The sequence below is a fragment of the Cupressus sempervirens genome, chromosome 2, assembly GCF_028749045.1.
Source record: "Cupressus sempervirens isolate cs-2001-9-10 chromosome 2, ASM2874904v1, whole genome shotgun sequence".
Classification (NCBI taxonomy): domain Eukaryota; kingdom Viridiplantae; phylum Streptophyta; class Pinopsida; order Cupressales; family Cupressaceae; genus Cupressus; species Cupressus sempervirens.
In genome coordinates this window covers 587172870-587244958 of record NC_143119.1, presented here as the reverse complement: position 1 = coordinate 587244958, position 72089 = coordinate 587172870, and the positions used below count along the sequence as shown (strand labels likewise).

Sequence of the window (72089 nt, the reverse complement as noted above, 5' to 3'; positions counted from 1 at the left end):
TAAGATGATTGTTATTCTCATACTTTTATGCCATTATCCATCTCTACTTGTTAATTTACTACAAATATACTCTTATACCATAATCAATTTCAAATAGTGAGTTGCAAATTATTATTATTTTTTACAAAGCAAAGACTTTAAGCTGAGAGGCTTCTACAATGGAAGCAACTTTGGTTGTAAACAATTTGGCATTTTTAAAAACAATTGATAGGTAGTTGTTAGCATGATGATGAGAAGTTATACCTTGTTTTTTAAAATAACATATTAATAATGGTAAGAGATTGGTGGAAATAAACAAACATAATGTATATTGAAAATAGAAAGGCATTGTTTCATCACAACAATATTTTCTTCACTTAGAACACATGTTTACCATCGTTCACAATTTTTCCATTACAGAGAAGTACGTTGTTTAAAGGAAGGAATATGTGTCATTTACTTTGATCACTCAAAGGTGAGCAAGGCCAAAGTGATTCCCCTGTATGCCGCAGATGGTGCTACCATGAGATGGTTGGAGGTTTCAGGTCTCAATTTTTTCCATACTTTGAATGCACACATGGGACGATGAGGAGTTGAATGAGATCGTGCTCATCGCCATCAATTGCTCTCCTAGAGAATATGTTATTACAAAGATTTTCTAAGCTGGCACCGTGGTATAGAGTTGGAGTGAGGCAGATAAATAGATGACTTCACCTACCAATTGTTAAATGGAAGACAAGGAGACTGATGTTACAAGAAGAATGGTAGTGAACTGACTAATGTTGAAGCTTCTATATATATGAAGTTCTCCATCAGCATTTGGCATTTCTCAGGTTTGGAGAAAAGTTTTCTCAACTTTTGGCATCAAGTTTTTCATTCAGGTTTGTTGTTTGCTTCATTGCTATTATTTTTTATCTAAATAAAAAATTAGAGGTTTTACATTGAAATTTTTGTACAGATTTAATAAGATAATTTTTTGTTTACTTTTTCCTAATGTAGTTTGCAGAAAGTGTATTTTATTGTGCATAATCTTACTACATTTTCTTCAATATGCATGGCAATGTAGAAGAAAGTTTTCTACTGAATCATTGATCACTATAAGCAAAAGGAGAAGATTGTGTTTGTAGGTATGGTATACATTCAATGACATTTTCATATTTTTTTGAAGAAATTGTTGTTAGTTTATTGAAATTTATGTTGCTACAAATATTAAAACAAAATGAAACTGTAGATATTTTTAAAATGTAATTTGTTTTATAATTTTGATAGTTGTGATAGAGTAACTGCATGTAGTTCAAGTATGGAATATAGACTATGAATAAAAATATATAGTAGTAATAGAAAATTAAAAAAAATTGAAGTGTATTTTTGGATTGTTTTAGTGATAGAATATTTGCAGGAGATATCATATATCAGTTTTCATCCTCATACTCTTAAGTTGTTACATTGTGTAGTAGTTGGCCTCTAAATTTTTCCATTTTTAAATAATGTTTCTCTTCCTAATATTTTATAAGTTGACTCAACGCTTATTTTGTTCCAATGGTTCTTCATAACCATTTGAATATATTAAAATAATACTTCTATTATTTGTTTTCACTGAAACTAGATGTGTGGTTCTTTTTAATATCTTTTCAAATATCACATAGAAAACCATTAGATCCTAATAAAAATGATTTTCATTTAAATTTAGAGAGTATGAATGTTTAATAGTTAATTTATTAAGAAGTAATTAAAATTATTAAAATAACAAGTAATGTTAAGTTTTGAAGTCTATGGTTTTAACTGGAATGAAAATAGAAGTTTCATTTTTTAAGAGCTTTATGAGGACATATTTTTGTATCAAATTAGAATATTTGATTTAAAGATATCACATCCACTTAATTACAAATTTATACTTCACTAAGTGATTTTAAAAAGAGCACAACCACCACCACTTACTAAACCCTAAAATAATTTATAATTTTAAATGTATTTTCATAAAATATTTAATTGATTGTTGAATATTTATTGATTTTCCTTTTAAAAGATTCTTCCTAGATAAATGCTTGTGAAGTTTTTTGTTGACAACACATTTAAAACTTTACATTTTTAAATTTTTTTAGTTTTTAAAGAGGGCTTTCATATATTATGTAAGTTATATGTAACAGCCTGCCAAGGGATCCAAAAGAAATAACTTGAAGTTTTACTAAGTTTGCCAACATTTGTTTTTTTTAAACAAGAAGATTAATCAAACACATCAAACACATAGTAGTGCAAGCAATAACATACAATCAACTATAAGCATATAGAATAGGTTACATTCCTTAAGGATCCCAAGATGTTGAATCACATTTAAATTTAATTAATACTACATCTAACAAATACCACATCCACATGAAAGAATAATTAAAAGTCCAAAGTCCATTTAAATAATATACATTTTTTCTCAATACCTCTTGGCAAATGAAATTTAGAATGCTCAATCATCCATTGTACATGCCACAGGGTATGAAAGGCTAAAAGAATATACATATGTAGAAATAGAAATACATCATCCTCCTCGAATCTTTAATACAAAGTACAATAAAATAAATGAAACCATCCACCATACATGATACATAGATAGAATGAAAGGAAATGTGGACAAGGAAGCTCCAGCCACGATGACTACAGATGAATCTCAATGGAAAGAGTAAAAAACACTACCACCCGACCATGTGGAACCTAAATGGCCCACTCCCATTGTGCTAAGGAGATAATCTCAAGTCCCAAATAGGATATCAAACCAAATATCAAAAGTACTCTCTAAGTCCAAGAAATCCTTAAAGTATTCTAACTCAAGGGTTCCAAGATAAATTGACATCTATTCCCAGAGGCACACAAGACACGTAGGAAATCTACTATGTGAGCAGGCAAGTTTCATCGCATAAATGATGCTAGAGTTACCCTAGAAGTCTCTTAGGACTCCGGCCTCCTAGTGATTCCTAGGCAACCACTAGTATCCTCTCATACTGACAAGGCATACTACGAATGCAAGGTCGCAACCAAGCATTCTCTCTACTCCCATCCTAGTCTATACTAGCACTCAAGACATGGGCGAGAACATACAAAGACTCTTATTAGGTTCATTTTATTCCCATTTAGTGCAGTGTTTTCACTTATTAAACAACTTACAATGGGTTACCCTAAGAACCACTTAGGGCCCCAACCCCCATTGCAAGCCACTTCTCGACATTACATGTAGATTAACTACCCTAAGCTCATGAAATCACAAATCAAAGAATCATAGTAAAACCACCTCAGTCCTATACAAGTGACTGGAAAGCATCAAACGATAATTCACAATAATCACATTAGTTCTCTATGAGCAACTAGAGAGCATCCAAAAATATTGATCAAAGACTCAAAATGGTTAAGTCAAATATGTCATAACATGACCACCAAAAACAAAGAAAACACCCCAATCCTGTCAAAGAGCAACTAGAGAGCATCCAAAAATATTGATCGAAGACTCAAAATGGTTAAGTCAAATATGTCATAATATGACATCACCAAGAACAAAGCAAACACCTCAATCCTGTCAAAGCGACTGGAAAGCAGCCCAAATATAACTAATCAAAGACTAAAAATGGTTAAATCAAGTAGGTCATACATTCACCTCAACATCACATAAAAATACTGAAAAGCAATAACAATCAATAGATCAACACACACCATAGAGCATACCAGTCCCATTACCATGGTTGGGTTAAAAAGAATCAAGATCAAAACATCATAACATCACAATCACATAACTCCCAAGCCTCTAGTAAACATCCTAAATTGGTCAACACTCTAGTCAACTCAAACCCCAAAAACACAAACAACATACAAACAATAGTGTTGGTCATATTTTGGTTTAGTCTTGAAAACACATAGTTTTAGTTTATAGTAAGGTTTCAATTTTCGTTTTAGTATAAGTTTTCAAGTAGATAAGAATTATAGTTCTACCCTTGCAATTAAACCCATTCTTGTTCTTATAATTAATATCATAACATGGCTTAAAAGTAATAATAATAATCTACTAAATTATAATAATTATCGATTACTAAATACAATACTCCCAATACCGTTAATAATCAAATTATTAAATAATAAATATAATTAACATTATTAATTGTTATCTATTATTAACTCAAATTAATTCCAATAATCATTTACATTACTAAATTTAATAGTTATTAATTAATTAATAATTAAAAACTATTAACAACATTCTTAAATAATAATTACTAATCATTAATTAATTTAATAATTAATAATTGAAACTATGAATAAAATTCTTTTAATAAATAATATTTATTAATCATTAATTAATTAAATAACTAATAATAAAATTATTAATTATTAATTATTAATAATTTATAAATTTATAACAAACTATATTTAATTTTAATTATATTAATATAAAACATTTTTAAAAAAATACATAAATTAAATGCGATTTGAAAATCGCATGGCCTTTAAGAGGTATGATTGCCTAGCGGCCTGCTCCTACCCAAGGCAACTGTTGCCTCGGTAGTTGCTGTCTTGGTAGCGAAGGTGGCATGGTGGGGGGTGTAGCCCCCCCTCCATTTAATTTTATTTTATTTAAAAAATTCTAATAATATTTTTTTTTTTTTTTTAAAAATCTTTTTTGTTATTATTAGTGAACAGATTGTCCTCCAAGAAAATGTGTCCAAATATGACCCTAAATGCCCAAGTGAGAGGACAAATCAGCACCAATAATTGGATAGGTTATCATTGAATTGATAACCTTCCTTTGAATTTTATTGGATATAGCTCCTCGTGTAAGATATACAATGAATTAAATGTGGATGCTTTTGACCAGAAAGCACAAAAGGGTTTCAAACATCTATCCGTGAATATAGTGTAGATGCGTAAACTTAATAACTGAAAAGAAAGAAAAGTAAAGAACAACAAATTACACAAAGTTAATTTGTTGTATGTTGCATTACAAAAGAACAAAGATCAAAGAAATCATTTCTATCCTCTTGAGAAAATGAAGAATCAAAGCTTCAAGAGATCTCGATTATAAAAAATGTATTTGGAAAACAGCAACATCAGACGCACTTAAAGAAAACTAAGAGTAACAAGAAGATAACCATCAATGGAAAGTAAACTACATAGACTCAAAGTTCTAGTTTGCAATTATCTTTCAAACCTCCCTTCTTTAAGATGTAAAAAGACAATACAGATCTTATTACACACTACATCAAATTTACTATCTAGAAGAAAATGAAAACCCTCTCTCATACATTGGATTTCGAAATCAAATTTCCCTTTAATAACTAACACAAAGTTTAGCAAAGTGAAGCTTTGTTCTGCTACAACTCCAAAGTTTTCATTCTTTTCCTGGAGAACTAGAAAATCTCTCTACAGAAAACTAGAACCCTCTCCCTACAGTAGCATAAAATCTCCTGCCTAGAAAGGAAAAACGGAACCCCCTTTTTACATTGCTGCATTCCCAATATAAAGAATTTCAAAACTGTTATTTGGCTATCATAACAGATTCTTGAAAAGTTTCCCCTTATCAGCTTTAATGTTTTAAAAACATTAGGAATATGAATATGCATCCATATACTCTTCCACAACTAACATAACGGATCTTTTTTTTTCTCATGACCATTTAAGGTATGCTGACAGGTGGCATTTGCTAGTGACAAAATGTTGATTCGATAGTGTTATACTCAATAACCTGGAACTTTTGATCCATTGATAATTAAGAAAAACCACTTGGAGAGGTTTTATAATATTATCTTTTTAAAACATATCCAAAATTTATCTTGATCCAACAATTGGATTAGGAGATATAGCCCCCGCAACAAGACCTATTTTCCTGTCATCTGCTTTTGTGACTATCATTGCTGATCCAATAGAGGTTCAAATAGAAACCCATAACTTTTGATCCATAATGAATATCATAAAAAATATTTGGAGAATATTTAGATAATTATGTTTTCCAACAAATATCTTAAATTCAGCCTGATCCAATGATCATATTGAGAGATATGGCCCCTCGAATATGACTATTTTATGTCATCTGCAATTTATGACTGTTATTGTTGATCCAACAGTGGTGCACTCAAGAACCTGTAACTTTTGATCCATACTTAATCTAGCCAAACACTTTGGAGAAGATTTAGAGAACTAGGTTTTCCAAGAAATATCTAAAATTTAGTCAGATCCAATAGTCAGATTGGGATTTATAGCCCCCGCACTGAGACCAATTTTATCACTCCAAAAATTGTTATATATTTTGACTCTGTTCATTTTCACAATCACTCTAAAATCTCCTCCATACAATTTTGGTATCTCATTATATAAACTATTCAAAAACTAGTCCGTCATGATTTCATTTTTTGAGGTATGGGTATATTTCTCATATTTAGTGAGTATCAATCATCAATGGAGTGTTCATTTTGCACTTACAATTTCATGGATCGAGGACTTGAACTCTCAAAGTTTTTAATACTATTGAACTTAGGATGTTAGCATATGACCTTCATTTTGAAAAGGAGTTATTCTAAACCCATAGGAACCAACTTGAACCTTCGAACTGAATTCTAAATCTGTGACACTCTAAACCTGTGAATCTGGTTATGCAAACTGAACCACTTCGAACCCTTTTGAACTACTTTGAACTACTTTGAACTACTTTGAACCTTAGTTCAAAGCGATTCGAAAACATAAATTACAAGTTTTAAAACCGTGTCCATATTGGATACCAACAGTTATATAATTTTTCTTTTTTCTTTTTTTTCTTTTTTTTTTCTCTTTTTTTCTTTTTTTACAAAAACGTTTTCTAAAAAATGAGACCCCCCTTTTTAAAATAATTTCAATTGATTTTATTTTATAAAATTTTATACATATAAAATTTATATAAAACAAATTCCCTTTTTTATTCTTTCTTCTTCTTCTTTTAATAAACATCCTGATACAAATTTGGTATAAAAATCCAAATCAATCGGTTAAATTCTACACAATAAAATTTGTTTTCTTATCAAACCCAAGTTCTCAATTTTCAACATTCAATTATTAAAAAGGGTCTCAAATTTATTTGATTTCATATTCAACCTTCTTCATAATAAAATACAATTCTCTAAAATTGATTAGCGAGGTTTTCTAATTGATCATTGAATCCCTATATACAAATGGAATTGAATAGCAAAAGATTCAGAATGAAGAGTTGAAATATTTGTACAACAAATTTTGAGAAGAAATTTTTTTTACAATCACGAAGTAGACAGGAATATCGAATTACATAATTCATTCAGTGTTCAAAACACAAGACCCTACCTGAGCCTAATGCTAATACGCAACCACCTGAGAATTGTGAGAGAATTCGCTTCTATCCAAAACTCCTCTCTGAAAATTTTCCCAACAATCCTTCTTCCAAAATTCTTGGTCCTTAGAAAATTAACCCCCAAATTGTGATATGGAATGCTCCCCTAAAATCGGGGCACTAATTGTGCGTTCACCCAAGAGATCTCCTTGCTCACCAGACTTCAACTCTAAATTAACTTTTCTTTATCTTTTCTTTCTCTTTTCTTTTTCTTCCCCATGCACGTTATTGAATCATTAAATAACTTTATTTAATTTTTCACTTGACTTCTCTTTTAATTAATTTATTAAATTTTAATCTCATGCGCACTTTATGCAATTAAAATATCTTTATTAAATCCACTTGTTTTATCTTTTTAATTAATTTATTATATTTTCATCTCATGCATACATCATGCAATCTAACAACTTTTAATAAATTAATATCTTTTCACTCTTTAATTTATTTTTAAACATTTAATTTGATAAACTATTTATTAACTTAAATAATAATATTATTTAGCATTTAATTAAAAATAAACTCTAAATATATTATTATTAAATTAAATAAATATCATCACGTTCTAAATTTATTCTTATAACTTTTATCTTCAAATTTAATTATTTTTATTTAATTAATTTTCCAATTAATTAAATATAATTAAATATTACATTATCATAATGATACTTCATTACATTAAATCATTAATTTAATCTTTTAATTAGACTTAATTAATAGAAAATTCAGCAAAGACTCATAAAATAAAATACGAAAAACCCATCATAGGAAAACACATACAAAATCAAACTAAAGGGTTATAATCACGAATTAATGTCATTTGATGCATTCGGAGGCTAATCAACTTAGATACTTGTCCTAATTTTTTAGGACAAATGGCTTTAAGGTTTAGGATTTGGACTTAAGAATGTATCTCCCCTCTCTTACCATTGAAATAATGTGATAGGGTACGCTCATCCTGGCAATTCAGGGAAGTCGATACCTGATACCTGCAACCTACATAAAATTCATGCATGTAAAAACACAATATTCTAAGCTAAATATGTAATGGCAAGAAGTGGTGCATCATGTAGATCTCAACTAACAGGTTACTGTGACTCCCTTAACCACATCAGAAATGCCATAAATAAAGAAAACATACATGCACACCATACACATGCAGTATGGGGTAAGTATCCATAAGAAAACACATATGACAATCTATCTAACTAATCATCATCAATAACTAAAAACATTGTAATAATCATCATGCATACATGAAGTATAGAGCACCAAGTAATCTCATTATAAAATCAACTGAATATGAAACAATATCTGATAATCTGAAAGATAGTGTTACTACTCAGCAAGCATAAACTGGCCTAAAAGAGTTCGACAATAATAATAAAATGCAAACTAGGGGCAGGCACTACATTGTATTTTTAAGCTATTTGGTTGAAAGGAATTGTAGCTAGATAATTAGAAATATTTTTTATTGAATCTAATTATTCAATTATAACATAATTATTTACAATTAAATTATGTTGTGTTTTGTGAAAATTTAGTAATAGATAACACTTTTTTGTTAAATATCACTTATTATATATTATTTTTTGGTTTATTATTAACAATTTGGTTTTTATGGATTCTATGAAATATTACTTTATATGTAATGATTTATTTTTTCATTTGTGATTATACATAATGTTTTGTAATGGAGGTTTACATTGGAATGAGAGTTGAAGCTTCATGTGACGAGGAAGGTTTTTAGGGCACATGGTTTGAAGGAACCATAATAGGGAGGGTTCAAAATAGTGAAAGGCCCAAGTATTTTGTTTGTTACAATCACTTCATCAATAATGAATGGGATGGGGAGCCACTCATAGAATATTTTTTCATAGAGTATCTAAGACCAATTCCACCACCAAGCAACTTGCCTAATTTTATACCAATATGATATTGTGTTGAAGTGTTCAATAATGATTGTTGGTGGTGGGGGTGATAAAATTGATTCGCCTCTTAGTCAAAAACATTTTTTTGAAGTGTATTTTACTAATACATCTACACTTCAACCATATTCACGTGAACAACTACGTCCTGCAAAGGAATGGTTTATGGGACGATCGATCCATCCAATCTGGCATTCTAAATTTTGATGTTACTTTTGGATTTGACATGTAGTACATGTCATAGTAGTCTCACTTCTTGGTTTGAAATACACTACATGTGATAATAGTGTTAAATTTTAGTTTGTCATAGTAGCATGATGCATCTTATTATGATACTCTATTCACTATTAAAATTCAAAAATGAAATTTTATAATTTTAGTAGATATTGCCTTATTAAATGCATTTTAATTAATAAAAAAGAGTACATTTATTAAAACATCTTTTATCTTCAATCATCAAAGAAAATTTTGAATTCAAGTTTTACTATAAATTTTTAAAATCAAAGATTAGAATATTATATAAATAATATTAAGAAAATATAAGCTTTTTGTTAAGAAAAATTAAATGCATAAATCTATGTCAATAGGAAAGAATTAAAGAAATCTTCTTCTATTTCAAATACCATTTTATTGCTATATATGCATAGCTTAATTCTTGTCATTTTGATATTGACCATTTTTCTTCCTTACATTATAGATATCAAAAAAAAAAACTAACTATTGATGCTCAACAAAATAATTTTGAAAACACTATCACAAGCCCACTTCTTCCAGATGACTCAATACAATCAAATCAAATTGTTCAAACTTATTTGGATAGATTGGGAACAATCATTTTTGAGTCTTGTAAAAAAAAATTAGATGAAATTCATACTATGAGCTTTCATGTTCGAGGTGTCCAAGATTCTCAAATCTTACTGATGGGACAATATACAAAGGAAATTCATGAGGCGTGGAAGAAATCATCTAGGTTCTTTGAATTTATGAAAGACATTCTCTATGATGAAGAGCACATAGATGGCGAAAACAACATTTTCCTCACTAATGAATTCCACATGTTTTTGCATCACTATAATGAAATCTAGGTGTCATATTATTTGACATCGTCATTTTTTATAAATTTGTCTATTCAACTTATCAATTTTGATGGACATATGTTATTTTAACTTTGTCTTAAATAAATTTAGTATTACACATACAAGAGTATTTGGTATTTAGTATATTTGTGGATCTTCTTCTATTATCCACACAAAAAGTTCTTCCTATATGTATTTGTGAATTGTTGAACTATTAATTAGAAATTAATAAATATCTATCTTATCTAAAATGCAATGCCACTAAATTTATGGAATATTTTAAACCAAATTTATAAAACATAGTTTACTAGATCTACTAATTTTTTTAATTTTTTTAAATGTTTGGTTACAAATTTATTTGATAGAAATGAATCAATCAACTATGAATTTCCAATTGGATCAAGAAAAAAGGCAATACCAAATGGAGCAACAAAGAGCATACCAAAGAGAGTATCATAGACGATGATGAGAACAAATGACAGAAGTTGAAAGAGAAGAAGAAAGAAGGAACAATGAAGTTTGACGACTAAATTATGCTAGAAAAAGGGCAGAATTTTTGTTACAAGAATTGGAATTACAAAATAGGGATAGAAATAGTCATCAACGAACATCCGATGAAGTATCTCTTTTTGAAGCACAAGGGAGACATGAAGTTGATTTTCAATCAAGTGAGAGGTACAATCAAGCATTGCTTGCATTTGTGGAAATGAGTCACCAGAATGAAAATTCAAGAACAACAAAGCGTGTTCCTAAAATGCCTCATCCTACAAGCCAAAATAGGATAAATTTAGGTGGACAAGGCAATAGAGAAAATACACAAAACCCAACTACATTTCTTCAGGACAACAATTGAATAGTATGCAATAGATGTCAACAAGAAAAGGGAAACAATAGATTTTCTACTTTAAATAATATGGATCCAAGGCCACAACCTAAGGAGCTTGCAAACTTGACCCAAGTTGAGGAAATGCTAATTGTACATGTTAGCCCCATACTTCAAGTTACACTTGCAACAGGTGGTCAATATAAATATAAAGGGCATACAATAAGTTTCCCCCAAAATATAGAACATGTTTCCAATATATTGCCACACACAATAGATATTTTGCCAATTATTATTGTTAGACAAAGAAATCAACATGGAACATGCTATAACTTTACTATGAATAGGGATCATGTCTACAAAGCACTCAAATACAAAGTAGAGGCTGATAGATTTTATTCAGATGCCCAAATTAATGAAAATGCTCTCAATGATCTACCTAGAAATGCAGATGAAAATATCTTTACCAGATTAAAGACAGTCAATATGGAATTTGATTCAAATGCAAATGAGATTGTTTTTGTTGGTCTAGTCATGGAGTTAGATGAAGGAAATATAATAGAGCATACAACATCAATGGCTTCAAGGCCACCTAATGCCCAAAAAGAAATGGAACTTATTCGTGCATGGGTCAATAACCCTAATGTGAATCCAACATCATTGATAGATTGGCCAAGTATAGGTGTATCTCCCATTAATGAATATGTCACATTAGGATTACTTGATATGGCATTTCCAACATTGTTTCCCGGTGGAATTTTTGATTGGCTAGAGCCATAGTTGTGGTAGGTTTATCTTCATGAATTTATGAAACATCTAATGCATTATAGGGATCATCGTTTTGGCAAACATCCCAGATTTAGATATTTTGTGTTGAACACAATAATGAGACATCGTGCACAAAATCATCCTTGATGTTTGTGAAAAGAATCTTTAAAGACATGCCCATTACCATCCATGAGTTGCGACAATATATGGAAAACACACCCCACTCCACTCTAGCAAATAAATTGATGCAGTTTGGGACATCATTAAGTGGAACACGGTCATAGTGGACTAAATCTTGTGTAGAATTGACAAGTTTGCTTCATCAAATTGGTAATCCTACAATATTTCTCACATTAAGTGCAGTAGATATGTATTGGCCTAATTTGCATGCACTTATGCCAGGAACAATGCCAATTGATCCATGAGAAGCTCGAAATTGGAGAAGACAAAATATTATTGACTATCCTCACATAGTTGTGCACTATATGCACTAAAGACACTTGATGTTTAGAAAAGATATTCTAGAAAAGGGAATGAATGTCAAGGACTTTTGGTGTAGATATGAATGACAACATAGGGGGTCCCCGCACATACATGGATTCATATGGATCGAAGGAGCACCTAATGTGGATAAAATTGACTGGTCAAATGAGGAAGAAAGAAGAAGTGTTGAAAGATATTTTCATTCCATTGTTCATGCATGGAACCTTAGAAATGATCCTCATCAACGAAATATATAGGCATGTTAATAAATATTTATATATATTCATGTAATGTGATATTAATTAATGTGCTTATTTTTTCTTACCTTGAATTGTAGGCATTCATCAATCTTCAACAACATCCATGTTTTAAAAACACAAGACAGCTTGCAGAGGTGGATTTGGACCATGACTATGAAGAAATATCAAACTATGTAGAGTGACACACAATTTGTAAGGAGGGTGCATGTCTACAAAAAAAAAATGGAAAAGATGGTTTGCAAGTAATTATTTCATCCCAACGAATATTTATAAAATATATATAATTACTATAAAATGATAGGGCTAAATATAATATTTCTTACATGGAGTGTAGGCATAATGCTCCTTGGCCACTAAATCTAGGGGAATCAAAATTATATGAAGACATAGAAACAGGGGGAAAAAATTGAACCAACAAGAAATGATGATAAAGTCAATTCACATAATTGCCATATACTACAATTATGGAGAGCAAATATAGATTGGCAACCTGTTCTTTCCAAGTATGTTGTCATAAAATATATTGCCAAGTATGCAGCAAAAGCATAGAAAAGCTCAAAAACTTACCACCAAATGTTGATGTGTCTATCCAACATGGAAAATCTAGATGATTTAGCAGCATGAGCATATAGGAGGCTTCTAATTGAGACAATTGTAGAAAGAGACATTGGTGCTCAAGAAATGTGTTATATGTTATTAGAACTTCCATTGGTGAAGTGTAATAAAAGATTTTTCAATCTAAATGTCTCACTTGAGATGTTCAAACTCGTAACTCTAAATAATGAAAGTGAAAATGATGAAAATGTTCGAACAAACAAAATCTTTCATTGATGGTTATAAAAAAAAGTCATTATGTATGGAAGGTGTCACATTAATTGATGCAGCTAGATCATGGATATATAATCCTAAGAGAAAAAGAGATGACAAATGGGAGCCTTGGGAAAAAGCCACAATTGTCAGAGTATTTCCTAGGTTTGTATCCATCCCTTCACGTGAGTCAAGTAAATGGATTGAGTTTTGTTTATTAGAGTTACTTCTCTACAAATGATTTCGTGATATTGAATGAGATATTGGTCATGATGATGCCTCTATCATACAAAATTGGGAGACATTCAATTACAACTCTTGGCATGTTCAACGCACAATATCTACAAAAAATGTTGAAAACCCAAATGATTCTGAAACTAAAGACAATGAAGATGTTTAGAGAAATACTATAGAACATGAATGGGAGATTATATCTAGGTTGCACCAGGATCAAAATATACATTTCTGAGAAATAGACATGTTGAGGAGAAGAGAAATTGATAGACAAACAAATTGATCTATTGATTATCAAGGAGAAGAGTACACTACCAAAGCAATCAATTTCATAAGTAACATGAAGAATCATGGGTGCCTTATCTATGACGAAATTCCTCAATGCATAAACTACATGACCCTTGGTGAGAAACAAAAAAGGTAGTCAACATAATCATGACACACAACCACATAAATCAAAATGGAGAACCATTGTTTATGATAATTCAAGGAACAACATGAACAAGAAAATCATATCTAATTGGTGTCATTAGTCAATCTCTTCAAAATGCGGTAATGCTACCCCATTCTCCCCTTCTATTACTTGCACCAAAAGGAGTTGCAACATTCAATATAGGAGCTTCTACAATTCATTCAAAATTGAAGATACCAATAAGAAATTTTTCTCCGCTGGAAGGAGCAAGACTCACAGGTTTTCAAGAAGAAATGTCACATATAAAATATATTTTGATTGATGAAATGAGCTTCATTGGTCAAAACATGTTGGAAAATATAGATTCACAACTGCGACAAGCATTCCCACAATCTGCACATATAAGCTTTGGAGGTAAAGATTCCATTTTTACATCATGAATAGCTAACTCATGTGTGAAATATATTTGATTTGAATCAAATACATGAATTAAAACATAGTTTTTAAAATAATTATTTTCCTCAATTGTATTTCAAGTGCATCTATAATATTGGTGGGAGATTTGGGCCAATTGCCTCCTGTCAATGATAGAGCAGCATATGACAGTAATAAATGGGAAAAGTTACTATGGCAAGAATTCAAGACTTTTGTCACATTAGATAAGATATTTAGACAAGATGGGAAGATATTGAGCAACAAAAAATTTGACAACTTTTGACGAATCTAAGAGATGCAAACCCACAAATTGATGATTGGAGGTTGCTAATGTCAAGGACCCCTATCAACATAGATGTTGCAACAAATTTTGAATTTGATAATGTTGTTCATTTGTTCTCAACAAATGAAAATGTTCATGCTCATAATAAAAAAATGCTACATTCATTGAAGCATCTTGTTGCACATGTTGCATCAAAAGCAGGTACTATCAATACAATAGATGATTGTTCAAATGATGAGTTTGATCTAGAGTTGTTAATCTATAAGGATTCAAGGGTCATGCTAACTTTAAATCTATGGATAGAGGCAGTTCTTGTAAATGGGGATCTTGGATACATTCAAAAATTTGTCTACAAGCAAGGTAGTGCTCTGCCCGAGTCTCCAACATATGTGATGGTTGAGTTTGATGGTTATTTAGGACTGCCATTTGAAGATCATAATCCAAAGATAATTCCAATACCACCAATACAGAAGGGTAGAACACTTCAATTGCCATTGAGGTTGGCATGGGCATTGACTATTCACAAATATGAGGGATTGACTCTTCCCAAAGCAACAATTGATATAGGACAAGATTGAAATTTGTGGCAGTTTCATGTGTAAAATCTCTCCAGTGTTTGAGAATAATGCCTCCTTTCACATATGATCATTATGAGAAAATGAAAAAGGGTATACCAATTTCCAAGCGCAAGGATGAAGAAAATAGACAAAGAGCCTCGAAGATAGTTGATGTGATATGTTATTCTTAGATGTTATGTCCGTAAAAGTCTTTTTGGACACATTAGTATTTTGTTTGTAACACTTCCTACTATATTCCATGTTTTAAAAATGTCTCTATTATACAATGATAAATGATAATAAAAAATTATTGATTTTAGTTTATTCTATTTTAAGAAACCTAATTTTTTTTATGATATTTTATTTTTATAGATCTTAATTAATTGTAGTGATGTATTAAGTAAAAATTATATCTTAACTAATTGTAGTGATGTTTTAAGGAATAATTGTACTAATTCATTGAGTAATATTAGTTTATGTTTACAAATTATATTTACTTTTGCTTCAGTGTCTCTTAATGTTTGATGACAATACTATGGATAACTTTTCTTTATTTAAACTATTAAATTAAAAGATTCATTATATAATTTCAAAGAAAAAATCAATGAATATAAATTACTTATTCTAATTATCATCTAATATTAATTTGATTTTGTTTCGTACTTTTAAAATTAGTTAACTTTTTCTAATATGGTACAATAAAATAATAATATTATTAAAAATAAAATATATTTCTATCGACTTTATAAACTATGGAGGAAACTCTGTAGTTAAGCGCGCTCAGGCTGGAGTAGTACTGGGATGGGTGACCTCCCAAGAAGTCCCGGTGCTTCACCCCTGTGAGCATCACCTAGATCCAATGAGTGCTAAGTGTTCCATTTATTCTCATGAGAGATGGATTCATGTTGAATCACTACTCATGAAACATGGGTCATCGAGTTTGACTCAAAATCACACAGTTAAATCCTGATATTCATATCACAATTTGACTAGCTGTGGAAATTATCTCCTACTTATCGACTTTATAAGTGCTAAATTTAATTTGTGTGTTGTATATTTGATTATATCCTATAATGGTTTTATATATATTTATATTGATAATTGTTTAAAATTTTGCAACATATCATTTGAGCTATGGATTCTTCTATTGGAGAGTCAAATATCATTGTTACAAATCCTGCTGCTTTCGTGACCTCAAATAATTTCTTTGAAACTGATTTAGATAAATGTAATTGAATAATCTCGAAATCATGCTCACATATAATCGAAGCTTTGGAGAGCGTTGCATTGTCAATTGATATTGTTGATGAACTAGAAATAATGGAAATAGCGGATGATGCCAAAGTTAAGAGTGACACACCTGCAAAAACATATGCATTTTCAAAAATGATGAAAGAAGCCTACCATGATCATTGCTCTAATAAAGGTCACAACACTATCCTTATCACCGAGGAATATGTGATGCAACTACATTATGGAGAGATGTTCTTTTTTAAGTTTCTTCTCATATTTCCTATACTTCATCTAAATACTTCTACTTGGACTTATATTTCCTATTTCATCTATGTTAGTTTTATTAACAACATGAATAAGTTATTTTCACTATTCAAGTCATCGACAAATTTTTTTCATTTCATCTATGTGAGTTTTATGAACAACAATATTATGTATAAAATTTATGCTCTCATTGATTGATATGTTAGATGTTATATTATCTATGGAGAATCATTAGAACTAATAATAAAATGTATAAAATTGAGCTATTTGTATGCATTACCATCAAATTTAATACCAATAAATATAAAATTTGATACTAACCCTTTAAAAAAATTGACTTTTTTATTAAGTCTATCAAAATTAATTATTCAAATGCATTATGCCAAATTTTATTTTAATATTTATTAATAATTAATTAAACTTAACAAATGAAAATAATATTTTTAAAAAATAATAAAATAAACAAATATAATATATTTAAACAACTAACATTATTAATTGTGCTTATTAATTGTGTGTCGCCTCTACTACTATATATATATATATATATATATATATATATATATATATATATATATATATATATATATATATATATATATATATATATATATATAAAAGCCGAATTATCCTTCTCGAGATGCCTATTTTGATAATCTAACTGAGTACAATAGACACATTGAGAAGGATTAACTCTTGGCTTTTATATATAAAAAATATATATAAGCTAGTAAATTCTACTATTTGTAGTACTCCCTGGGGCCAATTATTTCTCCATATCTTGTGAAGTTTCAAATCATTTATAATATTTTGAAATGCCCATTTACCAATAGAAGGAAAATAAATAGTAAAGGGAAATATTATCAAATATATGCTGAACTATTTATCATCTTCCCTTTGTTAGTCCCTGACAGACACTACTGTTTTAAGGTGATGGATGTATAAGTTAGAAAATCCGTTTAAAATGCTGCATTTCCTTATATTTATTGCTCAGGCTTTTGGATTGGATGATTATGAACTCTAGAATAATTTTCATGATTTAAATCAAGGGAAAACAATTGAGTTGTTAGATAGTAGAACACGCCTGCAACACACCCTCCTCTGGGAGCTGCAGTTTGTCAGGGTTTCCTTCCAAAGACGGGGGGAGCAAAAACAGTGTTCCTTGGATTCTAAGAATTGTTCAGAGTTCACGAGGAATGATAAAAATGTTTATTTTATACTTTGATGCGGATGGTTTACCTGTTGCATTTGGATTCTCTTGCGGAACCGTAGCGGTATAATAGAGACGTCAAAATTTGCATGGAAAATGTAGTCTGCTAAAAAAAATGAAAAATAATCAACAGACTTAACAGTCTTTCAATAATTGATCATCGGCTTCCTTCAACTTCCAACCGCTGATGTGCTCAAAACAACAAATAAATGGCCAGTATGTGTATTTGATGGTCGTTCACGCCTTATTAAACACTCTAATTCATTGATTTCAAATATCAGACCGTCCATTCCATATGAGGAAACGCCGTCGGCGTAAAATGCAGAACAGTTGTATGCTATCATTTGTGAATACTTAAGATTTAAACTTGCAAACCAACAAGATGCCATGCAATAGGACACATCCATCGTTCTAGCGCATATATATCAAATTACCTTCATGTTATTGGAGGCGGCTTATCTTACAATTTCTTGATTATACCTGTACCTATCTGCAAAATTATCGTGTCTTTTTTCTTTTTCTTGATTAGACCTGTAAAGCATCCACAAATATACATATTGCTGACTCAATATATGACATTTTCAATTGTACCGACCCTGTTAGTCATTCAAAATTATTTTGAGGTCATTGATGAGTAAGGTTGTCTATTTCAATTCGCTCCAAAATAGTTGGCACCCTGTCCAATCAAAAAGACAACGAAAAAATTAGTGTATAAAATAATATAAAGTACAGAAGAAATGTATAATCATTTGATTCTAAACTCTATATGATAATGGGGGAAATCAAAATAGAAAATATGAACAACTTTGGCAAAGACATTGTGCTATACATGCATTGTGCATACATTTATTATATACATAAGGTTATCTTTTTAAGACACTTTCTGGAAAAACTGTTATAGGCATGGAACGGGTCCTACAAAGATCCATAGAATTGTGTTGTCTCTAACATAGTAACAGAGTATTGAGAGTCGACAAAGAGTCTTGCCCAGTCTAATAACAACATCAAAATAAACAAATAAACTAGAAATTTGAGAAAACACGTTAAAAACCATTCTTATATATGTCATTTAAATATTTGCTGGAACCAAATCAAAATATCAGTTTGCCCAGTACATGCAAGTCTGAAACTGAATACTCTGGTTCATGCATACATAAATATTTATTATCAGCATCTTCTTGCAAATGTTAACAAGAGGAAATCTAATAGGCATAGGAAAATCAAATCGGCACTACCTCAGGATTAAAGTAATATGAATTGCTTCTCACCCATCTCACGTTGTTGGTCATTCTACATGACTCCAGCTTAAGTAGATCAAATGGAATTTAGTTCTGAGGTGATTTGAGCAACATTCAAACATGGAATAGGATTTAAGCAAGCTATGGCTCAAGTTCTAGCCTGCAAAACATTTACTACTCTTACAATTAAAACGTAGCTTGATTCCTTCGTTTAAGCCAAAAGCATCTATTCTACTTTTCAACTTCTCACTAGCCTGCTACACAAAGCAATCATTTTGCGGTCCCTTCAACAAATTGTGTTTATAAATATCTACTAATTCTCAGATGCTTATGAATACATATGCGAGTGGTATCCTGCAATGAATAAAACTGAATGTGCAACAAGATTTAAGACACCATTTCACAGGATTTGTCTATCACTTCAGAGATGGGATGACCCAACTGGATGTAAAGTAAGGATATTTGGGATGGATTTGCAGTTCATTTTGATGCTGTAGTTTCTGAGATTTCAATTGCTAAAGATAATCCAGTTGTGAGCAAGCTCTGATTCAATGATGAAGAAACAGCTTAATATGACAAACTTTTGTTCCATTGAATGTTATGATGTCATTGGGTGATATCTATATGCCATCCAGGATGATATTTAATATCAACTCATGAAGGCTATTAATCTTTTTAGTGTTCCATAGGTCTGAATGTCCTGATATGTCTCCTCGGAGACACACTCATTATGTTCCGAACAGTATAAGATATTTCTTAGTTACCGATTCGTGAAACGAATCCGATTCAGGCACGTGAATCGGATCCATGGATTCGTGATTTTTTTTCCCAATTATGATTCGTGGAGGATTCGTGTATTTTTTTTTTTTTTTTTTTCGTGAAAGGTGGCAAGCCACCATAAATATATTTATATTAATAAAGCAGGTTCAAGGACTCATGAAGGGAAGAACTCAGCAAGAAACCCTTCAATCTTTACCCAGATTACAAAAGTTGACTGACATATTGCTGTAAATTTTAACAAAACTAATAATCTTCGCTAAAAAATTACATTTATGAATAATATTGATTGACACGATGAACAGAATTGTGAAGATGATAAATTTAATGCCCAACAGCCATAGCCTCGAAATGGCATGCAAAAGGTTATTACAGAACCATCTCCACTATACTAGCATCATATTAAATCCAATACAATGCACTCCAAAAATCCAGCTGAACAAAAATGTAAACTGTCAGTACAGTTCCCACTCCATCTGAGAAGGTTCCTGGTCTACTGAAATGTCCATCCTACTCAAGGGGTTATCAATCTGCATGATGTTGATAGGTTGTCGAACTGAAGACCCCACCATTCCAGATTGCGCCAATACATCATGATCATGCATAATAAGTTCATCAACTGCACTAGCCTTAACTCTTAGTTGTTCACATGCCTGAGGCGATAAATTACCTCTATAGCACCAGATTAGATGCTCCACTTCTCCTAAATTACCCGCTCCCAAAGCTTTGGAAAAGGAGACCACAAAATTTCGGAATTCTGAACTACTCTTATAATGCAAAAAACCACTTACCCCTGCATAGGGTAACACTCCCATTGTTAATACATACTCACGAAGAGCACTTCTAATACCTTCCATTCCAAGCAGCATACCAAAAGCAAGCCTATCTACAATACACTCCCACCAAACTCAAATCTTGGAGGAGGTCAGTAACATACGTAAAGAAATGAAATAAAACATGTGATGGGAGAAAGACATACGGCTGCATTGAACATAAAGTTGCAGAACCCAAAATTTCTCTGAAACAAAGCATGCAAACATCACAATTGATATTCAAAATTTCCTTTAACTCATTTGCAGGCACACTACCAAACCATGGGAGTTCACGTTCTCTACCTGAGATGAACACTCTATAGTAGCTGCGCATACTGTCCTGAATTGCCATGACCCTCAAATACATACAATTACAAAATGCACCAAGAAAACTCTAGGCAGAGCTGCGTATTTAACAAGATTCATGATGATAGTAATTAATGAAAACTAAAGCCACCTTTTTCCGCCTTACACAAAAGCCAGCTCAAGGAAGGACCTTTCGAATGCCATGAGGTGATCTAAATCTTCCAAATTCATCCATGTAATGTACCATACCTCTCAACTTTCAATTCGTAAATCTCCAAATCTGGTTATAACAAGAACCCGAGCAATACAACCTTCATTAACAGACTGACTCGGCAACCACTATACTTCTTCTCACTCTGGAAACACTACATAATACTCAGTGGTCAAAGAAACCCGAGCAAACTCAGTAAACTCTGCAAAAGGTAATTTGGTCAGCTTTGAACCGAGCCACTCGGTAGTCAATGAACCCAACCACACTCGGTCAACTCTGCATGGGGTCGTTCAATCCGCTTTTCAACCCAGTAATTCAGTAATAAATGAACCCGACCATGTTCGGTCAATACTGCATGGGGTCATTATTCGATCAACCCGACCAAACCTGACCAAACTCGATAAAATTTGTAAGAGGTAGTTCGGCCAGCTTTATACTGAGTCATGCAGAAATCAATGGACCTGGCCGCACTCGGTCAACTCTACATGGAGTTAAATCAATCAGCTTTGAATCGAGTAATGCGGAAATCAATGAATCTGATCATGTTCGGTCAACACCTCATGGAGACAATCAGCCTGCTCTGTACCACAACAGTTGGTAATCACTACAACCACTCAGCAAATGGTAAACCCGAGATTCTCCAAAAAACTTCTAACTCGGCAGAAATGATAAATGGATCAATCTGGCATTAAAAAATTTGCTCTTTCTGGATTAAGATAAATAAAGAGGGAAAATTGGTAGGTATAAAATCTGTAATTACCTCAGTAGCCTTCAAGTCGCAACCAATATTAGATAAATTATCTACAACCCGGTTTCCCTCCCTGAGTGTATGAGAGAAGGACACCACTTTAAATTTATCAATCATTTCCCAAACTTTTTCCAGAATATAACCAAATTTCCAATTCTGTGATTCTTTTTTGACACATGAATTAATAACCACTGAAGAATTCCCCTCAATGTGAATATTAGCTATGCTTAGTTGAAATGCCAGTTCTAAACCAAGTAAGAGTGTCATGGCTTTAGCTTTATTATTTGTACCAATTGGTCATTTTTGAGCCAACATACCCGAACCCTGTCCATTATGATCTCTTATACACACTCCAGCGCCCGATTCACCAGGATTACCTCTCGAGCAGCCATCAAAGTTTAACTTACAAATTCCCCTAGTAGGGGAAATCCATTTAACCATCTTTCTGTTAAGTTTCTCATAAGGACCTCCTGAAGTAATTAGTTGGTAAGATGGTGAGGGTAAAGAAGCCCATCTATTAGCCAAAGCAATATCCCAACCTGAGACAATAAGATGTTCAAAAGTTCTTCTGACATAGGCTAGTACAACTTCCCCAACTGTAACTTCTAATGCTGCTAGCATAGATTCAAATGTGGAGGGTTGATTTCGAAAAATCCTTTTATTCCTTTCCCACCAAATAGCATAGATAACTATTGTTGGGATACACTTCCAAATACAAGAGTAAAAAGAGTGGTTAATCGGGGTTGGCCAGTCATGAAACATATCCCATAACGTGTTAGGAAGGGGCATGCTATAATTTAAATTTTGAAGAATGAAGATCCAGCATTGATGTGCCAATTTACATTGAACAAAGAGGTGATCAACATTCTCCACTTCCTCCACATATATCACACATTGCATATTGTGAACAATGCTCAATTTTGATAACTTGTCTCTTGTCAAGATTCTCTTTTTCAAAGCTAACCAAGCAAAGTTTCTTGCCTTTGGTAAGACTACCGAATTCCAACAAAATTTGAAAGCCCGAAATGATTTATAACCAATTTCTATGTTCTTGGCAACTAGGTAACCCAATTTAACTGAGTACCTACCCTCTTGGTGTGGGGCCTAGATCAATGTATCTGGAAGATTATATACTAAAACAATCCTTGATTTATAAATATTAACAAATTCTTTTTTGATCTGATCAAGAATTGGTAACTTATTTGGGTTTTTCCAAGTAACTCTTCCTAACAATGGATCAACAAACTAGAAATAATCAACAACATAGGGACCCCATTCAACACAGAAAATTGTAATCCAATTATCAAAAGATGGAGAGTTGCATAGTGGAGGGAGGCCATTCCATGAATCCTGCCAAAAAAGTGCCTTGGAACCATTATTAATTTTCCAAGTCAAATATCTAGCAACTAAATCTCGGGATTCCACCAAGAAGTTCCAAACAGTTGACCCTTTAGGAAAGTGCTCCATAGTAAAAATTGTGGAGGAGTCGGGAGAATCTAAATATTTTCTCTGGAAAATCCTACACCATTTAGCCTCAGCTTTCTCATACAAAGACCAAACTAATTTTCCTCCAAAAGCAATATTTCTTAAAGCCAGATTGGGAAGATTAATCCCACCTTGATATTTTTCTAAAGACATTTCCTTTCATGAGATGAGAGGGATTTTGCTATTACCTGTTTTATTTTCTATCCATAAAAAATCCTGAATGATACCTTCAATCTACTTGATAATATGCCTAGGTGTTGATAATATAGAGAAGTAATATAATTTGGGATAGCTGATAAGACAGACTTGACTAAAAGAATTTTGCCAAATAGAGAAAGCCATCTTACCTTCCAAGCCATAGTTTTGGCTTTAATTCTATCAACTATATTTTTCCAGTAAGAAGCATTATTATTGCCCATGAAAAAAGGAACACCCAAGTATGTAGATGGTAACTTATCCTCCTCAAACTAAAGAATCTTTTTAATCCTTTGTATAATAGGTGGAGTTGAATTGAAAAAGAAGATTCTAGATTTAACCATGTTGATCGTCTGACCTGAAAACAGTGAATATTGGTCCAATAAATATTTAATGTGCTTGGCTTCATTAATGTTTGCAAAACGAAATAATAAAGTGTCGTCTGCAAAGAGAGAATGTGTGACTACTAGATCGTTTCCTCCAAACTGGATGCCTTTCCAAAGCTCCAACCATTGAGATTGAATTATGGCCCTACTAAAAGCTTTTGCCATCAGAATAAATAAGCCTGGTGAAAGAGGATCGCCTTGTCTAATACCTTGAGAAGATTTGAAGAATCCCTCCAGGGAGCCATTAATAAGAACCGAAAAAGTAGCTTTGATCCATTTGCACCAGGCTTTACTGAATCCAAATTTCTCCAAAACTTTGATAAGAAAGGACCAATTAACTATATCATACGCCTTCATCATGTCAAGTTTAATAACAAAGGCAGGGATTTGGTTTTCTTTAATATGGTGAAGAGTTTTATGAGCAACAATTGCCCCTTCCGATGTCTCCTTGCTTAGCACAAAACCACCCTGTTCTGGAGAAATGATATTGGGCAACAAGACTTGCAATCTAGAATAAATTGCTTTTGTGAAAATTTTATATATAGTGTTACATAATGAAATTGGTCTAAAATCAGCAAAAGTTTGGGCATCACCAATCTTGGGAATGATGACAATATTAGTAGTATTAAAATTCCCACACATATAACCCTTGCATCATGAGGATTCAAGGTCCATAAGTAAATCCCAACCCAAAACATCCCAACATTTCTAGAAGAAGAGAGCTATAAAACCAACTATTTTCCAAATTTTCCTCCAAAGTGAAGGGTTTCATTAGAGCATCATTATCTTAGTCTGATATAATTCTTGGAACCACCTCTAAGAAAGAGTTAAGTTGATGACTGTTTATATCCATTTTCTCTAATGGATCAAGAAGTTCTTTAAAGAATCTGACCCCTTCCCTTTTGATACTTGCCTCATCACTTGATGCAATGGATGGTGGTGGGTAAAATGGTCCAAACAGCAGGGGCCAAGAATATGCAAGTTTCAATGTATTTTCAAAGGGATGGAATGACCTACAAAGCCTCCAACACCAAGAATGTTTAACCGAGACCTAACCTTGTTCCAAGGTGATGGAAATGGTCTTAAAACATCAAATGCAACATGATTCAACAGGTTTTAGGGCCCTCAACAATACCCAACACTCCAAACCCAAAACTAACCTTTCTAGGCCTTAAATCTTAAACCATTACAGCAACAACGGCTTTTAGCCCTTAACTCCAACACTTTCAAAAGGACTTGGAAAATAAAAACCAAATTTGGATACCCTTTTCAGAGATACATAACATATATAAAACTTAAGGGTGGTTGGTTTGGACCAATATGGTCGTTCTACACAATGGCCCTATCTTTAAACACACAAAGAGAGGTCACTTTACAAAGGAAGTATAAGATAAAATTATCCCCAAAGTTTGAAACCTTCTACAGTATCATAAAATGAGTTGAATCAAAGGAATCTACTATCAATTTGACTCAATAAACCCTGCAAGTGCAAAAGCCCCAAATTGTGCTTCAAAACCCTCAAAAACTAGGGCTTCTTCAATCTACACTTCTCCAACGCTTTCTCCAGCAATTGATGGATGGAACACCTTCTCTCTGACATGTATGGATGAAACCCAACATAAAAGTAGCCCCTCCTTAAGGCCAAACTCCTACTGCTGCAGCAAACCAAGAAATTTCAATGCAAAATGCTTCAAATCAGCATGGTGATCACCAAGAAACTCATCTTCTTCCTTCAAAATTGCATGTTATAGGGTTAGTACGGTATAATACAGATGTAGTTTATGTTGTTCTATGAGAATCAGGCATGCATTCATGGAATGACCATTCTTTTAAGGTTTTTGTCAAGACTTTCTTTAGAAAAATCTGAAAATGTTGTTGCAATCAGCACCAATGAATGCAAAAACTACTGTGAATCCCTTAAACCAAGTATGAAATGAAGTGTATAAACATGTATCAATGCCCTTGAATCATCCAAGATTCAATGGATTTCAAATAGCACCAAAAACAAAGAGCAAATTCATAAAAATGAAGATTTTTCTTTCAAATTTGTGAACAATCCATACAAATATTGTTCCTTGTCCATACAAGTGACTCCTCCACAATATATAAAGTTCCTTATAACCTTCCTAACCACCCTTGGTCATTTTAGGAGTGATTAAGTGCCTAAAACATAATGAAAACTCTTTTCCCTTCAAAATCCAACATACTGTTGAAATTTAAAAATTTGAATTAACAACATTACAAATTTGATATTATAAGAACATTTTGAATGTTCCAACCTTGCCAAAAGGCTTAAATAGTCTTATTAGGCATGTCTAAAGAAAACTAACTTATTTTAAATCCTTATTACATCGATATGCTCAATTAATCCTTTTTTTTTTAATTTCTAGGACCTAGGAATTACATCTTGCATATTTGATGCCATAATAGGCTTTAGAACTTCATAGTTGATTCCACCCTGATATGAATGAATCATCTTCATACTTGGAGTCTTTTGTTTATCCTTGTGTCCCTTGAATGGCTTAGGTGGAACAGGAAATGGAGGCTTTAGAGGAAAATGTTTTCATTGTAATGAAGTGGGCCATCAATCATTTAAGTGTCCTAAATGGATTGATCCAAATAAAGGCAAAGAAAGCAGAGTAAACCTATCAAAGGAGGAAGAAGAAGAAGAATCTAACATAATACTAACTAAGGAAGGGGAATGTCTTCTTATGAGAAATGGAGGATCAGCATTACCACCAGCACAAGAAGGTATCTTCAAATCTAGATGCTTGGTAAAAGGTAAGGTATGTACTTTCATCATTGATTCAGGGGCACATAGTAATCTAGTTTCGGCTGATATGGTTTCTAAATTGGTTTGGCATTAGTAAAACATCCTAATCCTTATAGTGCCACTTGGGTAAACCAAGAGTTGAATGTAAAGGTTAATCAAAGGGCTCTTGCAAATTTTTCAATTGGTCCATATCAAGATCAGGTTCGGTGTGATGTTATGTTAATGAATTGTGGACATATGATATTAGGAAGGCCTTGGCAAATTTCTTGGAGAACCTTACATGATGGATATTCTAACACATACATTGTGCATAAGGGAAAGGAGAAATATAAGTTACAACCATCTACTTACAGAAGCCAGGAACACATCACTATGTATTTCTTTGATAAGATACCATTGCAAGATTAGTATAAAGACAAGAGGGACACTGGTTGGGTAGCAATTCACAATCATAGGCCAGACTGTCCTAGAAATCAGAATACCTTGGGAGTATTAAAATCAAGGTTTGAGGGTCATGAGTACATAAGAGTGGGCACCATCCACTGTCCTATCCTTGGGCAGCATCACACTAATAAGGGGAAGAAGTTACAGGTGTTTGGAGGGCAGAAAAGGTGGCATAAAGTTCAGACAAAGACTCATCAAGAAGTTGCAGCAGTGGCACATTCCATTAGTCCAAAGGAGGACATCAAACATAAACATGTTGATTTTTATGCTAATTCTTTTCATAAGGTGTATGCAGGTCAGAGGAAGAGGTTGATAACATTGGGAGATTTCATGTATCCACCAAGGCATCAATACCATGGAAGGCAGCATCAGTTTGGCAAATCTAAGGCACACATTGATTCTTGGGTCAAGAATTTCTTTAAAGGTGGGGAGTATGGTGCAGGAGCACCTAAGCCATTCAAAGGACACAAGGATAAACAAAAGTCTCCAAGTATGAAGATGATTCATTCATATCAGGGTGGAACCAACTATGAAGTTCTAAAGCCTATTATGGCATCCAATATGCAAGAAGATGCAATTCCTAAGTCCTAGAAATCAAAAAAAGGGATTAATTGAGCATATGGATGTAATAAGGATTTAAAATAAGTTAGTTTTTCTTTAGACATGCTTAATAAGACTATTTAAGCCTTTTGGCAAGGTTAGAACATTCAAAATGTTCTTATAAGACTATTTAAGCCTTTTGGCAAGGTTGGAACATTCAAAATGTTCTTATAATATCAAATTTGTAATGTTGTTAATTCAAATGTTTGAATTACAATGGTTAGTTGGATTTTGGAGGGAAAAGAGTTTTCATAATGTTTTAGGCACTTAATCACTCCTAAAACGACCAAGGGTTGTTAGGAAGGTTATAAGAAATTTTATATATTGTGGAGGAGTCACTTGTATGAACAAGGAACAATATTTGTACGGATTGTTCACAAATTTGAAAGAAAAGCCTTCATTTTTATGAATTTGCTCTTTGTTTTTGGTGTTGTTTGAAATCCATTGAATCTTGGATGATTCAAGGGCATTGATACATGTTTATACACTTCATTTCATACTTGGTTTAAGGGATTCGCAGTAGTTTTTGCATTCATTGGTGCTGATTGCAACAACATTTTCAGATTTTTCTAAAGCAAGTCTTGACAAAAACCTTAAAAGAATGGTCATTCCATGAATGCATGCCTGATTCTCATGGAATAACACTAACTACATCTGTATTATACTGTACTAACCCTATAACATGCAATTTTGAAGGAAGGAGACGAGTTTCTTGGTGATCACCATCCTGATTTGAAGCATTTTGCATTGAAATTTCTTGGTTTGCTGCAGCAGGAGTTTGGCCTTAAGGAGGGGCTACTTTTATGTTGGATTTCATCCATACATGTCAGAGAGAAGGTGTTCCATCCATCAATTGCTAGAGAAAGCGTTGGGGAAGTGTAGATTGAAGCAGCCCTAGTTTTTGAGGGTTTTGAAGCACAATTTAGGGCTTTTGTACGTGCAGGGTTTATTGATTCAAATTGATAGTAGATTCCTTTGATTCAACTCATTTTATGATACTGTAGAAGGTTTCAAAATTTGGGGATAATTTTAATTATATATATATATATATATATATAGAGAGAGAGAGAGAGAGAGAGAGAGAGTCTAAAAAATGAGAGAAATAAACATAATTCTAAAACTAAATCATTTCAAAGTATGAATCTATGATTCTAGTGTGAATCTATGAATCAAATCCATAATGATTATAAGAAAACAATCAAAAAAATCAAAAGAAAAAAAATTCGGACAAATCCGAACGAATCTAGTCACCGACCTGGATCCGAATCAGGATCTAGCCTCTAGGGCATGAATCAGGTAACTAAGAAAATATATAATATCCATTTGGCACCCTGTATAGGCATACTTTTGAATGTTTTTCTTATTTTTGACACAATAGTTAAAAACTATATATAGTGGGAAAAATAATTATACCCCTCTAGTAGAGATATGGGTGGGAGCAGAGGCTGCAAGCAAAGTTTGAAATCCTAGGGCTTCTGGTGCTGGCAGAGGTGGCTTCTACGTTGGTGGGTGTTCTTTCGATACCCCCATTATGTTCCTTCAATGCATTGCAGTGGCCCTTTCTTGCAGGGCTCTATGGGGTGTTTTTTTTTAGCTTTGGTAGATGTTCCATTGGCTCGATTTTTGGTCTAGTTGTTTTTGTTGTCCCTTGACCAGTTTGGTTGCCCTTTTAGTGTGGGGTGGGAATCGTTTCCTCTGAGTTTTTTGTTTGTTTGGCTTGTGCCCTTCTTGTATGAGCTATAGGCTTCCAACATAGCTTTTTCGTGGTGGGATTTGTTGCCTTTGAGGTGTTTTCTTCCTATATTGTTGCAGACAGCTTTGAGCAGGCTTGGCTCTTTTTCTGTAATTGGAGAGAGTGGTTGTTTCAGCTCCCCTATTCATCATGTGTGCTCTGTTGCGTCTCTGCAGTGTTGACTATTGAGTTATGGGCGTGGGTCATGGTTTGGGCTCTCATCAGAAGCCTTTTTCTTGGTGTGGCTCTAGCTTCTGGTTTTCGTTGGGCTTGCAGTTTCTTTTTTTTGTTGGTTTTGTGCCCTCTTCCTTTGCTTCTTGATGCAGATGTTGGGTGCTTTCTCCTCCTCTTCAAGCAGGTATGGGTCTAAACTCTGCAATGGTTCTTCTACTTTTCCTTTTGGCCTATGCGTTTGACCTTTCTTATTCAGTGGGTTTTTGCTCTGCGTGGCTTCTCTGCTCTCTGTTTGGTGGTCACGGCTTCTCCTGGATTTTTAGGCTGTTGATATTAGCTTTCAAGGGCCAAGTGTGGTTGTGGTTTGTTTTTAGTAAGGGAGTTCCTTTGTTAGGGTTTCATTTATTAAGATAATATCTTATACTTTCTATAATAGTCAACTACTTGTCTATAGTCCGTCTTTCAGTCTAGATAGGAATGTTTCCTATCCTGTCTCTTTTTTCTTCAGTCCAGATAGGAATGTTTCCTATCCTGTCTCTAGTTTTGTTTCTAATTCCATCTTCAGTCTACGTTGTTTCTTTTAGAAACAACGTCCTTGTAATTCTTTATAAGGAACACATTTGTTCTTCTGTTAATCAATTAATCATCCAGAAATCCGTTAATCTGCCAATTCTTCTTGAATCTTGTAACATGGTATCAGAGCCAATACTTCAATTTTTTTCGAGAAATTTATAATTTCTTTGGAAATTATTTGCTCTAAAATTTTCGAAACTATCTCTTTTTTTTTGAAGTTGATTGCTGCCTGTTCTTGACTAGGGTTTCAAGAGACTGAAAAATCAAAATTCTGGAAATTTTTTGGAGGTCGTTTTTTCAACCCATATGAAAAAACGTTTTTTCTGCCCATCTGAAAAATGCGATTTCGTTTGGGTGTCTAAAGCTGTATTTTTTCACTGCTAAAAACCGGTGATTACTCTGCTGAATACTGTGTTTTACTTGCGTTTTCCACATGATTTGCAAAGGAAATCAAGTCTACAACCTACGATTTTCATCAAATTTGCGTCGGCAATTCTCCTTCACGTTTGGAGCCGCAATCCTCTGCCAAAGCTTCCTATTTCCGCCTCAATCTTGCTGTGACCTCCACCCAACAGCTGTAGCCCTAAATCCGACTAGTTCTTGGTCTGGTTCTGCAACGTTTTTTAAGCAATCTGCCATTTTTTCTACAACTATTGACCTCCATAGCCACCGCCTGATATTTTGTTCGAAACCCTAATTTTTTGGGGTCGAAAAAATATTTTGTTTGCAAATTCTTGATGGGTTTTTCGAGAGCTCAACTGGGTTGTCGTCCGTTTTTTTGGGTGCCTCGATTTTCGAGCTAGCGGATCCACAAAACGATAGCAGATTCCTTCTGGGTTTTTCGAGCTCTCTTCTGAGTCATTCTCTCATTATTCTGGGTCTTTCGTATTTTTGCCTTGAAATCCGTGCCTGTTGAATTTCACTCTTGAAGTTTGTACCTGAATTCTTCGAAATGGCATCTTTGACTAATCTAATGTTGGAGGGTAGTCAACGATTCAATGGCCGTAATTATAACACTTGGAAGCAGCGCATGCTGACTGTCTTCGAGTAATGTCGCCTGGATGAGCTTGTTCTAGGCAAAAAGACTCATCCGACCTCCGACCAAGCAGAACAGGACAAGTTTGATGATCGCAATCGAGAGGCTATTATGCTTCTCAAGCTCTCTGTTATCGATGATCAACTACCACAGATTCCTTCCGGCAAGTCAGCTGCAGAAATCTGGGAATATCTGAAGGAGCTGCATGAAACAACAACACAAGTTGTCGAGCTTCCTGATCAAGGCGAAGCTACATTTTTCGCCTTTTGAATTTGTTTCTGAGATTCTGGGTTTGTTGATTTTCTCCTCAAAAATCATTTCAAGTTGTCTGTAATACGCAAGGTTGCGTGAGATTCTGGGTTTTACCGTTTTTCCCACAAAAACGAAGTTTTGTAATTGCAACCTATTTTGAGTCATAGCACTCTTCTGGCAAAGCTTCTTGGTTTCAAAATTTTGTAGATCCAGGGAGGGTCTCAATTATCCCAGAATGTTCCGACATTCGTACGTTGACCATTAAGGGAGGGTATTAAGATAATATCTTATACTTTCTATAATAGTCAACTACTTGTCTATAGTCCGTCTTTCAGTCTAGATAGGAATGTTTCCTATCCCGTCTCTTTTTTCTTCAGTCTAGATAGGAATGTTTCCTATCCTGTCTCTAGTTTTGTTTCTAATTCCGTCTTCAGTCTACGTTGTTTCTTTTAGAAACAACATCCTTGTAATTCTTTATAAGGAACAAATTTGTTCTTCTGTTAATCAATCAATCATCCAGAAATCCGTTAATCCGCCAACTCTTCTTGAATCTTGTAACATGGTATCAGAGCCAATACTTGAATTTCTTTGAAAAATTAAGAATTTCTTTGAAAAATTTATAATTTCATTCGAAATTATTTGCGAAAATTTTTCGAACTAATTTTTGAGGTTTTTCTCAAATAGCCCGTCTAGGGTTTTTTGTTTTAAAAATTCATCTGTGAAAAATCTCAGTTTCGGCTAGGTTTTTCCTTCTGAGAATTGCGGGGAGATTTTGGAGTTTTTTCACGTGCAAATCGCGAGCAGATTCTTGGCATTTTTTTTACAAACCCTACCGCGGCTCAGTCTGAAAATCGTGAGCTTCGTTTCAATTTGTAACGCGTGATTCACATTTCTGCTGCTCGCATTTGTTTTTTGCAAACAAAAATGTCTCACGTTTTCTGCAAACAAAAACGTCTCACGTTTTCTGCAAATCGTTTTTTTGGAGCCGAAAAATGCTTGAAAAAACTGGTATTTCGTCTGCTATAATCATTGTTGAAGGGTCGTTTTTGTCTATCCAGCCCTTTCGCCTATCTTTGCTAGCATTTCGGGTGTTCATTTATCCAAATCCGCCATTTTTTTCTGCAAATCCGACCTCCCTAGCCGCCAACTGTTATTTTTCTCGAAACCCTAGTGTTTTGACCTCGAAATTTTTTGTTTGTTTTTGATAACATTCTGTAGGCCAACTGTGGTTGAGATTTGTTTTTAGTAAGGGAGTTCCTTTGTTGGGATTTCATTTGCCCAGCATGAAGCCCAGTGTTCTCTATTTTTTTAAATTTCTTTGAGCTTCTAGATGTTTTGCTAGTTTTCTTCTCAATAAGGCTTCTATAGAGGTGAAGTTTGCCCCTATTACAGTAAGGTGTCTTTTTGCAAGCTATGGTAGGGGTTTGGTGCCTGGTGTTCCTTTTGTGCTCTCTTAATCCTTATTGAGGTGGTGGCATCTCCTATGGACGTGGAGATTTGTTCTTTTCGGAGGATGAGTAGTAGTATGTGGTATTCTCTCTATTGCAACTGCTCATATGCAAGGTCAACTTTTGTTTGGTTCTCCATTTTGGCTTTCTCCTTCTCTTCTATCCTGATTGAGGTGGTGATGTAGCCAAAAAATTCTAGTCTCCATTTGTGCAAAATTGCTATAAATCAATGCCAAGTATTTGAAGGTATTTCTATATACCTCTACATTATCATAATGAATGGATATAGCATATTTTTGCTAGCCATGATAAAAGAACACAAGAGATATATTCAAAAAAACATCAATCAAAAGAAGAGATTCATAAATTTATATTGTAACGAGGAATAAGGAGCTTTAATATGGCTTTACAATATGAATTCAATTATTTTATTTTAATAATAAAACAAAAGGCTTTTTGTTTTTTATTTAAATGGCATGGAGATTTAAACTACAGATGATTCGTCCTTTATAATCATTTTTAAAAAATTTGTATACAATTTATATATAATACAAGTGGACATTGTCATTTAGCATTTTAAATTCGATCATCATAGATATAGTGAAATATCGAATTGTTTTTGTATCTGTGTCCAGCTTGTCTCTCTATCAGAGGAGTTAAAATTCAATCTAGACTAATTTAAGATTGCATACATATTTGATCTGTTGCATCTTGATTATTTAATTGTTGACAGTATAAGTGCGTAAAACATTATAAAGTTGTATGTGAAAATCTTCACTGAAGTTGACTCTATTGCCCGGATAAGCAGAGCATTGGTCTTTTTATTATTTGAGTTGGAAAATCTACATCTTCCTTCTTACAAACATCAAATCCATTATTTACAAATATTATACAATTCATTCAATTTAAACATTCAGCAATCAGTTTTATTTTAATTGAGTTCCAAGGACTTTGCCAACAAAATAATTCTCCAAAACTTAAAATTTGCTTTAGAAAAGCTCTGAACCAAGTGATCAAGTTCAAGGAGAAGGTCTACCCACCTAGGTGTAGCGGAGCCTGAAGTGTAGGGGAATCGAGTTGATTCTCATTCGCTCGCCAAAATTGATTGTGGAATCCTACTGGAGAAGTGGCAAGTTCTTGGATTTCCAATCTGCGGTTTTGGGAACCAACAGATTGGCAACTCTACTAGGGAGAGTTGCTCACAATATAGCATTGTAAAGTTACCCTAAGTTTCAGATTTCATAGATTAGAATCAAAGAATAGTTGTATCAATTTGTTTGGAAATGTATTCTGCTCGAAGAAAGGACCCGAACGATCAACAGAATGAATATATTCCTCGAAAGAGGTGGTGGCTCTATTCAATAAAGTATTCAGTTGGTAACTTTGCAGAGGAAGAAGACTCGGAAGGAAATGATTTGATTACCAAACATGGAGAATATGTTCTATGATCAGGATGAGGATCTATGTTATACCATGGAGGAAGCATATATACACCCTTTACATGAATTTTTCAATTTGGAAAGGTATAAAGGCGAGACATCGGCACGCTTGTTTATAATGATGGTGACTATTTTTTGGGAGGTACCTTTAGACATCATGCCTCTACGCAAGGAACTAATAAGAAAATTTTGTCAGTTGGGAATCTCACCAAATGACCCTAAATTGAAGCTTCCTGATTTGAAGCTTCTCTTTCAAATATTGAATGAAAGTTTAAGTTATATATCTCCTTTGGATGCATTTTTGAACTTAGAAAAGAAAGAAGAAGAATCTGCAATACAATTCTTAATGAGGATGTTTAATGCCTATCAAGAATTACCTTTAGAATAAAGACCTCCATCATCTAATCTTCTCAACAGGATACGGGAATTAGGTCTCTTATATGATCATCAATTTCTTAATTTTCTCAAACTTAGGGATAAGGAACTGGTTGCAGAGGAAAATGAATGCGAGACTAAAGTAACATATGAGTCAAGTGAGATCCGGAAATATCATAAACATATTGAAAGAAATGGTCCGAATTTTTTCTCAAATCATCATGTTGAGCAAGTTGATGGATCGATGCATTCTCAAGAGGTTTTGGATGAAGAAGCTAGTAATTCACAATAGTGAGGATAAAGTAGAACATCATATGGTATATGAACAACAGGAAATTTTAGAAGATAATGTTGATGAAGACATTAGTCTTTTTGATGACACACTTGATGATCCAAATGAAAGGTCTCGTGAGGATATGCATGAATTCTCTATGTTTCTAAATCCCTTGTTGGATAAGAAAATAGATGGAGATGTGCCCGAGTTTTCTATCTTCTCTAATCCATTATTGGAGGAAGATTTTATATGTAATCAAATCCATCAGGACCATGATGAAGATAGCAAGCCTAATGAAGTTGATGAAATTTGTGATATGCATTCAGAAGATGAGCCTTCTTTCAATTCATCCTACAAGTAGCAGTTGTATAAAACATGTAAAGCAAGGTATTTTTTAGTGGCTAATATTTGCAAATTGGCTAATTTTAGAATTTTTTGGCTAGTAATTTGACTAATAATTTAAGATTTGATACAACCTAAATCACCATAGTTTTATAAAATTTAGTTCTAGAACATTTAAAATCGCTCAATAATTTATTTTATCGAAATATTTAAACTCAAATATTCACCACCATATTCGTTACATGATTAGATTTGAGTCACCTAAATATAATATATTATTGGAGAAATTAAATTGAACTGACTAGTAATTATCATAATTATTAGTTACTTTAGGGATATATCACCAATATTTAGTTTTCACTATTGATTTAAAGTATATGTAATGATCCTCAAGATATTCCACGAGGTAAAAAAATGTTCAATTTTGATTTGTAATATTCCATGGTGATTAATGAACTTCCTATTATTATTGAGATTTGTTAATATTTTATACAAAAAATTATGATTAAAAAATAATCGTCAATATTAATCATATTTAGAAAAAGAATTGAGAGATTCGCCAATAGAAATAATTTTTCTTTTTTCAAAATAATGAAAGATTAGCCAATATTTTATATCTTTTTTTGGAGGCAGCTTTCTTAAAGTTTACCCTAATGTAAAGGTGATGTGAAAGCATATGAGCATGGTTCTAAAAGTTTCCAAAGTGTCCTAGCTGATAAAACTATCGGTGAGAGAAAGGTTGTATTTCTCGAAGATAAGCTATTCTAAAAACCTTTATGTGAGCAGAAACAATGTCTAGAGTATAGTCATGGATTAGATTGTGTGTAAGGAAACATCCAAGCAAAAAACCTTGATCTAGATGTTTTATAGCCGATTACATACATGGCTGTGAAAATCTTCTTTTCAGCAAGGAGTACAGTGCATTTGATGACTTCTCAAAAGATAAACATAAGACGGATACTAGAGAATGCATTGGTGAAGTGGAAGTTATAAGTATTATCCATAAGGATGATGTATATAATATAGCAAAGTTAAAAGTGTTACATGATCAGAATTGGGTGTTCGATAGAGGAAAGAAGTGATGTTCACTTTTGTGGGGTTGGGGACCATCCAATTTTCACCGTGCATCATGTATCAATGCTTGGTCTGCTTCTCCAAAGATAGTTGGAATCTCGCTATGCTCACAAGGAGCATATGTCCTCAAAAAGAGCCACTTATGCAGCCAAAATTTCTAGTCTCCATTTGTGCAAAATTGCTATAAATCAATGCCCAAGTATTTGAAGGTATTTCTATATACCTCCACATTATCACAATGAATGGATATTCCATATTTTCGCTAGACATGATAAAAAGACACGAGATATATTTGGAAAAACATCAATCAAAAGAAGAGATTCATAAATTTATATCGTAAGGAGGAATAAGGAGCTTTAATATGGCTTTATAATATGAATTTAATTATTTTATTTTAATAATAAAATAAAAGGTTTTTTGTTTTTTATTTAAATGGCATGGAGATTTAAACTGCAGATGATTCGTCCTTTATAATCATTTTTTTAAAAAAATTATACAATTTATTTATCAAATAAGTGGACATGGTCATTTAGCATTTTAAATTCGATTATCATAGATACAGTGAAATATCGAAATGTTTCTGTATCTGTGTCCAATTTGTCTCCCTATCAAAGTATTTAAAATTCAATCTTGACTAATTTAAGATTGCATACATATTTGATCTATTGCATCTTGACTATTTAATTGTTGATAGTATAAGCGTGTATAACATTATAAAGTTCTATGTGAAAATCTTCGCTGAAGTTGACTTTATTACTCGGATAAGAAAAGCATTAGTCTTTTTATTATTGAAGTCAGAAAATCTATATCTTCCTTCTTACAAACATCAAATCCATTATTTACAAATATTATACAATTCATTCAATTCAAACATTCAGCATTCAATTTAATTTTAATTGAGTTCAAGGACTTTGCCAACCAAAGAACTCTCCAAAGCTTAAATTCGCTTCTTTAGAAAAGCTCTAAATCAAGTGATCAGATTCAAGGAGAAGGTCTACTTGCCTAGGTGTAGCGGAGCCTAAAGTGCATGGGAATCAAGTTGATGCTCATTCGTTGGTCAGAATTGATTGTGGAATCCTACCGGAGAAGTGGCAGGCTCTTAGATTTCCAATCTGCGGTTTTGGGAACCAACACATGGGAACCTTTCCTATCAAGATGGAGAGGAGGTTTGAAGATGATGAGTTATTTCTTTGGAGGGTGGTATTTGGGGAGCCTTGGAAAACCCTTTCTCCTCTTTGTTTCGGAGGATGCACATTCTCCACACAGTGCCTCGTAGTGCATCTTTGGTTGTTGGATACTTTTATTGGCAGCAATCCTCTTTTCTCCCAATGTTCAAGTTTATGGAGCTTGGTAAAAATCATTGACTCCATTGGTGGCCTAACCTTTGATTTTTTATTTTTACAAAAACTGTTCACTGGATTAATTGGTGGCTGGTGAAAGTAAAGGTTATTGGAGCCTAGTTAAAACCCGTGTATTTTCAAGTTATACTTCAAGCGCCTGGTAAAACCCTTGGTTTGCTGTTATTAAGGTTAGGGGAACCTTTGAAAACCCTGCTTAAGTTGTAAGGCTTAGGCGTGAGGTGTTTTCAGCTTGTGCTTTGTTTGATGTTATTTTCTAGGCTATTGTTTCTGTGGTGTTGGTTAGCTTCTACTCTAAATTGTACATCTTTTGCAGCTGATCATTGAAATTGGTTTGTAGATCCCTCTCAAACTCTATTTGTGAAAGGATTTTAGGTCCCTGCAAAACCTGTATATCCTCTAATCAAAAACTATACCTCTCCAGTCCAGTGTAATCCAAACACACATAGGAATGAAACACAAAAAACAATGCTGCATAAAATACTACAGAAAGTATAGAAAACAAAAACAAAAAGTAAATGTAGCAAGGATTTCATATATCTTGAATCTGCTTATAAAAAACAGTAACAAACATACACATGCATAATACAAAGCTTTTTCAAAAGGCTGGAATAATTTTCTGATCAACAAACCAACCAAGACCAGAGAGACTCTCACTTACCTGCCACATTCAAGACAGCTCCTATAGAAAGAACTTTGCCTGCTATTCAACACAAATCTCCTATTCCAGAACAGAACAGTGGAGAACAAGTCTAAGTAGACAAGGAATTCCTACAGCTCCTCGCTCTGAACAGTACCCAACAACGTTGAGGACTGGGGACCATATAATTAAAAAAATTGTTACAGCACACAATGCCATTATGGATATCTTTTACCTTCAAATGCAGCAGTGTTTTACAGCTCTTCAGATTGCTGCAGCTTTACAAACAAGCAGATATCAGAGAAGAGATAACAGTACCTAACTTAGCACTAGATCTTTGTGGAAAAGGTGCTTTATAGATATTCTTGTAGTAGGAACTTCATTACACATTACACATCTACAAACATATCTCATATAGCTTGGTATTCCATCTTCATAACAATTTCCTGGGAAGAAGTCCATCCAAAAAGGAACACATAGAGAGGATGAAAAATGGCGAAGCACTGGAGGAATGATTTCCAGAGGAGGTTTTCTGAGGGTTACAGAAATAATGGAAGTGGAGGTCAGTATGGGGGACGCTCAGAGCCCTTTAGAAGACATGAAGGCAGAAATTACTGGGGTAATAGGAATGGGAGATGGCAAAATGGAAGCGGAAACTTTCAAGGAAGTTTTCAGTGGAAAAGAGTGGGACAGCACAATGGTGGTAAATGGCGAAATGAAAGAGAGAGTCACAGATTAAATGGCTGGGGCAATCACCCAATGCAGAGATTCACATCAATCAATCTTGAAGGGAAAGTGGTTTTTTAAAATATTGCCAAAAGACTGAGGAAACCACAGATTGTGGAAAACCAAGAGAAGCAACTGATAGAGGAACAGCAAATGACAAGATGCACTGTGGATAAGGTGGTGCTCGATAGGGGCTCTATGAAGGAGAACAAAGATTTGTTGGAGGGAAATGCTTTTTTCTTGAAATGGGGAGGACCGTGGCCAGCAATAGGAAAGATTAAAACCTGGTGTGATGAGAAGTGGGGAAAGGTGCAAGATTTCATAGCATTAAAAAAATTTGCATGATAACGATGGAAATGGCTCAAGACAGACATTGGATTTTAAATAGTGGACCTTATTTTCTGGAAGGGTTTGGTTTTTATATAAAAAAATGGGTCGCAAACTTTGATCCTACAAAGGAAATAATAAGGGAATTCCCTCTATGGGTGGGTTAAGAAATTTGCCTCAAGAATATTGGCAGGAACACTATTATAAAGCTATTGGAAATAAGCTAGGCACATTTATTAAAGTTGTTGAAATGGTGGATAAGGAAACCCTTCAAATGTTCCCAAGATTATGCATAATGTGGAATGACTACCACCCAATTCCTGAAATGGTTGAGATCTTCAGTGAAGTTATAGTCTAGAGACAACCAGTGTCTTTGGAAGAAGGTCTAATGGTGTGTGAGTTTTGTTTGTGTGAGGAACACGACTCAAACTGTAAGCAAGAAGGCCATAAAAAAGGTAAAGAAGAGGAAAGCTTACTCTACAAGGTGATAGAGATGGCCCGAATGAGAGAAGAGGAGAAAGATGCAACAGCAAACCAATTAAACAGGGATAATGCAGAGGTGGAAAATGCAATGATGATAAGAACAAAAGCAAATAACTATCAAGAACTTGGGAAAAGGTCATATCAGAGTATGAATGAGGCACAGGAGAAGGACCCTGGGGATGTTAGTGGGAATGTCTCACAACAAGCATTACAACAAGAAAAAGTTGTGGGTGAGGATCAACAGGGGGGTTATTTATGACAGTGAAGAACTAGGGATAGAGCAAGGGCAAGGGCCAGTGGTGGATGGTGAAGCTGTTAGCAGGACTTTAGTAAGGGGGGAACAAAGTGAGGGTAAGAACCAAGAAGAATATCAAAGGCCCCAAGGAGATGGGGTAAGGGAGGAAGAGCGTCCGAAAGGATGGAGGGAACACATTAGGGGTGGGAGGAAGATGAAGGGTATCAAACAGTTATGGAAAGGAAGGAGGAAAGAGAGAGTGGAGAGATTTTTAAGGACATTGAAATCTCTCCAATTCGAAACTTGAAAGGAGGCCCAGGGGAGTCAAGCTCGTAGGAAAGTTCGAATGAGGAAGAGTCAGAAAAGGAGGCAGAAGGGGGAGAAGATTTTTTTGGCGTAGAGGAGACCATGGCCCTCAAAGAAAAAAGAACTATTGAAAAGACAGAAAGTAAAAAGCATAAAGCTCAAATTGGGGAGAGCCAAAAAAGGGGAAGAAGAACTCTACAAGCATTGATCCAAATTGCAGAAGTGCAAGGAGCCAGAGAAAATTGAAATTGGGAAAGGGGAAAAACCCCTCCCGAAAAGGATGAAGATCCTTTCATGGAATGCCAGGGGATGTAATGCCCCTAACAAAATGCGCTTGATCAGGAGAGGTCTTGATCAAGCAAAACCAGATGTGGTCCTAATGCAAGAAACAAAGATAAAGGTGGATAGTGTGGTGAAAGAGGCAAAGAGGAAGTTTGGAAAATGGCATAGTGAGTGGGCTGCAATAGAGGGAGCCTCGAGAGGGATTTGTGTCTTATGGAATATGGATGCACTAGTTGGAATTGTAATGTAGATTAGAAAGAATTGGCAATGGATTAAGGTAACCACTAAACAATTAGGATATGAATTTAATGTTCTTAATGTATATGTCCCAGTTCAAAGTAGAGAGAAAAGAGAATTATGGAAAACTTTAACAGATGTTTTAGAAATTTTACAAGATGAAATTACTATTGTTGGGGGGGGTGGATTCCAACAGTATCCTCTACTTGGAAGAAAAAAAAGGAGGAAAGGGGTGGAAAATGACCAAACAAGAAGATTTTTCATCCTTTGTAATCGAAAATGGTCTCATTAATATTCCCTTTAAACACAGTGAATTTACATGGAATAACAAGAGGCCAGGGTTTGTGAATATTGCTGAAAAACTTGATAGGTTCCTTTTAGGGGTGGACTGGACAAGGGTGGAGTGGTTGGCAGAAGTTGAAATTTTACCTATCTATGGTTCGGACCACTTTCCTATAAGCCTAAGAATTCAAGAGGAATGTGCTCCAGATCGCTACCCTTTCAAATTTGAAACAATGTGGCTAAGGGCAGATGGGTTTAAAGAAATGGTGGAACAATGGTGGAAAGAAGCCCCCCATATGGGAAGGTAATAAGGCTTTCAAAAAATTTAAGAAGCTACAGCATATAAAAGGAAAGCTGAAGGTCTGGAATAGAGAGTCTTTCCAAAATATTTTTAAGAGAAAAGGTGAATTGGAAGAATCCCTTAAAATTTTGAATGAAGGTATAATTCTACAAGGGATGAATGAAGAGATTTTCCTAGAAGAAAAGAGGTTGAAAAAGGAATATGAGGAAATCCTTTTGAGAGAAGTGTTCTGGAGACAAAAATCTAGAGAAACTTGGTTGAAGAAGGGCGATAGGAACAGAAAGTTTTTTCATCACTCAATTAAAATCAGAAGAGCTCATAATAAGATCTTCTCTATCAAGAATGTGCCAGCGGTAGTGCTAAGTGATCCAAAGTTGATAAAGCAAGAAGCGGTTGACTTTTCCAAAAAAAGAGGGAGAGCGGAGATTGAGGGGGAGGCTTTAGTAGAGGAGGTTTTGGAATGCATTCCAGGTTGTGTAATAGAAAGGCAGAATTTAATGTTAAGTGTTGAAGTCTCAAGAGAGGAGGTTAAAAACGCTTTATGGGGTTTAGGAAAAGATAAAAGCCCAGGACCGGATGGCTTTACAAGGAGTTTTTTCAGATAATATAGGATTGCATAAAGGAGGAGATTTGGGAGATTGTGAAAGAGTCCAGAAGAGTGGGGTTTGTCCTAAAAGATATAAATAATATTTTTATTGCTTTAGTTCCAAAAAAAAAAAGTGTAGAACCTTTGAGGACTTTAGACCTATTTCTTTGTGTAATATCCTATATAAAATCATTTTGAAGGTGATTGCCAATAAGCTAAAGTTGGTTCTTAGTGATGTCATCTCAGAGGAACAAAGTGGATTTGCTTCACGAAGATCTATTTTTGAAGGAGTGGTAATTGCTCATGAAATGATCCATTCAATAAGAACAAACAAACTTAGCAAAATGATGGTGAAATTGGATATAAGAAGAGCCTATGATGAGGTAAATAGAGATTTTCTATTCAAAGTTCTAAAAAAAATTGGTTTCAATGAGGAATGGATAAAGTGGGTGAAGGGATGCCTAAGCTTTGTCAAATTCTCAGTTATGGTAAATGGAAGCCCCTAGGGGTTTTTTGAATTAGATAAAGGTATTAGGCAAAGGGACCCTTTATTTCCTTTCCTCTTTATAATTCTAGCAAAAGTTTTGGAGAGACTAATCAGAGAAAAAAGAGTGCAGGGGTTTGGAAAGGGGTTAAAGTGGCTAGGGGTGTAGACCCAATTTCACATTTGCAATTTGTGGATAACACTTTTTTAACTGGAGAAGCTTCAGAGTAGGAAGCTATACTGATGAAAAAAACTCTAGAAATCTATGGGAAAGTTTCAGGGCAAAAGATTGACTGGGCAAAGTCTAAATTTTTTTTCTTTAACACTCCTTATAATGAAAGAATAGCAATTGGTAAAGTTCTGAATATTAAACAGGGATGTTTGCCAAGTAGGTATTTGGGGATCCCTTTATTTCAAGGGAGAAATAGAAGTGAAGTGTGGAAAGGTCTGGCCAAAAAATGTTTCGGAAAAATGGATGGATGGAAGGGAAAATGGCTGTCTTCAGCAGGCAGAATTTTGATGCTAAAATCAGTTGTCTCAGCAGTGCCTATTTTCTCAATGATGTGCTTAAAAATCCTGAAGAAGGTGATTAACAGTGTGGAAAAGTAGATGAGGAAATTCTTTTGGAGTGGGGCGGGAGAGGATAAAAAATGGCCTTTGCTTAAGTGGGAGAAAATTTACAGACCAAAAGAGTTTGGAGTAGGAATTCGAGAACGCAATACTATGAACATTGCCTTAGGTGCTAAGATGGTTTGGCAAATGGCAAATGAGGGGGATCAAATGTGGATTAAGATCCTAATAGCCAAATATTTAGACCCAAATGATAAAATAAGGATTTTAACAATTCAAAACCCAATAAAAGGTTCATCAATCTGGAACTTTATTTTATCTTGCAGGCGTGTCATAATAGACCATATTTTATGGGTCATAGGGGATGGTAACCGTGCAAAGTTTTGGAAGGACTCCTGGAATGGTTATAAATCTCTAGAGGAAGAGGGTGTGGATAGAGAGCTAAGACAGAAACTATGTTATTTATGGGGAAAGAATGTAAAAGACTATGTTGTGGAAAAAGAGGGAATATTTGGTAAAGAATGGGTGTGGAAAGATTGGAGAGTTAATAGTCTCTCTGAAGGACAGCAACAATCTTTGAAGGAGATTTTCATTAGAAGCAAAGTGTTCACCATTAATCGAGAAGATAGGATAAGTTGGTGTATAGTAACATCTAGTAAGTTTTCAATTAAACTTGGTTATGAAATAATTGACAATTATGAGGAAGTGTGTTTTGAAGGGGGGGATTTATGCTGGAAGAAAGAAATACTTCCAAAAGCGGGAACTTCTTCATGGCTAGCAATACAAGGCAGAATCCTAACAAGGGATAGAAGAAGGAAATTTGGCTTCTAGGGTCCTACAAAATGTGTTATTTGTGGAAAAGAGGAGGAAAGTGTTAATCATCTACTTTTGAATTGTGACTATACAACTAAATGTTGGAGTCATCTTCAAGGAAAATTGGGGTGGTTTCGACCATTGAACCCTTCTCTCAAGGAGTTCTTTACCTCATGGCCCAAAATGAAGAGGAGAAATATGTTGGAATGCGTATGGCGGGTGAGTCCATCAATTGTCATCTGGGAAGTATGGAAGGAGAGGAATAGGAGGATTTTTCAGGAAGTGTCAAAGACAACTAATCAACTAATAAAAAGGATCGATCACTCAGTAGAAGAAGTTGTAAGTGCTGCAGTGTTTAGGAAGAATTTATCAAAATGTATGTTTATGAGTTTACAGAGCAATTCAAAAAGAATGGCCTGGAATTAAAATGGGGGTAGTAGGAGCAATGAGGAAGTCTTTTTCTAAGGCAAATAAGAGGGAATGTGCAAAGTGGAAAACTCCAGTAGAAGGATGGATCAAAGTAAACTTTGTTGGAGCATCGAAGGGAAACCATGGAAAATCAGGTGCAAGATGTATCATTAGGGATCATTTAGGGGTGACATTGGCTTACAGCATAGTAAGATTACTCGATGGAACAAACAATGAATCAGAGTTTAAGGCTGCACTTCTGGCAATAAAATGCGCGAAAAAGGTAGGTGAAGGTAAAGTGATTCTAGAAGGGGACTCGATGGTTGTTGTGCAAGCCGTAAGAAACAACTTGATCACAGCATGGCACTTAGGTAATTTGTTGGTATGTGTAAATGAAGAGTTAAATGCTTTGAAGGAGTTTCAAATTTGTCATGTCTACTGAGACGCTAATAGAGAAGCGAACACCCTGTCAATTGCAGCATGGCACTTAGGTAATCTATTGGTATGTGTAAATGAAGAGTTAAATTCTCTAAAGGAGTTTCAAATTTTTCATGTCTATAGAAACGCTAATAGAGAAGCCAACACCCTGTCAAAATGTGCAGCAAAGTTTGAGGTGGAAGGAATGTCAAGTTTCAAACATTGTAGCCGTTGGGAGGGAATAGATGAAATTGAATAATGCCTTTAGAAGTAAGTGTGTTATGTGATGGTGTGCAAATGCAAAGAGAATGATGTCATAAAGGACTATCAATAAAGCAAAAAGAGAAAGATTTAGGAGATTTGTAATAAATGAACTCATAATGAAAGGACACGCAAACAGAAAAAAAGCATGATTAACTAGAGTGGCATTGGGTAGATTTTCAAGAAATGAAACCATCAACAGGCTTTAAATAGAAGAGTTAAAAAGACCTTTTTCAACATTTTAAATAGTAATTAAAATAGTGCTAAAAGTGACAAAATAGATAGGGAGGATGGAAGCTACCTTTACTTTTAAAACAAATAAGCAACAACAAGCTCTGTTTGGCCCAGTTCAAAATATGAGGTTGAAACTGTTGCTAAAGTGCCCGACGCAAGGTGTCATAGAAGTAGTGAAGGAAACGGTGGGAGAGTTGTTTCAAAACTCCTCCCACCATTGGAAAATCAACGTGGACATAGCGGCAATGGTGATGGCTTGGGGCCTGGAATTGGCTTTTCCTGTGGAAGAGGTCGAATGGGTAATGAAGATGTTGTTCCCAGCGGACTTGATTGTGGGGATTGATTCCTTGCTAGAATGGGCGTGGCCAAGAAAGGGTTTTGACTATAGTGAATGCTTTGAGGATGTAGAGGAGGGCAAAAAATAGGGGAAATTTGGGTTTGTGTGGTGGCCAACAAGGGTTGATAAAGACACTTATAGGGCTAAAATCAAAGTGGCATGGGCCAAGCTGGTGGAGGGAATCGACAATTTTAATGAAGGAAAGGGAAGGAAGGTGTTGGGTTTCCTTATGGCCCATCCGAAGCAGAGGAGAAGTGCGGGGAATAGGAAAATCCAAAGGGTGGTGCACATCAAATTCACAGTAAGGGTGGAGGATTGAAAGGTGGTGGTGGCATTCAAAGGTGGTGAATTTTTGTCTAATTTAGTTCTTGGTCTTCACAAGCCCATAAATAATGATAAGAAATCTATAAGGGCACGCGATAAACAAAACCCCTGCAACATAGTTTTTGGGAGTTTTTGTAGTGGGTAGTTTTGTGGGCGACGCAAAAAAGGTTTGGGCAGGAGGGAAAATTAAGTTGTTTTTTGCACAGAGGCAGAAGGGATGAAAATTGACGAAAATGCACAATAACCTCTTGGAAAATGAAGAAATTCATGCGAGATGCAAGTGGCAGAAGTAGAGAATGAATGGATGGACAGCTGGTGTAAAGGTTTAAAACCTTTATTTTTTGTAAAGTTAAAATGAAATGGTGAACAATGTAAGTGATGTTGTGGATATAGTGGTAAATGTTGTATAAAGGGTTAGAAGGTTTAGATAGGGAAAGTTATACTAATATGTATAAGGAATATAAGGTTGAGTTGGGAGCCCTTTTTGAAGTGATGTAAAAGCTCTTATATTAATAAAATTAAAAACTATTACCGACCAAAAAAAAAATCCTGAGAAGAGTCGATATTTCTCTCATTATACTACAGTACACATTGCACGTCTGTAATGTGCATAGATCTCCTGTATCATGATAAACAAGCAAACAAAAGAGTGGATATAACAATACTTGGCTTTGGACAAAAATTTCATGAAAGAAGTTTCATTGCTGTTACAATTATTGAGAAAAGTTGAGAGTTCTTCTCCTATAGGAGACATCTATATCAGAGTTTCATGGACATGGATACATATAAAGATAATGTATTGGATACAAATATGGTTATTATTTAAATAAATTAACTTCTAATATAAAATATAAAATGTGTGCAAAAATTTCTATCAAAAAGATAAGCTTATTAAATTTACCAATTAAAGAAATTAAACTTTTTAAAATTGTTGGGTTGGAATGTAAATTGTAATGGTAATGGGATGCTTTCAAATGTGACCAACCAAGAATCAAATGTTACACTTTAAAGTTAGTGATGTCAATTAATTGTGAATACATGGAAGTTGAAGGTGAATCAGATTACTATCAACAATTGTGATCACTGGTTGTTCAAGGATTGAAGGCTCAAAAGTATTGTCGAGTGTTCAGAACTAGGAGATCAATTCAAGTTGGCAGATAGATTGGCTAATGAAGGTATTTCCTAGCTTCCTTTCCCTGCTGAAGCAAGCTTGTTTCCTCTTCAGTGGGAGATTGATAATCTTCTCAAATCAGATGCTTCATTCTCTAGATGCGGGAGCTCTCCAACACCTTGCCCAATTATAAATTTTAAATATGTTGGATATCAGCAATTGTTCATGACCACATTCCATTAATCCGGTTAAGCTTACGAGGAGACCTCGTCATTTTTTAAAGAGAGTTGGGTAGGCAACATCACTGCCCTTGGAGAAGTAGATTGCTCCCGCAGCCCATTGTAAGGTGTCAAGGCATGATTAGGTGGATCATCATTATCGGATTTTTTAAAAGTAATTGTGTTCATACTTACTGTTTTCTTGTATTGGTGGACTGACTTCTACATTTGGTCTAGTTTCCATGTGTGAATCTGCAGAGGCTAGAGTTAAGAGGAAAGATATTTGTGACTCCCCTTGGTGCAGACTCTTAATAGAATAGAGAAAAATAGCATTCACATTGGTGACCTATTCACTTTGATGCAATGACAATAATTAATAGTATTACTGGTAAGATTATCGTTTGCAGCTCTGGTATGAGGCATACCATAGCAGCCATTACAAGAACTTTCAAGTATAATCTTGCCTTGAAGGTGTTTAATAATGGAATCAAAAAATTGAATTTAGACAAGGTGCTATCATGTGCTGGAAGTTCAGAAGATGAAGGGGATAAGAAGTAGAGCTTGAATTGGTACCTTTGTGCTGTAAATGTGTGGTTCTCTCCCTCATGGAGCAGAAAAATGAAGCATTGACATTCACTCAGGATTTACCCCGGCATTATTCTGGAAGTGCAGAAGATGAACGGGATAAGAAGTAGAGTTCAAGTTGCTACCTTTGTGCTGTAAATGTGTTGTTTTCTCCCTCAAGTAGCAGTAAAATGAAGCATTGACATTCACTCAGGATTTACCCCTGCATTATTCTGGAAGTTCAGAAGATGAAGGGGATAAGAAGTAGAGCTTGGATTGCTACCTTTGTGCTGTAAATGTGTTGTTCTCTCCCTCAAGTAGCAGAAAAAAGAAGCATTGACATTCACTCAGGATTTACCCCTGTATTATGATTATTTTCATATTATTGTTCCAAATGAATCTTTGGTAATCTCTAGAAACTTCACTATCCTCACTCTCTTTCAGGGATTTCTCAGGCATTCTTCATTCCGTTTTGGAAACAGGATCCAAGTAAAGCTGAAATCCGTGGTGTCTTCAATACCAAGGCCTTCTTGTTTCCCTACTTTCTTTCTAATATTGTGATTGTTTTGGACCCAACTAGTTTAGGATAGTCATGTAGTCTAGAGTGCTATAGCTCCTTTTCTTATCAGTTATTCTATTGTATTTGTATTGTATCTGGACTTGCGAGGGTTATAACTGATGTCAGACTTATCCAAGCAATCTTTCACACCATTAAGATTTGTTCTTACATGGCTCCAGATTACACTTAATTCACTTTAAAGGCCATCTACTTATTGTCTTCAGCACAAATAAATAGCGTATGAACTGGTTGAGTGTCCCTCAAAGCTTATCTTGGGCTCCCACACTTTTAAAACAAGAAAATGGATTCCCAAGGGAGGATGCTCTAATGCTGGATTTGCGAAAAAAACAGACTTTCTTCTTCAGCACATTTCCCCCTCTGAGATGTTGGTATAGATGAAGTGAACTGTAGATGTTGGTAGAGATAAAGTGAACGTCACTAGTAAGAATTTCTCCTTTGAGAAGCTCATATCAACATGAAGGTAAGTCTCTCACATTTTTGGAACCAAAACTCAGAAACAAGGATATTTTCTTAGTGGAGACCTGTGATGTCCCCTCTTGAGTGACTCACCTTGTTGCTAAGTCAACCTTCCCCTTGACTTAGCAATTATTTAAATAAAAGTGGATGCTGGATTCTTTTTTGTCACTTAAGTCAGTCCCTATTTTGTAGTCATAGTTTGGGCCATTTGACGAGATCATCAATTTGATATATTTCCTCTTCAAACTCAGCCTTTCCAGCCTATTCGTAGCTAATCAATGGGGAGCACATTTTTGGAAATTTGCAAAATATCAACCAAGTTAGTGTTACACAAGCCAGGTGATATAATAATGGGATGATCTTGTTATATTAAACAGAGAAACTAATGTTCCTTTGATAGATTTACAAAGATGTTGTTTCTAAAAGAACCAATAAGAAAATTTCCTATACAGACTAAAGACGACTAGGTGACCATTAAAGAAAGATTCCCTCTTGAAGGATATTATCCTAATACCCTCCCTTAATAATCACTGTATGATGTTGAAAAATTTTGCAGTGGCTGAGAGCCTCCCTGGATCTGCAAAATGTTAGAGGCCAAGATCTTTTGCAGAAGAGTGCTACGACTCGTAACAGACCACAAGAAGCCACAATTTTTGTGATAAATATTAAAAACAAAAAACGTCCAAAAAATAAAGTTTTACAAAGCATTACTTTTCGGAAAAAAAAGTTATTAAAACCGTAAATCCCACACAACTTTGCATATTACAATACCCAAAGAATGATTTTTAGGAAAAACTGACAAACCCCAAAAACAAAATCTCACACCAACATTGCAGATTAGAGATGACTGGATACAATTTTTGAGGAAAAATAAGATCAAAACTGAACAGAGATGGACTTCAAGGCAAAAATAACAAAAGACCCAGAAAAATCTGATGTAGACCCAGAAGAGATCTCAAAAACCTAGAAAGAATCTGAAATCAGAAATAAATTCAAAATGGTATGGAGTTTGAAGCACATAAATGGAGGTGCCCACAAAATTGTAATGATGATCTAGTTGAGGTATAGAAAAACCCATCTAGAATTCGCAAGTACATTTTTGAACTGGCAAGAGAACAAGGAGTTTTGAAGGAAACCCAAGCCGGATGGAGAAGCCTCAAAAAAATAGCAAATAAGCTTAAGACAAAGCTGGAAGTAGAAATGGCCACGCAAGTTGCAGAAAACCGAAGACAGGTTGAATGGAGGTAGAACAAGCATACCCACGAAAATGCTACAAACTGATTTTTAAACAGAAACCCTAGACAGGTGTACAAATAAGCAGATTTGAACGGATTCATTTCAAAAAAATTAAAGAGCATAAGATCTCATAATGAAATTCTTAATTTTTTTCAAAAAAATTCCTAATCTCCAATACCATGTCACATGGGCCAGAAGACGACGTTCCCAAAAGAGACAAACATTAACAGAAGACAGAATAGGAAACCTTCCTATACAGACTAAGGACGACTAGAGGACCATTAAAGAAACAATCTATCTTAGAAGATATTATCCTAATAGATAGAAACATCCAAAAATCAATTTTTTGGAGACAATAGGTGTCAGCCTTGAGGAGTTTGACTGCAGACTTATCATGCATTCTGAAGCTTTGTTTAATTTTATTCTCTGATTTTTTCTCAAGGACATAAACCCTGCAGATAGTCTTTCTGGGGGACAACAATCAGAAGGCAGTTAGTAATTCAGGCAGTTTGTGGTTAAGGCTTTGGTATGGCAGAAACTCTATAACAATCTGGGATTCTTTGTAGCACATATCAAATTCATTGTGAAGGGAAATCAGCACCCAGGTTTGCACACGGCCATAACTAGCAGTTGGACGCAACAGTTAAAGACTCGTAGACAGCAGTTGTAACTTCTAATACATACAATCTACATCATTTGGTATGTAAACAACCATTTCAGCTTACAGGACAATAATTGCGATCAAAATTTCTCTAATCAGTATATTAAATACAGTAATCATGAGTCTAATAATTTATAAGTGATGAATACCTTGCTTTGATCAATTAGTTTGAAGAAATATTAGCATTCTCTGCAAGTGAGACCAGTTAGGATACTTCAGACCAAAGCTTTAGTACTGATTAGATCTGGCGATTTCAGAATGAAGAAGATGCAATATCAATATCACAAAAAGATGCACTGTTATATCCTGATATCAATATCAAAAATGGATGCACCAACTTATAATGAAGAAGTTGCTACATTTCAGAGAAAAAAATGAGTTGGTTTCCCCAAATATCCTCACAATTTCACAAACAAAACCAAAGATTTGTAGTCCCAACAAATAGAGAGTTAAGCTGAAGCCGATTGGAAGTTTTTGACATAGTTAAGAGACATTCTCAATGAAGTACGGAAACTCTGCTTTGCTTTCAGCACACTATTAATAGCTCTTAGTACTTGGTTTAAATTTTCTGTGCATCGCAGACAATTGCACCCCTCTTCGAAAAGTGAAAGTGTACCTAAAGGTCCTTATAGCTCGTTGTCATTTAAGATTCTTTAGATTCTTTAGAAAGCTGATTTATACATTTCCTTTCCAATTAAAGTTGTGTTGGAGCATGCAAGAGAGGACCAAATATATTTTTACTGACTTATGAATAAAAAAATATCGATAATTTTTGTTAAATTGATAAATAATTTAAATTGGTATTGTGTTTCCACCCTAATTGCACTCATTTCAGAAACGGAAACAGACTCAGTGACAAGGGGATGACCAGAAACATTTATGAACTTGTGGGCTTGTGGATTTGATTTGTGTAGTTATTTGGAGAAAAGGAGAAAGAGGGTTTGACATAACAGATCTGACATTTTTTGGGCTTTTTTCTTTATTTTTTGGAGGTGTGACGGCGGCGATTCAGAAAAAATAACTACAGAGGTGATTTTCAAATAGCGATACCTCCCTCATATGGAATCCTTTTTCCGAGCATTTTTTTTTTTTTTTGGGTAGGATTTCGGGATCTACACATTGGTGCAAGTGGTTTGAGATCTTTGTTCCTGAATTTTTCCACAACTCGCAAATCTCGATTTTTACCACTTCAAATGCTTAGTACAGGCTCATCTGGGCACATAATCAAATTCCGATTTTTTTGAAAGTGCATATATTTTTGTCTACTTTCCAAATCTACAATCAAATTATAGGTTCTGTGGACAGAAATACTGCTTTCAGAAATAGACCCTAAATTGGCTATTGTAATCGCACTAAGTATAGAGTGCCCAAATCATACATTGTAGGGGGGAGCATTTTTTTCTATAATTTACTTCAGAATCAACTCTTTTGCTTCCGTCTTCTTCTCTCAATGTCGGATCCTTCTGTGACCTGACTCACACCACACAACTATCACACTTGGAAAGCACAAATGACTAGGCTTCTCATATCATGAGGCTTATGGTCATGTCTGGATGAAAACCAACCTATTCTACAATGCACTTTTGAGGTTCTTCAGCACAGAAACAAAATGGATGAAGCCATGGGATTGATTGCACTGAACATCTCCGATAGTCTACTGTTTCACTTGGATGGTTTAACCACTCCTCGAGCTATTTGGACCAAGTTCTACAACTTGTTTGGCATAGTGAATGAGTTTTGGGCATTACAACTTGATGCAAAGTTGACTTCTTTGTCACCAGCCAGCTTCCCCACCATTGCAGACTTCTTGATGAAGTTCAAATCTTTGTGTATAGTTTTGCAGGGATGTGGGAAAAACAAAACAAATGATGAATGTATCTTTTTGATACTCTCAAAGTTGAGAGGACAATATCAGATCTTTTCTTCTACTTTCTACTCCACTATGGATGCCTTGGGTACCAGACATCAGATGCCCTCTTTTGAGACATTTTGTGATCGGTTGACACGAGAATAGTCCAAGATCACTCAGATGGATTCACTTACAGGCTCACCGTCACAGGCATTGCTTGCCAAGGATACAAAGGAGCAGAAGCAGAAGCAACTATCAGATTCCTCTTCTCAGCACTCTACTAGTTCATCATTTTCTTCTAAGAAGGAGAAAAAGAAGACTGAGACCCCTACCTGTTCCTATTGTTGGGAAGGATCTCATGATGAGGCACATTGTTTTCAGAAGAGATTTGATGGCTATGAGAAACAAATTGCAGATTTGCAAGCTCCTCTTCAAAAGGGCACTGTTTCAACTCCATCCTCTTCTACCTCACAGGGGTCTACCTTTTAGTCTTCTTCCATATCTTCGACCTCTACATCAAATTTTGGACAAGGTCATGCATTACAGGCATCCATTGCATCCCCTTCCCAGGTCCCTTGGATACTGGATTGAAGTGCTTCTCACCATATGACATCTTCTCAAGGTGTCTTCTCCACTATTGAGGCTTCTCCCATTCCTCATATTCTCGTGGGGAATAACACTGCCCTGCCAGTCTACGGGAAAGGTTTAGTTCGAATCCAAGATGGTATATTCAATGATGTATTGTATGTTCCATCTCCATCTGCAAACCTTCTCTTAATTTCTCAGATTACACAGTGTGGATCAAGGAAGATAGTTGAGTTCACTGCAAATTCAGTCTTCATTCGAGATCGTGCAACATGAGGTCTTATTGCTACAGGGATAGTTGATCCTTCCACCCATCTCTACACCTTCTCGCACTTTGGTCCACCATCTCCATTGTTAGAGCACACTTCTTCTCTTTCATGAGAACATCATGTAGTGTAGCCAGGATACTTGAACCTTCGTATTATTCCTAAGATCATTGTTTTGCCTCCCACACCACATCCAGTTGAAGTCTTTTCTCTTCAGCAAGACTCTTCTTCAGCTCTACCTGAACCTCCAGCTCCATTCATTGAGCCTCCAGGTGCACTTGTTGACAGAGGACATTCATCTCCTCTTTCATGACAGTGTCAGCACACTTGCATTGAGGATTCCCGTTCAGGATCCTCATGTTTTCTCCTTTCAACATCAGTTAGGCCTTCCAGTTTCACCTCTCATTCAGGGGTTTCCTTGTTTTGTGCCTTTGTTTCTTCCACATTGGAGTTTCATTAGTTCGATCATTTCTACAAGGGCTCCATCATTTTGGAGGGGTTTTCGTGTCTCTTCTCATGGGGTTTTTGGAGGGGTTGTACTTATGGTTTTGAGAGAGTCTCTTGAGCCATTTCCAGTCTATGCTTGGGATTACAGAAGTTGTCCTTGGGGGGTTTTGTTGAGGCCTTCCTTCCTTCTTCCTTCCTTCATTTTTTTTCAGCATGTTTGTACTTACCTCTTTTTGGGGGAGGGTTTTTCCCATGTGGTTTTCCCACTTTCCCCATTTTCAGAGGTTGCATTTCTTTGCATTTGTACATGGGTACCTAACATGGCCTAGTAGCTAGGACCCATTCTGCATTTCATCATAGCTATTGTGAGCTTAAGTGTATTCTCCTAAGTTGGACTTAAGGGGCGGTGTTAGTGTAAATTATTATTATTTACACTTTACTTAAGTTTACTTAGGATAAATGCATTATTTATTAGTTGTCACCTAGGAGTTAGCATACTTTTGCGTATTGACTTGTTGACAACACAGGAGTTTGTTCCCACCTTGTTATACTTATCCTCTCATCTACGTGGAGGATAATCCACCTTTTGTGGATGTATGCTTAGTTGTCATACTTATCTCCTAGCGCTTTTTAGCTCATTCTAGAAGCTTCCTAGAGGCCTTTAAATAGGCTCTCCTATTGTATTTTTGTACAGCAATTTACATTTTATCTGAGAATACAATTTTCTTATTTTCAAACCAAACCCTTGCCTCTTCTTGTCTTTTTCTTCTCTGTGACAGGTTTTCTACGTGCAAGTGATTTGAGGGCTTGTGGATTTGATTTGCGTATTTGCTCAAATCCTACACAATGGGCAAAGGAAAGAAAGGTAACTTCTAAAGATTTAGAGATAAGAATTTTGAGCCAGCCCTAATTCTAGGAGAAAGGACCTTTCTAGGATTCAGTGCTTCAAATGTGATAAACTTAGGTATTTTGCTAGAGGTTGTACCATAAGATCAAAGCCTTAAGCGACTACTACAAATGTTGAGAACTCCTCTCCTCAAAGAGAGACAAGTGAAAATTCTGAAGGATTCTTATTTATTTCTGCATTTTCTAGCAATGTTCCTAAGAACGGTAATACATGGTTGATTGATAGTGGAGTCTCTCGTCACATTATCGATAATTGTGAGCACCTCTCCAACTTTGAAGGAAAACAAATTCATCTCGAAGTTATCATAGGTGATGATGCATGTTATTCTATGAAGGGTGCTACTTCTACTTCTTTCAAGTTGAATACCATAATTACTCTTCATTTGAGTGATGTTATTTTTATTCCTCGTATTTAGAGGAATCTGATTTCTTTTTTAGTGTTAGAAGACAAGAATTATCATGTTGCTTTTGCTGATGGAAAAGTTCTTGCATGGAAAAACACCAACATTCAGTCATCTCATGACATTGGCGTTCGTCATGACAATCTTTACAAGCTTTCAGCCCATCCCATTCAAGAATTAGCTCATGATTCTTTAAGTTCTAGTGAGATATGGCATAAAATATTTGGTCGCTTTGATTTCATAACTTTATCTTCAATGGAGAAGATAGTAGTTGATCTCCCAAAGTTTAACCAAAACCATGAAGGTGTCTGCAAGAGTTGTGCTCTAGGTAAGAACATTAAAAGTACTTTTCATAGTAGTGAAAGTAAAGAAAAGGAGATATAGTGGTCCTATGTTAGTTTCTTCCAGTAGTAGTTTTTGGTATTGTGTTACCTTCATTGATGACTTCTCTTATAAGTGTTAGATTTATTTTCTCAAGTCTAAAGAATCTGATGAAGTGCTATCCAGATTTAAAGAATGTAAAGCTCTTTTTGAAAATTTATCTCACAAGAAGATTAAGGTTCTAAGGTTTGACAATGGGAGAGAATATGTTTCTAGTATATTTTATAACCTTTGTGTATTTCATAAAATAGTGTCACTAAAAGAAAGAACGAGACAAATGTTGAGGCAGCAGAGGCTATGGTCCATGATCAATTTCTTCAAAAAAGAATATGGACAGAGGCTTGTAGGACAGCAGAGTACATTCAAAATTGTAGACCTCATCATATCCTAGACAATGAGGACTCTAGAAGAAGCATTTTCACATATAAAACCGGATATTAGTCATCTCAAACTTTTTGATGTCTTGTCTACATTCATGTTCCAAAAGAGAAATGAATTGTGTTAGAACCTTTAGGAAAGAAAGGCATATTTATTGGTTACAATGAATCTTCAAAAGCATACAGAATTTACCTTCTAGGTCAAAAGCAAATTGAAATCAGCAAGGATGTTGCTTGCAAAAAATCCAAAGAAACTAATATGGAAAGTAGTAAAGAAGACTTTAAGCCTCCTCAAGACATAGATATGGTAGATTCAGATCTACCTTCAAAAATTCAAAGAGAGAATACAGATTTAGAAGACTTTGTTGATCCTATTGATCTTGTTGATCCTATAAATACTTTTACAGGTCACAGTAATATTTCAGCTAATAAGAAAGGACCATTGTGAGCCAAGTAATCTACGGAAGAGGCTAAAAATATGTAGCCCCTCGTGGTACTTTTTGAGAGAGTAAAAGGCCTCATAAGTTTGCAAGATATGTAGATTTGATGACTCGCATTATAGCATTTGAGACTTCTAGTTTTGAAGAAGCTCAAAATCAGCGAGTGTGGTAGGCTGCCATGACGGAGGAGTATCAATCCATCATTAAAAATAATGTGTGGGACATTGTTCCTAGGCCTAAAGGTAAATTTATTGTTTCTTCTAAGTAGCTATCAAAAATTAAACATGTAGCTGATGGGAGTGTAGAAAAATATAAAGCTAGATTTGTAGCTAGAGGATTTCTATTATACTCTTTGAAAATGGAAGCACTTCCTTTGTAAGACCTTTTAACCCTCCCCCTTGTGATCTCCTAGGCCCATGAATGCACTTATGCTTTTATCACTCATGTTCTCGAGTTTCTGCTTTGTTTCTAGCAATTATCTTTCCATCCTCGAGATCCTAGGGCTGAAATTCCCTTGGGTAAGAGACGATGTCATCCCTTATCCCTTACTCCTAGGTAAGAGAAGATCTCGTTTCTAACCCCTGGTAGGGGACAAGGTTGTCCCTTACCCAAGGCATTACGCCTCGGATCACAAGTTTAATTTTGGATTTTTTATTTGTTTCACGTCTTCTTGAGTCAACCCTTCTCGCTTTTTGTTTCGAAATCACTATAAAAGAAGGTCTTCTCTCATTTGCCAATCTATTACAATCCACAAGTATCTTCATGTGTGCAAACATTCATCTTCGCATCCATTGTTGTCCATTGAAGCAAGATTCATCCAAGGCATCATCCATTCAAGCAAGCAATATCCAAGCATTCAAGAGCTAATCTTCATTCATTATCTATGATTTGGTATTAGTGGATTATTTGCTTTGGTGCAAACATCCTACATCATCATCTACATACCAATATTTATGCATCTTTGTGGAGAACGGGCTTGAATCCTTCCATGGAGGTTTGACAAGCAAGGTGAATATTTGCATTTGTCTTGCTTATTTATGCTTTATCATTTTAAGGTTGATTCCTCAATTCCCCACCAACAAAATCCCTTTTCTTACTTGCAAGAGCAAATCTACAGATTTCTGAAGCAGAGAACTCATAATTCAACTCTAGGGTTTCAGGTTGTAGACTTAGCTTCGGATCTGAGAAATATGTGCAGAGCAAGTAAGGAACGATCTTGTCCCTGTCTAAAGACCCCTGGATTCACAAAATCTGAAAATATCAATTCCCAAGTCTCAACTCCAAAACATTTTCGAAATTTGATAGTATTTTAGAACAGCTTTACAAATCTGATTTTTTGCTCTTCAAAGGCTTGTAAGGTGAGTTTTGTACTTCATTCTATCATTTCATGCCATCTATCATTTAGTTTTAGATCTGATTATTGCGTGTTTCTAGCTATTTTACAAGTTTATTCATCGTTTACATTTCATTTGGTCAATTTACTTGCATATGGTAATCACTTAATCAAAATCAATCCATAATATAATAATCAACGGAAGGAACATTGATAGATAGTTGTCCTTGGAGTATAGATCTTGATAAGGGACTTAGATTTGAAATTGACACCCCTTGCATGCTCCTAGGGTTGTGCCTATGTAGTTTGGGCCACTTTGAAATATGCTTCTTGGACCTTTCACTTTCCTTGATGTGACCCTTAAAATTAGGGGTAGTCAATATACATTTCAATCTTTACCTATCCATACATATTGGTAACAGCATTATGTCCCTCATTTTTACATGACATTCGTAAAAGGAAGGCATAGACTATGAAGAGACTATTGCACCTATAGTATGTTACACTTCCATCAGAACCATCATAGCTATTGCAACATTTAAAGGTTGGAGATTTCATCAAATGGATGTGGAAATGACATTCTTGAATGTCATAATGGAAGGGGAAGTATACATTGAACAGTCAAGAGGGTTTTTTGAATCGTGATAAAGACTCACATGTGTGCAAGCTAAAAAAGGCTTTGTATAAACAAGCTCCTCGTGCTTGGTATGAGAGAATTGATTATTATCTTTTGAACTTGGGCTTACTAAAGAATGGTGTTGATCCAAATTTCTATTTCAAGGTATGTGATCACAAAGTGTTGATTCTAGTGCTTTATGTTGATGATTTGTTTCTCACTGATAAGAATGATCTCATTGCTAAATGTAAGAAGTTAGCTTCTGAAGTTAAAATTGAAGATCTTGGTCTATTGCACTACTTCCTTGGGCTTGAGGTATGGCAAAGACCAAATGAAATTAAATTGAGCTATAGAAAATATGCTGTTGATATTTTGAAGTGATTTGGTATGTTAAAGTGTACATCTATGGTGACTCTTATTGAAGCAAATCTGAAAAATTTACATGAGGTTGCAGCCACTTCAGATTTAATTGATCCTACTATGTACATGCAGTTAATTGGCTCTTTAATGTATTTGGTTAACAAAAGGCCTTTCATATGTTATGTTGTTAACACCTTAAGTCAGTTCATGTGTGAGCCAAGACAAATTCACCTTGTGGCAGCCAAACAAATATTGAGATATGTTTATGGTACAGTTGGATATGGTTTAATATATTCTTCGTGTGTAGAGCTGAACTTGCAGGTGTTCTTTAATTCAAATTGAGCAAGTTGTGTGACTGACAAGAAGAGCACTTAGGATGTTTCAACCTATGTTCAGCCATGATTTCCTGGTGCAATCGGAATGATCTTGTGTTGCTCAGAGTACATATGAAGTAGAATATGTTACAGCTTGTGTGGCTGCAAGAGAAGTTGTGTGGCTTTGTAAATTTCTTGCAAGTTCATTTGGGTGGCCCCTGGAACGTACAATGATTCTATACGATAACCAAAGCTATGTGAGGCTTCAATTCATCCAGTTTTCCATGATAGAGCCAAACATGTGAAAATAAAATATGGTTCAAAGGAAAGTAATTGAGCTATGTACACTTCTAGAATGATTTTTTGCTACTTTCGAGATAAGCTTGGTATTGTGGAGAATGATGCTCTTGATGAGATGGGCTCAACTTCAGTAATGCTATGCCTATTGCTAACAAGTTCTCTCTATCAAGGATAAGTTCGGGGTGCAATCCCTTATTAATGAGTTCTTCTCTATGAGAGAAGTTCAGGGTGCAATCCCTTGTTAATGAGTTTTTCTCTATGAGAAAAGTTTGAGGTGTAATCCCTTGTTAACGAGTTCTTGTCTATGAGAGAAGTTTGAGGTGAAATCCCTTGCTCCACCCACTAGGAGTAGCTATGGTAGATCTACCGGAGTAGCCATAGTGAAAGTGATGTGTATGACTACATGACTTTATTTTTTGTGTTTCTGACTCACCCTCTAGGAGCAGCTATGGTGGATATTGTTATGCTGAGATAACAGTTTTATATTGAGAAAAAACTGTAATGAGATTTTGTTGACATTCTTCTTGTTTGCAGCTACATGTACTCGTCATTTGATAACATATTGAAGATCTCTCTCTTGCTCAGAGGGAGTGTTAAAGTTTATAGTTGCAAGAAAGATCTTTATAACTGAATTTGCTTGAACGAGCTTCGCAAAAATGTATGTGTGGATTCTATTGTCCTTTGTCTTGCTATGGAGTCACAAAGACATTCTAAGCTTATTGTTGATCCTCCTCAAGTAGAGGCTCCTCTTTCTTATGCTTCGTTTGTTCTCAGGTTGTAGTGATTCCTATTGCCAAGTTGCAGCAATTCATTTCCTTTGTAGTCTTCCTATGTTTACTTATGCTAAGTTCATTCTATGGCATCCTTATTCTTGCATTCATGGTGCCACGTAATTGCTGGCAGTTTGCATCAGATGTTCATTGTCCTGACATCGTGTGGATGCTTGATTAATGTTGGTATCATTTGTATGATTTATGAAGTAATGGTTTCTTCTCATATGCATCAATTCATATATCACTGTCTTCCATCCTACATGTGTCAGTTCATTTATTAAATATGTCATTTGATAATGTTACCGTATTTTCATGTATTGCCTATATGAAGTATCAACACCTACTCATCTTCTTGTATTTACAATATTGTATTGTGTGCTGCTTATTTCAGATTATTGTGGGGGAGAAATTTTATTGCAGTGATATTGTTTCCTGATCTGTATGTAATACTAGCTATCTAGTTCTTGATCATCTAGCATTTTGTGAAAGACATCAGTATTTTTCAGGCTTATCTGTTGATCAGGTGTGAAGGATTCAATCACAAGCACCTATTTTGTTATTGTTTCTGAGATTCTAAATAAACGATCTATCTTTTTATGGGCTGGGTTGTTGCCCTCAATGAGGAAGGCTTTTTCCAGAATTTAATCCTTAGTGCTATTTGTTTCTGAATTTTTGTATTTCATTTCTTGTAATCTTATATTTCTGGTTCAAAAGTAAAAACAAAAAGTGCACTATAATCAAACATGACTCAATTTTCAAACTAAGAGGAGAAAAACAAAGCCATCTCGCTTATTCTAAATGCAAAACAAAAATCTCTTGTCATGAATGCAAAATGATGTGCATCATAAAGGTCTTTGTGGTTTAGAAGGTATTCATTTAGGCGACAGCAAAGGATTCTCTCCTAGACACCATCGTATATTGCAACAAGGAATGCATCAAGAGCATTTCCCCCCACAAGGGGCATTGTTGCAAGCCCCCCACAAGAGGCGTTGCCACTTGACTCCAACTGAACTCATTTCATTTGCCAAGTGCTCTCCAGTTATAATGTTTGCAAACTATGCTTGCAAATTTGCATACAAGTCTTCAACGTCAAATTGGACAGTCTTCCCTAACATTGCATGATGCTTACTTGTATGGTCAAACTAAAAATAAATACATCCCTAAAAACATTTTGACCTAAGCTGCAAACCAACTCCTCAAATCCAAACCCAAACCCAAACCAATATCAAGACCAATAACTCTATAAATGATTACAAAGCTGAAAATGAGTTTAATTTTTCAGTCAAATATATTAAAGAGAACAAATTTCCACAATCCATTATATTGTAATATGTTTCTGGATTCAATTGTGTTAAGATTTTTAACATCAATCTTAACACAATTGAATCCAGAAACATATTACAGTCAAATATATTGTACAACCAAGTTGCAACAAGGTAAACTAGAAGAGACCGTAGAAATGCTTGTTAAAACAAGGCAAGCTAGCGGAGACTATAGAAAGGCAAGTTAGTATTTGAATGGAAAAGTACTTATAAAGCAAGTATGCACCAATTGACATCACTCAAATATGAAACCCACCTATGGCCAATACAGGGGCATTGCAATGAACAGTTGCACATTAAGGATAGACAAATTCTGGAAAGCCTTTTGCATATTAGACTGTGCAATTGTGGAAGTGCATTCTTGGACAAGAAAGAAACAGCCAACCATAGCAATCTCATCAACAATATTTGATTATAGGAATATAATATGAAATTTGTTAGGTTTGCACAACATCTCGTACAAATTAAAGCTTCCATAGAGAAAGGATAAAAGAAATTAGAAGTTAAATTCATATATTGAAAAACCTATAGCCAAATATCAAATATACTCATAAACTCTATGTCGAGAAAATTGTTTACTAACAAAAACACTAGTTCTAACTTTCTACCTGATATATTATATGACTAATTGTAGTTCGCTCCACAAATAGATTCTCAAAAATACATTAAAAATCTATAAAATAGTTGTTTAATATAAGGATCTCATATTAGTCAGAAGAAAATTGTGTATATGCATGAAAAATGAGAAGACACAGGCAGCACCTTCGGAAAAAGAAAATACCTATTTGTATATGTCATGTGCTTCTCGCTTCAAGATCATTTAAGCCATCAACAAAACTTGCTCCGTCGACCGAGTAAACTTGCTTTACCAGTGTATCTTGCATTGGAACAAAACTGTTTATTCTGTCGTAGATATGCATTGATCGATAACTCAAGCGCAGGTGGTATGTTTTCTGTAGCAAAAAACATCACATGGGGGATTCTAATGTCGTGATGATCATACACAACATATTGGGCACAAAGGTTTGGCCGAGAATTTCTGCTTATAAACCTGCTTGCGTTCCCACAAGTAGATGCATCCACACAGAAACCCACATTCTCAACAGTCTGTGAAGGTAAGACCGTGCCATCCTCATCCTTAACTACACCATAAAGGTCACCCCAATTTGCTTCCATTGATATGGCTCTAATTGGAAACATCATTTCGCTTGGGGAGGCATACGAAGTGGGATCTGCAATGAGATTGCCTGTGTACTCTGTGATAAATTCCCCTGCCTCTATAAAGTCTTCTGATCGCACGCCCCAGCCATTTTTTCGTGTTCTAAAGACTTCAAGCTTATGTTTCAGTCCATGTTGAGAAACCCTATTCCGGCAGCTTGGTGGACACTGGCAAGAAGGACCACATTCATATATCACTGGCTGGCTTTTAACAAGTTTCCCGTTCTGTGTATAAGGGAATTTTCCTCCATTCCTTCTTGCACAAAGACACTCCTTATCATCTGTGCATCCATCTAAACAGCGGCATCCTTCTAGAGGAGCAAGCTCGTTCAACCAGTCAGGATATTTTACAGAAAGGGCATACTTGAACTCGCCTATGGTATGTACATTATCCACAGAATTTACAACAGTGATGGGGAACTTATCTTGCCCTTCTGCAATGTCTTCTTTAATTATAGGTATTAATGAATTATTTCTGCTCTGTGAATTGCGGATAAATTGGACGATATTAGAACGTAAAGGAGGCTGACCTGCTTTTCTCTTGAGCTTGAACTTGAAGACCAAAAACCCCGAGCGTCCCGTATCCTTCCACCACCTCTCGACCATGTACAGTCCATCGTAGCTAAAGCTCTGGCATTCCCTGTCATTGGACTTGCATTTTCTGATAACCCTCACAGGTTGCTTATACCGGCTGTTATCCATCAGGGCCTTGTTCCCCTTAGTGAGCTCTTGATCCTTAATTTGTTTCTTGCTACTCTCATAATCATTTCCACCATGCCCGCTGTATATAATCACATCTCCATTATCAATATTGTCTTCATAACCGCCAGCTAACAGAATGCTGGTGACCAGCGGAACCCCTTGCCTTGTTTCTTCTGCTCCAATGTAGTCAATCCCAGCCTGAAGAGGCCTGTGCATACCCACCATATTCAGCATTAATCGCGATTGGAATACGTATCCAACATCAATTCCCGGGATACACCCTAAATATTTATTTGGAAGACTTTTCCAACATGGTCTTAGCTTATCCACTGCCTTCTGATGCAGAGTGAGCTTGCTCTGTGCAGAATGAACCGGACCCTTTGCCTCCTCCTCTTGTTCCAGCCGTATTAGTAGCGCAGGATATGTTGACAATAAATACTTGACTCTCTCTGCAATTTTTCGCCCTTCACTCGACAAAATCAAATCTCTCTGCTCCATCTCTGCCTCATTTTCTTGTCTTCTCTCTGGATGTTCTGGGCTTCTGTATCTCGAGACTTCATGATTGGTAATCTCAGTTACCGGCCGTTCTTCATCTTCTCTCCTTGTCTTAGCATTGCTTTTCACCCGGCCTCCACTTATCTGAGAACACTGCTCCTTCATATGTTTTATATATTCACGTTTTTTCACTCTTGCAGCAGCGTGGTCTAAAAGTTTTTTCTCTCTTGCAGCAGCTTGGTCCAAAGGCAATTCATAAGAAAGCGGAGCTAAATCGATCAACATATCAGAAGAGCCTTCAGCACCTTCAGAGGGTTCGCTACCTTCAGCCATCAAACTACTCCCTGCCCTGCCGTGCATGCAAGCATTTGGGAAGAACTGTCGGACAGAGAAGCTGCACTGCACACTTCAGTCACTTCCTTACAGAAAAAGCTCAATTACACGCCACTTCCTTACAGAAAAAGCTCAATGGGCTCCACATTTTTAGTCTTTGGCGGCCGTCTCCGTCCAATTCTCCTGGCAGTGCGAACTATAGGCTTGAAGATTGTACTACGCAATTAAACCACAATTCCTCGGACCTCGAAAAGGATTTTGGGCAGTGAAAGAAGATTGGTACAGCTTACTGTTCAAAGAAATCATGACCTCTGAAGTCGTAATTTCTTTAAAAAAACATCGGAAAAGCCTCACGGGAATTCTGGGCACCGAAAGAAGATTGGTCCAGGCTACTGCTTAAGCAAACTATGACTTGTTAAGTCGCAAATTCTTTTAAAACACCATCGGAAAACCGTCAAGATTCAAAGATCCCCTGCATTCTATGCCATACCGGGAGTCATCAAGAAGATAGGCCATTAATGCAAGCGCCACTTGGCAATTTTGCAATGGGTGCGGGTAAAGACTGGAAACAGCAAAACAGAATTTGACTGGAACCATACTTATTTCATGTTTCCGTCCTTTCACCTTTCATGGAGACGGCCTCTGGGAAATGAGAAAGTGTGTGAAGAGTCGGTGGGTAAGAAAATGGTACATAACTGAATGGGTAAAAGAAGTTGCAAAAGCCGAAGAATTAACGGAGGTTTCTCCTCTGGAAATGGATTGGGAATAGACCACTCGGTTGGAACAAATGCCACCTGGCTCTTTGAGAGACTGGGTAATCAACCCCAAAACAGAAATTGAGTGAAACTCAAGGGATAGGATGCTTTCTGTATGTTTGGGTACGGGCTGAACACAGAAGAACACTCGATATGGTTTCTTTTTTTCGAGTCTCAGTTGCTGTACAATTTGTCTTGTCAGCCATTTCAGTGTAGGGAACGGTTACCAATTCGTATTTATGGCCCCCACTCGTAAATCCCGCCCAAAGGTTTCAATTGCTTTATGCCATGCGTTTTGCATTGAATCTCAAATCTTTCTATCTTCTTCTTACGTCTTGGAATACCTTGCTTACAACGACATCAGATCTGATTATACAAAAATTCTGCAGAACAAGGACTTCAACTATTTATTCGAGGAAGATCAAGTGAAGAGAATAGTGGATTTGATTATCAAAAATCAGAGAAAAAGAGACAAGTTAACCAAAACTTTGCAACTGACTAGTTTGGCTCCTGACTCGGGAGGGTGATTGCATGGGTCCCATATTAGTCTCGTGAACGTCATTAAAATCTATCATATCATATCATATCAATCAACCCTCATAAATATCTGTCGCTTAATATGGGTAATTGAGCCGTGCATGGCCGTCCAGGAAAATCCATAATTCTCTCTGAAATTTCAGAGGGGAATGTTCTTTTACGATTACATGGTATAGGGGGCATAAGTAAATTACACTTAATTAATGTTTAAGTATGGGATTATATGAATTTAAGTCTTATTATCTTGTCTTATAATAAAAAATAGATATTGTGAGTTGGGGCTGGGTGTATACATCAATAAATTTGAGGTGTTTTTGAAAGATTCTAAAGAGGGTTGGATCTAATTTGTTATTAAATCAAGGTTATATTGTTGGAAAGTATTTAATATGTATCTTGTATTTAAATATTGTTAGATGGATTTAATATATGGTGTCAAGGAGTTAAGTAATATATAATTTATATAATATGATTTTAAAAAAGTACAATAATATAATGGCATTTATCCTATGTATGAAGAAATTAATATGTAGCACAATTTGGGGCATGCATATGAAGAATCTATTGTTATAAATGTTACTAAGGGGATCGATGAGTTTTTGGAAGTCATTGCAAAACTAGGTTTAATTTGCATACTTGTTGGCACTAAAGGAAAAAAATGTTTGATTGGATTGATAACTCTTGAAAGTGTAATCACCCAAATTTGGTCATCTAAACTATGAACCCTTAATCATGATTATTGATTGTTAGAGAGATGCATATTTTGGATTCGATTGTGTGCAATACTTTTGCATCAACGTTTCGGATCACTCTGTGATCCATCATCAGGATGCGAAGAACATCCTGATGATGGATCACAGAGTGATCTAAAACGTCGATGCAAAAGTATGGCACACAATTGAATCCAAAATATGCATCTCTTTATTATGACTAATTGTGGAAATTTGTTCATGTTAATATGATAATTCGTCAAGTCAATTTAATTCCTAAACATAACCTAATGTCTAAATATTTGAGCCTATTCATTTATTAGACATGAATAATCATTTTCAAAAATTAAAATGATTTTCAAAACTTTTTTAATGCCAAGTAGATCATTTTAATCATTTTTTAATGTCAAGAGGATTCATAAATCATTAATAAATCAAAGGGGTCTGATTAATTAATCTAGGTGTCATAGTGCTTCTTACACCTTGGATTTGATAATCCAAAGTGTCATAGTGGCACTACACCTTGGATTTGATAATCCAATATGTCATAGTGGCACTTACACCTTTAATTTAATAGTCCAAAGTGTCACAGTGGCACTTTAACCTTGGATTTAATAATTCAATATGTCATAGTGGCCCTTACATTTTGGATTTAATAATCTAGAGTGTTATAGTGGCACTTACACCTTGGATTATTAAATCCAATGTGTCATGGTGACTCTTACTGTAATCACCCAAAAATGGTCATCTAAACTATGAGCCCCCTTTCTAGCATTTTTGCTCGATTTATTTGTTGCTTATTATTAATCAAATCATCACTTTTCTATTTATTCGATTATAACATATGGTTTGACCACCTTATCCTAAGTCTTTTATTTAATTAAAAGAACTTGCTCTCTTTTAATTAAATAAAATCCCCAAGTCTCACTTATCCTATGTGTGCACATGAAATAGCATTATTCCTATTTTAAATAAAAAGAAAATTATATTTTTGTCTCACATGAGGTGCACACTTTTCAAGGTGAGTGGAATCTTTATTCTCCCCCACACATCTTTTACATCTTAAACATATACATTGATCTTGCTTAGGTGACATTCTTGTGCACATGGATCACTCAAGGCTCATTCTCCACCCTTGATTTTGCCTCTTAATCTATATCATTCATTTCTCTTTAAAAAGGAGGCTCTCTCCTCACTCTCTCATTTATGCTAGTTTATGTTAACATTATGTCGTAGGCTTTCTTATAGTTTTTGGAGCACTCACTTTGCACTTATCTTGCATCTTCATTCTCATACTTGCATTAGCTTAGATTTCCTTTATGCTTTAGTTTAGATTGGGTAGCTTAACTTGGTGGTATTGTAACTTTTTATATTTGTTAGATTACTTTTGCATTTCATTTAGAGTAGCTTGTATGTGCATTGCACTTCATTGATTCTTAGATATTGACATTCTTGCCTCTACTCTTTGAATATTCCATTCTATGGTGCATCTTGCAAGGGTTTTTTTTACCTAAGTTCATTTGAGAGCCACTATCTCATAGCTTTTACACATCATTGATAGGAAGCTAGAAGTCGCTTCTTGAGACTCCCTCTTCCATGGGTTCTCTCAACTCTAATAATTTATAGAAGTGCACCCTATTTTTGTTATACACTTACACCTTGGATTTAATAATCCAATGTGTCATAGTGCCTCTTACACTTTGGATTTAATAATCCTTAACCTTACCCTCATATAACCATGGTAAGATTGAAATTGATCCCTATCCCTTGGAAGAGATCTATAAATACAAGGCCTTCTAAGAGAAAAGAACATCGATGGTTGTTGTATTATACTATAGGCATATTTCTTCCATTGTTTTCATATCATGATTATAGGCATTTTTCTTACATTCAGTTAATTTCGATTATCTTTCTCATACATTTTAGCCTAACTCATATAGCTTGATTACAAAGTTTGTAATCATCCTCTCACATTCTAGTTTAAATCTTACATTCTTAGTTTAATTTTAATCATCTTGTATACGTGCATTGATAGAGTTCTTGATGATCTTGCAAATCTATTGCATTGTCCCTCTTTGAATCTCTTATTCCATATTGCACCTTGCACGATCTCATTACCCAATTTGAGAGCACTATTGTTAACATAAATTATTGCATGTAATGGATAGAGAGCTATAAGGTAGTTTTCATATATTAACAATTCTTTTAATGTTCAATAGAACATCTTCTAGAAGTATCATATTTAGTATGTTGTCCCAAATCGGTAGTGAGAGGGGGGTGAATCATAACAAACTTTCTAACAAGTTTGTTGAGCTATCACACCAGATATTCTAAATACCAGTTATTTTACCAATAGTACAAAGATAAAAGCAGTAAGATAAAGGCATATAATCTCACACAAAAATACATGCATCAATGACATGTAAATCTTTGTACATGGAAACCCTCAATGAGAGGATGAAAACCATGGTGGGAGTAATATACCCACTTAGCTTTTACTACAGATAAAAGGGTGTCATTTTAAAGGCTATAACTGTTCTTTCTAAGAACACATCCAATTATGAATGGTGGTAACCTGTAAGGATTACAAAATATTTTTAAAGGTGCATTGTTAAAAGATTTACAACACTCCTTCTAGGAGTTACTTGGTTTGAGGATCTATAATATTCTTGCTAACGAAGCATGCTTGTCAAGAGCTTGCAAGATGGTTGCAATGGTAGGAAAGAAATCAAAATGGTTGATCTACATAAGAGGCACACCTTTTCTTGTAGATCTCTTAAATATACCTTGAAGATGTCTTGATCTTCCCTCGCTGTCTTGGCTTGCCTAGCGATTTTTGTTGTATCACCTTTTTCTCTTCCCTGCAACTCGGTCTCTAGTTATTAGACTACTGCACCTTGACTCTCTGCTCTGCTCTACTTTACAACTATGTTCTTCTTCACTCTCTTCCACTCTAATCTTGAACAACAACTTCCAAAAATGAAGTCTACACAATATATGCAATTTCCAAGCTCTAGGTGCCAAAACCCTAAAAAAAATATCCTACTAAAAGTTGATGCATTCAAATTTTGAATTACGTGCATGAACTAGTCATGGAATACCCATAACACCTACAAGTAGGGGTATAGACTAGTAGGCCTTCTAGACACCTCATAAACCTATAAGTAGCATAATTCCTTTACTCTTTTGTATAAATTCAAAATTGTTTGTCCTATCACATCAAGATGTAGGTTCTACATACATCAAGAAGATTGATTTTCAATTAGATGTATGCCATGTTTCATCACCTAACATATGCCATGTTTACTAGGAGTACTCCAGAGTTTAGGTGTGTGAGCCACATTGAATGTAATAGTGACCAGATGGTTGTATATCAACACAAGCTTTGTGTATATGTCTACTTCATGCACATACACCTTCTATTGGTTGTGGTTCAATTTCCTAGGTATTGCTAACCATATCAGCCCTCAAGTTTGAATGGAACTAATGTGTGAATTATTATTTTTAAATGACTACCTTCTTTGTAATTGGACATCCACAAATCAAACTACAACAATAGTAAGCTTAGGGACATGGATTTTCCTTGCCTTCTTTTTATGCATACTTTCTCCGTTGGCAACCATCTTGCATCTAAAAAACCAATGCCAGTGAAAAGTGTTTTACTAGTGAAGGATAAATATAATGATATTTAGGTTTTAAGAGGGTTAATGTTGGTCAATGGAACTAGAGAACATAATAGTTCAATTCAAATGATATTTACTTGCAGTAAAATATATTTAACTGCAATTCAATTTAGAAAGTAATCATGTCATCATTATATGCAATTCCTTAAATAGATTTCAGGAAGTCTAAGTTAAAGCTATTTTTTACAATAGATTTGAACATTAATGGTTATTGTTGCACTCTATCGATGTTCCCCTTTGGAGTCCCTTATGGTTGTCGATTGTTATTATGTTGATGTGCTTTTTGCATTATTTTTACTAGCTGTCTCTGAAGATTTTGATAATTATCCATTATCTCAAATAAAGGTAGTTTCAACATCTTGTTTTACTCTTTTATCTGATATACTATTGCATGTAGAGATTTAATCTATTCACAAAAAAAAATAAAAATTATTAAACTAATACAATCAAAATTATTTTAGGTACAGTGAAATAGATATTAGAACAAGAGATCAAACATCGACCCTTACATGAGTTTCTTCAATAGGCTTCTATGGCAAGATACAACCATCTTTAGGTGGTGATTTATCATCCTTATGGTTTTGTATCAGCTCACCCATATGATTTTATTTTTATTGTTACTTGATACCAGCTCAATTCATGTAGTATTTATAAAAGATTGGTTATGAAATCAACTGTGTATATTTTTATTTTTATATCAATATTTGGAATAACCTGGTTTAATTTCTAAAATTAATTCATGTTGCAAGTATTGGCTACTGTGGAAGAATTGATTCTGATGCATGATTATGCTAAACACCAATGTTGGCTTAACATGCATTATTATGGAAAAAGGATCTTTGAATGGAGCCATAATTATAGATAGTTGAGATATTTGGATTGGTATAATACTTTGATTAGGGTTTTCTACCTAATTTATAAACCAACATCCAATTGGGTAGTATTTAGTAAATATTTTTGGGCAGAGGTGAGACAATTAGGCTTTAATCATTTGTAGCAGTAAACTATATTTTCTATAAAAGTGAATATAATCCATTAGATCATTTTGGAATCATGCAAAATTATGGTCATGGAAAAAATGTAGATGAACGAAACTCCCATGTTGATGAGCAACTTTGAATTAGGAAAACTTTTGGGACAAATCATATCTGGGGAGGTCTATTATGCAAAATATACAAAGATCAATCAAGCTTTGGCAATCTAATCTATTGACAAATAGAAGGTTCTTAAAGTGGGTTTGATAGAATAAATTAGAAGAGTGATGAGATTGGCAAGCATCACAAAATTGTACAACTATTTGAAGTCATTGCAAGCAAACCAAATTCTATTTTATTATGGAATTTGTTATAGTAGAAGAGCTCTTCAATGAAGTTGTTAAAGAAAACCTAAAGGAGGATGTGACAATGAAGTATTTCCACTAGATTATTAATGAAATGGACTTTTGTCACAAAAAAAAAATTTAGATGAGAGTGAGAATGATAATCTAAAAGTCTTTGGAGCCATTTCTGTCAAATTTTGGGAGAAAGCATAAGGCTGAATAACATTGAAGAAGGGAGAGCTTTTGAGAAATTTATGTCCTTGTGCTTTCTTGAAGCTCATTGTAATTTTACTTAATTTTTTCACAAAATTGAATTTGTTCCTTACCATATTTTAGGAGGGTTAATGTTGGTCAATGGAACTGGAGAAATAATAGAGAACATAATAGTTCAATTCAAATGATATTTAATTGTAGTAATATATATTTAA

General features: G+C 34.8%; 1 protein-coding gene across 1 annotated transcript; it reads right to left on the bottom strand.

Moving 5' to 3' along the window:
- Positions 1–18356: 18356 nt before the first annotated feature.
- On the bottom strand, positions 18357–65339 carry LOC149574776 (histone-lysine N-methyltransferase, H3 lysine-9 specific SUVH5-like). The gene is made up of 2 exons (XM_089814604.1): positions 62695–65339; positions 18357–18788 (listed from the first exon to the last, which is right to left on the bottom strand). Exon 1 carries the CDS (start codon positions 64686–64688, stop codon positions 62742–62744), a length of 1947 nt encoding a protein of 648 aa, XP_089670730.1. The 5' UTR covers positions 64689–65339; the 3' UTR covers positions 18357–18788; positions 62695–62741.
- Positions 65340–72089: the final 6750 nt, after the last annotated feature.

Coding starts and splice junctions, on each gene's coding strand:
- LOC149574776 (XM_089814604.1), bottom strand. CDS start 64,688: ATGCACGGCAGGGCAGGGAGTAGTTTGATGGCTGAAGGTAGCGAACCC.